The following is a 68845-nucleotide window of genomic DNA, read 5'->3' as shown; positions in this document are numbered from 1 at the left end:
TTTGTTTATGCTTGATCTCATAACTGAAGCTTAGAAAGACTATGAACCTTATCAACAATCCTGAAAGCCCTTATTCAATGGATATCTGATTGATCTAACGTTGTCTCAACTTTTATCAGGATTGTAACCGGACTTAATCTCTTACTTTGGGGTTGGAAATCAGTGGACTAGACTTCTTCTTCGGGCTATACAAGACAGTGCAATTTTTCAAAGTATGTCTCCCCTCTCTCTTCCCTTCAGTACTTTAAAAAGAAAGATCAGAAAAAAAAAAGAAGAAAAAAAAAGATGAGATGATTTTGATCAGTTTAGAGAGGTAGGTAAATTACATGTGACCTCATTATTCTACTCTTGAGTCAAATGATCACACAAAGCTTCGAAGCGAGGGGTAGGTAAATTACCGATGACCCCGGTATTCGCTTACATCTTTGATTTAAAAAAAATTAAAATAATATAAAGATAGGAATAAATCAACTCCTTTGAAGTGAGAAAAGGGAGAGGAAAGGAGATGTATGAAGAATGTCTTGGCTTGAAGAGAGTCCATATGCCACTGATCGATACACCAAGGTAAGAACTCACCTGTACTTGCTTTAATTTATATAATGAGATGACAATGGAGATTTCAAAGATTCCAAAGGATTGTGGGATTTGAGTAAGGAATGTTGATGCTTATCATGGTTAAGTATAAGAAGTAAGTTCTTGAGTCAGGTAAATGAAGAGTGCGAATAAGAATCATCATGCAATTAAGTGAGTTCCCTGTTTTCAAACCTCTTTCACATGTCTAAGCTTATGTTTTGCTTGAGGGCAAGCAAAGGCTAAGTCTGGGGGAGTTGATATATCATGGTTTTTGTGGTTTTTAACCATGATATAAGGAGTGTTTTAGAGTCTTTGCAGGTTTTCTAGGACTTTGGCACATAAGGAGCAAAGTGGAGCAATTTGGATCATTTTGGAGCATAAATCTCGAAGAATCAATTTGGACTTGGATCAAAACAAGGGCATCGATCGACACCACTAAGGAGCATCGGTCGACACCCTCTTCAGCCGATGAAGAATCACAAATTTGGAAGTTTTACAAAGTTGCCCGAAGTTTTCCATATTTGCAACATAAGTCCCTGACGTGTTTTAGGACATATAAATAGTATTTTTATTTTTTTTGCAAACCCTTAAGTTTTATTCTAGCAAGTTTTATGTTCTGCTACCCTGTGAGATTTCGAGAGCTTTTGGGAGAGAGATCTGAACTACTTTGAGAGAAGAATTCTTGAACTCCCTCTTTACTTTTTTAATTTCAATTGCTTATTATTCAGAATTATGTTTTGTTCTTCATTGAACATGTCTGAGTAGTTTGCTAGTTAGGTTCAGGGTTCTTCACAGGGATTTTATGATTTATTAGATATGTTTATTTAGGATTTTTTATCTTTCTAGATCTTCATCATAGGTTGTTCTTAATGCTAGATCTTTGATTAGTCATCTGGATTTAGATCTTAGGATTATTGATTGATATGAGAATATAATTGATTTTTCTAATAAAACCTTTTGATGAGCAAAGTTACTTTCTGTAAAGAGATTTGATTTAGTGATTTTGTGAACAATCTAAACCTGTTTTTAAAGCTGATTTTTAACCTAGAATTTTACAAAGAGATTTGGATTTTCTGGTTTTAAATTTAGATAATATTTGCAGTGAGAACTGATTTATTTTACAAAAGAGTTTAGAGTTCTAGATATGATTTTAATTGCTTGAATCTTATTTAATTATTGATTTAATATTTTGTAATTTCCTGAGAAATTCCCTGGACCTAGCTTTTTGATCTTCTGAATTTACAACAGTTTTATTTTAATATTTTGCATTGCTTTTCTTTATTTAAATCAACTTATTTAGCGTAATAACAAAACTCCATAATCCATTGTGTCTGATCTTGAGTCCTTGTGGAATTCGACCCCTAAGTACTACATTGATCTCTTAATTTGAGAAAGTATCTCTAGGGTTTAATTTGAGCTTATCAATAAGATCAACTGCTAGTAAGTCTAAAGATCGCATGAAGTGTGATTGACTTATGGTTCCAAATTTAAGCATCCTCAGAAAAGAAAAGGAGCATAAAATAATATGGCACCGAGGAAGCAAAGAGTTATGGAAAATCTCTAGAAGAGATGTAGACATGAGTAAGAAAGAGATTCAGGTACCTGAGAATCATAATGAAAGGAAATCTCAACAAGTTGAGTCATGTCTAGAATGAAAAGTAACCAATAAGCAAATCGACGTCGTAATATGTTTGCATGCAGAGTTCCAGTTGATAATTGTATTGATAAAAATCGAGGATCATATACCGCGGTTAGTAGAAAAACTTTGATTGAAAAGTGTACACAAAGAATGATTGGTTAATCATTAAAAGAAATAGCTATGAAATAGTTCAAATCTCTTGAAGAGATAATATTTGGACCTATAGTCCTTACACTTGAAAGTGTAAAATGAGTGGAACATAAGTGGATCTGTATGAGAAATTCAGTACGTGTAGTAGTACAATGATTCTCAGAAAATATTTATGAGAGATGTACTCTCATTTGGTGGAAGCAACTAATTTAGATTCCTTATGAGTTTGAAAATAAGAGTAAGACTTGATTCAGTCTAGTAAGAAAGTTTTCAAACTGTCAGAAGTTTCCTTTAAAGTGATCACATTGCTAGAAGCAATATTTTATAGTTCTCGAGAAAAAAATTTGTAGACTTTTGACACCTTTGAGGAGAAAATGGTGAAAGTTTATCTCTATGAGAGAATCATGGGTGTAGATCATTGTTATTGATCTTAGTGATCTCACAGTGGGTTGAAAATAAATCGGGAACAAGCTAAGAGAAGATCTTAGAGTTGTGTAAATCTGAGATTGAAGAATAGTTGTAATTATGTTCAAGAAATATTTTCAACAAAGTTTGAGGATGTAGGCATTTGCTGAACCTTGTTCAAAGAAAAATTGTATGTGTCTCCTCTCTCTTCTACACTTACAAGTATTTCTTGTTAAAAGATAGCTATAAGAACAAGTGCGAAATATGTTGATCATGAAAAGATTATCTGATCTACAGTAGAGGTTTCACATACTAAGGAATATATGGAGAAATAATCAGTGATGAAATATTACTCCTGAAAGATGGAGAAATCAGATTATATAAGATCAGATCTTTCATGAAATTTCTTGAGGTTACAGATTTTACATTTGATGAAAGAGATGTTATCTCAAGATGCTTACATCATCTTACATAGAAAAATGGTCTTGTAGTACCATACTAAGAATGAGAGTTGAAAGAGAAGATTTTACAAGGAGATTATGAATAAGTCCTATGTATAAGATTATTATTTGGAAGATTTTATATAAAAGAATATTTGGGCTTAAAGTTCAAATAGATCTTCTATATGAACGGGATTCAAATGACTTGAAGTTCAATAACCCCGGAGAATATATGATGATCATATGAGTTTGTACCTGAAAGCGCTGTTTATAGCAATTCAGAAAGTATGATATATATTATCATAATGCATAACCTGAAGATGATGCTTTCATAGGGAGATATATGATCATAAGCGTGGTTGTACTATTTTCTCCTTATCATGGTTTTTATCCCAATGGGTTTTTCTTTGAAAGGTTTTTAATGAGACAACAAAAGAACACGCGAAAGATAAACACCTAAAAATGAAGATTATGATTCCAATTGTGAAAGACTATCATCTTCAAAGTCTTTGACATACATTGATGAGTCATTTAAGAGACCAATAGCCTGAAGAAGAATGGTGATGTACGGTGATATACATTTCCTACAAATTTGTTCAAGTGAAGATTTGGCGAACCATTTACAAGGCATTTCCAATCACTGCTTTCAAGAAACTACTTCATCATATTGGTTCGGTTATCTCGAAGATTTCAAGTGATGTACTCAAGATAGGGAGTAATAGCGCGCTGCACTCTTTTTCCCTTAACTATGGTTTTTCCCATTAGGTTTTCCTGGTAAGGTTTTTAACGAGGCAGCATCTTATGCGTATTTACAACTATTCATTTACAATGGACATCCAAGGGGGAGTGTTATGTATGATTTAGTGGATGCCCATTAGAGGTCCATTAGTATAATTTAATGCTTGTTCACCAAGTTGTATCCCCTATGTATACATTAACTAGATGAGGACCCGCCCGATGTGCGGGTTTAAAGTTTTATAAATTAAATTTAATTTAATAAAAATATATTAAAATTTGTTGTATGTTATTTATAAATTTTATAATACACTTATTTATATCCACTTACAAATCTTTTATGTATGTTACTATTAAAAGTGTATTTTTTTACACCTAAATATACTATATGTTACAAATATATTTTTTATCACCACCTGGAAAATATCGATATAAACACATTAAGCCAACTATTTTACTTTTACTTCTGCATAGTTTTTTAATTACTAAAATTGTTGGCTCAAAAAATATTTTGAATAAAAAATATACTATTACATAATATACTAATCAATGATGTATAATCACAATAATATATGACTACCATGGAAAAAACCTCAGGCTCCGCCCTCATCTCTTATAGAGAGAACCTTGCGTCCAACCTCCTCCACCATGGAGAGAACCTTGGCTCCGCCTTCCTCCCTTGGAGCGATAACCTTGCGTCCAGCCTCCTCCACCTTCCTCCCTTAGGTAGATAATCTTGTGTTCCACTTTGTCCACCATAGAGAGAACCTCGGCTTTGCCCTCTTCCTGTGTGGAAATTAAATGTCCACGTCATTTTGCTATCTCAAAATGGATTGTCACGACAACCAATGAAAATAAAATAAAAATTCTAACGTCATAAAATCTTTTGATAATAACTAATGTTAAATTTCCCAATGTATTCGTGAAAGCGTATTTGACACACCATGATGTAGCCTCTGTCTCTGAAACGCCTCAACCGCCACCTTGCTTAGTGAGCCCATGTCCATTCTCAGTCCATGGACCCACCTTTATAAGTGGGCCCTACATCTATTCTCGGCTCGTAGACCCACCCATATTCGATGGCCGGTTTGTTACATCTGGGAGGCTTTAAAAACTTGTTTACCGACCTTATAAATCAACAAATGATCTTTTCCTGTGTTTTGTCTTCACTCACACAGTTCCGACAAACACTTTCAGGAAGGTTACCCATCATGAAGTTCTCTCAGGACCCTTGACCGAAAAAAAAAGTGCATTTTGGTGACGTATGTGGTCAAATCAATTTTTTAAATACTTTGGCAAACCAGGGTGTCAGAGTCTTTGAGCTCCTATGAATCTATCAACAACGATTTATGTTTTTCCAATCTATCTATCTATGTTTGTTGTACGCTTGTGTTTGACTAGCCTATTTTATTCATTCATTAGATTGATGAGCTTGTACTCGTTATGTCCTTTTGAGATTGAATGAATAATGTTAACAACTATGTTTGCAAAAAAAGAAGGGTTTATGACAAACCAATCAAGGTTGATAAATTAGAAGAAAATTAATTTGGCATAATTAAAAAACCAATAGAAAATTATAAACATGGTAATATATGATTCCCAAATAATTTAAAAAATAAAAATATAAATTAAATAAAACAATCCAAAAATACTACAATAAATTTTAAAATACTGTATTAGGAAAAGAAGATGCATGTATTAATACTTTTTTGGGTCAACATATTAATCTTACTTATTCCCAACTGAAAAAGTAGAAAGTATGAGAAAATTTTGGTTTAAAAAAATAAAAAAAAATTTACCTTCCATTAGAGAAAAATTCTCAATTAAACAAAGCTGAAAGCAGTGTTTTTGAATAAATTATTTAAATATGAGACGATCTATGTATATATAGAAGTGAGTATTTTCAAAATTTAGAATTAATAATTAACTGTATATTTTTCTTAATCCCTTTTTCTATATTTTTTTGTAGAATTAATAACTTAAAGTTAAAAATAAGTAAATAATATTATAATTTTGAATTTTATTATATATATATATAATCTCCTTATAATTATTTTAAAAAATTGTATTATTTTTGATAAATTCTGTAATTTTTGATAATTTTTAATTTACATTATTAATATTTTTTAAAACTAAATATTTTATTTTTGTTGTAATCAAAATCTTCTTATTAAATATTAACTTTTACACATGTTAAAATCTAAGATTGATAACTTGACACATGTCAAAATCTTGTTAATGACTAACTTTCAAAACTCAACTTTATATAATAAAATATGTCTATGGAATAATACAAGCTTTCCCCTAAAATATATTTACTTTAACAATTTGAAGTATTGTATATAAGTATTGATTTGATAATGACCCTTTTTTATATTAAAAGTACAAAATCAACCCATATATTCTATATAAGAAATAAGCAAAAAATTACCAAATATTTTTTACTAAAAATTTGTTATAGAACAAAATTACATTACAAAACATTTATTAGTTATTATTGTATTTTATAATAATTTTGAGTAAGTACTCACTATGTATTTCAAATTTTATTGTTAAATCAATTCAACCCAAAAAAAAAAAAAATTGTTCGCTATGTTGTTAGTACTTTTTGTTGTCTTGGATTTTTTTGTTTCTATGTAATATATGTTATTGTTGTATTTTATAATATTATTTAACTATATAATTCACATAGTTATCTATACATTCAGATATGAAATTATAATTAATAACTAACTTTATTTCTTTATAAAATATAGATATATCAAATAGGGAGATATCTATTTCTTTATCTTACTTTGTACACATAACAATTATAATCCCCCAAAATATTGATGCCCAAATCCTCTTCGTCACTTCGCCTATACACATTTTTGTATTGTTGGTTTTAGTCCATAACAACACATTTCCACTAGCAAACTAGTTTATTAAAGCCTAGATGTAGAGCCTTAGCCTCTCCTCATTCCAAGTGGTATTTATTACTTAACTCTATCGGAATCGGACATGTCAAAAGTTTATTAGATTGTTGATTTGGGTTAATGAAATCTTCAAAACATTCAACAGATTGGCAACAACTAAACATCTCATGTGAGAACGACTCTGTCATATCCACGGCATTGATTACAACATGTGAGATTCTATATCAATTACAGCTGACTTTTAAAATGATGCACACCAAAATAAAATAAAACACTCATGTCTTCTTGAATTTAGTGCTAAATGGGATTTAGTAAAGGAACGCTCATCAGCTTAGTGCTAATGTCCATAACAAGAAGAGTATACAGTACAATTTTTATTGGAAAAACACTATTTTCCTTATATTTGAGTATAATATATAATAAATAAGTTGATAGACAAACAAATGAAACAAAAATTTCAGAGGACGTTTGTATTTAATCCACAAAGTAATAAAAGAGGCCAAAGGAAAAAAAATATGTTGAGCAAATAAGGGAACAAGAAGATCATGGAAACGAAGAACAAATGTAAACGTTGTTTTGGCCTAGAGTTTTACTTAACGATATTTTTTAGCTCAATAAGCAGTAAGCTAATGTGTTTGTCCAAAAAAAAAAAATGCAGTAAGCTAATGTCATCTCTGATTATATTCTTCCTACGTTTATGTGCTTTGGTTTCTCATTTATATTTATCCAAATTGCATTTGTGTCCATCGCAACCAGGAAAACTTCCGGGAGCATCAGCTAGATTAATCATAAGATTATACAACAATCTACAGTAGCTCTATTTTTAGACCCCTATTGAGAAAGGTACGAACGTACCAAATAGAAGAAATTAGCTCGAAATGAGGTGATAGACTTATAGTTTCTGATCACAAATCTCAATGAGGTACTATATATTATATTGTATTTTGTTAATTTTTAGAAGATTTTAGGTGATTTTTTAAAAATACAAATCACAAACATTGGAGAAATGTTACGTACGAAGATGTTAAATACAACCCAACGGTTTAATATAAGGGAAAACTAAAAAAGAATCGCTTCACCCAGGTTCGAACCGGAGACCTTCAGTGTGTTAGACTGACGTAATAACCAACTACACCACGAAACCTTTCTGCCAAGTTTACATTTCTTGAAATTAAAATCCACGGAACAACCTCTAGCAGAATTTCTCAATTTCGATGGCACCTTTGAAGCTCTACTCCTCACTAACGAATACACATGTAAAATTTTTGGAACCCACATAGTCTTTTCTTCTCGTATGTAACGGAAAACAACTTTTAAAAGTTGTGTACTAATTTAGAGTCGTGTGCTAATTGTCATTGTTCCACTTTTAGTTTTGTTTTTTATATTAAGAATTTGTTTGAGCTAGCGCATTGAAATTATGTTGGAGACTATTGTTTTAACGGCAGGTTATTAGACAAAACAGGTTTGGTTCCAAGCATTTGTGATTCTGTCCATAATTGTTCATTTCACCGTTTCTTGGGTGCCATGTTTTGCAGTGTCTTGAAGTCTTGTTGAGGCCATGTCTTGTTAGTGTAGCACTATGAATGTACAGTTCTGATTAAAATTGGATTTTACCTAAAGCTGAAATTGGCTTAGATGATATCCATAGAAAAACAACAGTCTGAGTTGTTGTGGACTGATATCATATAGGACAAAATAGACCCTTTGACTGAGTTGTAGAGAAGTATGTGATGATTTATAGATAACTAACTAAAGAAAAGTGTTATGAAATAAGCACTTGTCTCTTTTCTCTTGATAGTGGATATATAAACTTAAGAAAGATTATGGTTACTTATTGCGTTATTGGTCATTCAACCTCTACACAAAATTCAGATTTGTTTGAAGCTTGGCTAAAATAGAAATATACAGCACGAGAGATAAACTGAAGCCAGTACTATTGAGAATCAGCCTATGCTGATTAGCCAACAGCCAAATCGGTAAAAGTATTACAATATGACTAATTATTGCTTTGGTGATTTTGTAATATTGTTGTCTTCATAATTTGTAATCATAATTACAAGATATACACTTGCATGTTTAGGTGATATGATTAATGATTTGATCCTCTACACAAGCACTGTCGAGAAAAAGAAAGGACACTCTTATGCAATAAGGAAAGTTTACAAATTATGTTTTAGTTAAGAGAAGCAAGCCGCAACTTGAGCTTGTCTAGCCTGGTCCCATATGTAATCCGTGGTTGGAGCGGGAATGGAGTATTCCAGCCCATCTCTCTTGTTTACTTGGTTGCTTGGGGTGGTTGGTTGTGCGACTAAGTAACAAGATGAGGTGGTGCTCGGGGTACAAAGTTTCGGTGAGGCGGGGTTTTTGGAGGAAAGTTTCCTGAATTATGAGTTTCCAAAAGTGGAAAGTGTTAAAAATGGAAAGTTTTATGTGAGTTAAAATTTGTCCATTTTAGTGGAGAGAGCCTTGGAGGGGCTTGTGAGGCCTTAATGGCGGACTTTTAGTCATTGTGTGGCCTTAGTGGCGGTCTTTTGAGACATTGTGTGGCCTTTGTGGCGGGCTGTTTAGCCAGATGTGTGGCCTTTGTGGCGGGCTGTTTAGCCAGATGTGTGGCCTTTGTGGCGGGCTGTTTAGCTAGATGTGTAGCTTTTGTGGTGGGCTGTTTAGCCAGATGTGTGGCCTTTGTGGCGGGCTGTTTAGCCAGAGTGCCTGTTCAGGCGGTCCTTCAGGACATATGGTCTTTGTGACGGTCCTGTTTAGGACATTTGTTTGGTCTTGCTGGCGGTCCTGTTTAGGACATTTGTTTGGCCTTGGTGGTGGTCCTATTTAGGACATTTGTTTGGCCTTGGTGGCGGTTCTGTTTAGGACATTTGTTTGGCCTTTGTGGCGGCCTGTGCGGCATGTATATGATCCTTGTGTGGTCATGAGGTATTCCAGTGAGGGGATATGTGGTTGGTAGGACATTGTGTTGTCTTACGCGAGCCACAGGAAGGAAACCTGGATAGGGATACGACTCAGACGTGTTCAGAATTGTTTGCTCGCGACTCTTGGGGAACTTAGGTTCTCCTAGTACTGCAATATTCTGAGACTTTGTGGCTTGGGAGTATGGTTGGTATATCGACTTCGGATGACGATCCGGGGGCGCGCTGTAGGGTGGCAACCCGAGAGACGAATATTAGATTTTTCCTTATATATTATGGCATGCGGGCTTAGGCCCGATGAGGAGCCAACATTATGGCATGCAGACTTAGACCTAATGAGGAGCCAATAAAAACTCAAGGTTTAGGCCTATGAGTAAAGAAAAGTCTAAAAGTCGAGGGCAAATAATTCATGGAGCGTGAGTCTATCGCCTAGAGGTGACCTTTCGTAGTTCGGTCGGAGGAGTGCGGGTCGTGGAGACGGGTTGCACGGGAGTCCTTGGCCAATGGTTGTTAGAGATTTGAGAACGAATCTATATTGGTGGGGGAGAATTGTAACATCCGCGAACCGAAATCCCGGTTTAGAGATTGCATCGGTCGATGCAAGGTCGTTTTTCTGCGGTTGGAGTTAAATGCCGCGTTTTGGGTTAGGAAAACCCTTAACTTGAGTTTTGTCTCATTAGTCGTGTTTAGCCGTTTTTGAGACAAAAGAAAAGTAGAAAACGTTCCTTAAGTGTTCTTGAGTGTACTTGGTGATTTCTGGAAGCTCCTAGCTGTTTCTGTAGAGATCTGTAGCTAGGAGCTTCCTGGAGGTGTTTTTTCTTGTTGGTTTAAGGTTCAGATTCTTCTGGGCAAAGGTAAGTGCAGGACCATGGCTTATCTAAGCTAGAGCTTCTCTGATCTTCTTGTTTATGTGTTGATAGACTTGTTAGATGGTTATTTGGGACGTTAGGAAGCTTTCTTGTGGCTTGGGATCGAGTTTTGTGGTTGCAGGAACAAAGATCCGGCGAGAAGCTTCGGGGAACACGATGCTCGGCATGTTGCATCGGTCGATGCACTCTGTGCGTCGGTCGATGCAAGTGCGAGGACGGCGCGTAAAACCTTAGAGTCTTCGTGTTATGTCGAGCATGTGTAACTTGCATCGGTCGATGCATGTGTAACTTGCATCGGTTGATGCATCCCTTGTGTTGGTCCATGCATCCCCATGTGGTGTCGGTCGATGCATGTTGGTGTCGGTCGATGCAGAGTCCTGGTTTGTTATTTGTTGTTTGTTGATTGTTGGTTGATGGTTAGAGATGTCTCTATTGCTTGTGTGTGTAGCCCAGTAGATGGGAGGATTGCCTTACTGAGTGTTTATTAAATACTCATGCATTGCAATTTGTGTTTGTGGTGCAGGTAAAGGCAAAGTGTGATCGTGGAATCGAGTCAATGAAGAGGAGGATGTTCTAGGGACTCGATTGGTTGTTGTCTGGCATTGCTAGGTTGCTAGAGTTGGTTCATTAGAAACATTGCTAGGTTGCCGGTTTTATGTTTCCTGATGTTGGATATTTGGTTATTGTTTATGTTATAATATTGGTTTTATTATTGGTTATTTCCGCTGTTGATTGTGATTGTGGTTAGGTGGCTAGTGGGTATGGGACCACTAGTTGCAGTTTATTTATTATTATTATTTATTTATTATTTAAAAAAAAACGGGTCGGGTCTTTTCAAGAACACACAATAAAACACATCAAGAGAATCTGAAAAACACATCACAAATACGATGAAACATGAGAAACCAACAGAGATATAGGGCAAGAGACCAGTTAGTAACTTGATGTTTCTCCCTTCAAACCTCCCACACATTAATCCTTGTACCTCGGTTGATGCAGTACGAGTGTCGGTCGATGCATGTGTAACTTGCATCGGTCGATGCATCCCTTGTGTTGGTCCATGCATCCCCATGTGGTGTCGGTCGATGCATGTTGGTGTCGGTCGATGCAGAGTCCTGGTTTGTTATTTGTTGTTTGTTGATTGTTGGTTGATGGTTAGAGATGTCTCTATTGCTTGTGTGTGTAGCCCAGTAGATGGGAGGATTGCCTTACTGAGTGTTTATTAAATACTCATGCATTGCAATTTGTGTTTGTGGTGCAGGTAAAGGCAAAGTGTGATCGTGGAATCGAGTCAATGAAGAGGAGGATGTTCTAGGGACTCGATTGGTTGTTGTCTGGCATTGCTAGGTTGCTAGAGTTGGTTCATTAGAAACATTGCTAGGTTGCCGGTTTTATGTTTCCTGATGTTGGATATTTGGTTATTGTTTATGTTATAATATTGGTTTTATTATTGGTTATTTCCGCTGTTGATTGTGATTGTGGTTAGGTGGCTAGTGGGTATGGGACCACTAGTTGCAGTTTATTTATTATTATTATTTATTTATTATTTAAAAAAAAACGGGTCGGGTCTTTTCAAGAACACACAATAAAACACATCAAGAGAATCTGAAAAACACATCACAAATACGATGAAACATGAGAAACCAACAGAGATATAGGGCAAGAGACCAGTTAGTAACTTGATGTTTCTCCCTTCAAACCTCCCACACATTAATCCTTGTACCTCGACTGCCTGCATCAAAGAGACAAAGGTATATAATTTCACTTATATAGAAAGACAGAAAAAATCGGTTAAGAGAAAGAACACTACCTGAAGATGTAGGGCAGAGAAGAAAACGATCCATCAGAACCATCACCGACCAGCAAAGCATCCTCCAAGAGGTAAGAACCAAATGAACCAAAGTACAAATTCAGAAACAAAGAAATGAGAACAACCAACCCTAATCCCAAATTTACGAACAAAATCGAATAAACACAAATCCTTACTAACTATTCGCGAATTCAACCTACTACACGGAGAAACTTACCCTTGCTTCCAATTGCTTCAACCTCATCTGAATGACTCGACTCCAAACTCAAATCAATATCATCCGATTTGCCTCCGAGATTAAATCCCTTCCGCTTCCCCTTTCTTCTCCACATTCGCCTCTGATTTCATAGCTGTAACATATCCTTCTCCTTCCTTTTGTCAAGAATGGCCTTTGATCGAGAGAGAAACAGCGAGAGAGAGATCGAGAGAGAAAAAATTGTAATCGTCGAACAAATTTTTTTTTTTTTTTTGGTCGGAGAAACAAATGTTTTTTTGATTCTTCTATTTTTTTGTCCAGCCAACGAACACTCGACACGTACGAGCTCTTAAACCATAATATAGTATGCAATATTAGAGCCTTTCTTACATTTTTTTCTTTATTCTGATTTTTTTTCCTTTTCCACTAAAACCCCTATTAGAATTCTGCGTTGGGGATAACCTAACATTGCACAAACAAGGATGATGTTTTCAATAATATTAAAAAATTAAAACTCTAACAGTATTCATAAATCATAATTAAATAACGAGAGTATCTTTAAATTAGAGACATCCTATTCAAAATGACTCTGCCAAAACATTAAACACACTCTATCTTCAATTTAAAGACACTTAAATATTAAAATAATAATTTTTTTTCATAGTACATTTTATTTGTGGGAAGACACTCTCATTATATGAGGGATGGAGATGGTTTTACCATCTTATAAAACTCATGTTCTAAAACATTGATATGTGTCATCTAAAATTTTGACATGTATCATATAATAGTATAAAATAATAATGAATAAAATTAACTAAACTTATATAATAAAGTATAGTTTCTATGAAACTCATTTTCTAAATAGCACGAGTCATCCAAATTATAAGTGAATTAAATAGCCATAAAAGTAAGAGAAATTATTAAGTCAAATGAATCACAGCCTGTATAATATACCTTCAGAGCTATAAAAAAATTTCTCCACATGTTTTATAGACTAATATTTCTCTGGATCAAAGAACGCCAGAAAAGCTTAAAATGTAGGAAGATGGTCTACACAACAAATTTATTCATATATGGTCTAGATAGCTAAGAAACATAATAAATGTTCATTTTTCATATATAGATATTACATAGCTTTGAATTAAGTGTTAGCAGAATTATAAAAATAGTTTTACCGGCCATAAAATCTTGGATTAAGTTGTTTAAGTATTTTGTTAGGTTTTGAATTATGATAGTTATGATATTTGAACAAAAATTGACCATCACAAATTTTGGATATACAAATCCAAATATGTAATTCATCTTTCTCCATGCAATGAAAACATATATTTAGGGATGCCAAAATAAGTCAAATTTCATGACCCAATCCATCAACTCTAAAGATTTGAATATTTGGATCATAATGAGTTAACGGATGAAATGAGATAAATCGTTAACACAAGACATTACTAACACATTAATATCATAAGACCACTTGCATTAGTAGATTCTGACAGAGTTTCTCACAATCAAAATAAATGAAAAAGAAAAAAAATATTTTAATAAAAAGAAGAGAGAATCGATTCTCAAGGTTTATCATATGATCCTCTCATTATGTGACACATGTCACTTCCTATGTTTTTTTAATACAAAAACATAAAATCTTAATTATATTAAACAGTTTATTTGTTATTATTTTTTTGTTTTTATTTTCTTCTCATTATGTGACACATGTGACACATGTCACTTCCTAGCTATTTAACAAATTCCATTATGCATAATTTTAAATTAAATATTCATATTATTTTAAATTAATATTAGTTGATACAATAAAAATATTAATATGATTAAACAAATTATACGAGTTGGAAAAAATAACTATATTGGTATTTATAATTTTATTATCCATAATATGTTTTTCAACATTATTGATAATATGTTATATAGTATAAAATATAACTAGTTATAAAATTAAATATATTTAATAAGTAATTTAATTTGTCTAAAACATATTAATAATTTTTAATAATTTGAAGATAATATAAAAAAACAAAATAACAAAAAAAAGTATTCAAATAAAATTATATGAAAATATTAAATTATATTAAAAATTTTATGGATGGACATACAAAATTAATAAAAAATTCTCAATTTCTCTATACTACAAAAATTAATATTATATTAGTGAGAGACTCATCTGAGTCTCAACCAATACACATGCTCTAATAGTCATGATCATCATACTGCTATAATAATCATAATTATCATCATCATTATCATCTGTGAACATCTCCATAAGACAACAAAGAAACAAATAAAATATTTACATCAAAACTAATAGTTGAATAATATTAAATGAAGGTGATCTCGTCATAAGTAGATCACCATTCTCAATCATTGAAGTTCATGTATTACTGATCTCAAGAGAATTGATACAAATATATCTACAAGCTAACTTATGTCTAACCTAATTAGAATAGAAAATAGATAAACATGCATGAATAAATAAATCTTTTAAATTTCTTAATCTTTATCACTTGTGAAGTTCACTTTGTAAACAGACTTTGACGGTCCATAATAGTTGGTCTGCAAGATACACATTTTGTTTCCCAATAAAGCTCCAATACTTTTAGCTTTCTCAATCATCTATTGGTTAGTTATTTTCCTGTTCACACATAAGAACAAAGTTAACTCAAAAAATGGAGTCGGAAAGTAAGATCCGTGAATGAAATTGGAGATCAAGAGATACTTTTTGTGATTGAGTGAGAAAGCAAGATATTTTTCAGATACTTCTTAGAGTAAATTGGCAAATATACACTTTTGAAAAGATATTAGAAAACTATACATTTTAAGTTTGAAAATTTAGAAAATTGACATCTTTATACTTCTATGAGATAGCTTGTGTGCGATATCTAGTAGGTGATATAGATCACATAGCCGTACACATTTATTGTAATTGTCTTAATGATTTTTGATATTGTTTGTAATATTAATTTGTGAGTTTAAATATTTTGGAATAAAAACATTACACTCTTATGTCTTCATATTAATTTGTCGATTTGTGCTTTCTTCTTTTTGTCTTCATATCTTAAATGTCTTATATGTTGTCTGTTGGAATACGATCTAAATCCCACATTGGAAATTTAAAGAGCTATCATTAATTGTCAATTAGTTTTGAGTTAGAAGTCCATAGTAAAGCTTGAATATAACATGGTATTAGAGTCCAATATTTAATCTCTGATTTTTTCGTTAAGCTCTAAATTCATTTTAACCGTTTGACTAACACGTAGCGCCTAGTATTCCATATATTGTTACAAAATATATATTGTTAGACATAAAAATATATTCATAGACGTGTAAAACGAATAAAATCTTGGCAATTTAGCACATTTAATCGTGATTTCCGAAATCTTATTGTGCAACAAAATCTTACCTAAGCACGAGTCATATTAAAAACTTTACCAAACATGTTCAAAAAATAAAATAAAAACAAACATCAAACATAATCATTTCTCATAAATAAAATTACAAAATTAACAATATAAAATTTACAAAATAAGTATTTTTTTCAAGTAATTATATTTAGCATATGATTTTATTGCATGATGTTTTATCCAAAAAACTTTTAAACATAATCATATAATTATATTTTATTCTAAAATTATAATATAAATAAAAGAAATTCGAATGAGCACGGTGCTAATCTAGTTAGACAGTAAAGTATCATCACACTACCTAACTTAACAATGGCCTCTCCTTTTTTATCTATAGCTTCTCCTCTTTCTCTTCTTCTTGCTTTGTTCCTCTGCTTCTCAACACTCCACTGTTCCAACTCCATCGGCAAAGGCTACCGTCTGATCTCAATCGAGAAGTCTCCCGAAGATGACAGCTTCATTGGCTATCTCCAAGTCAAGCAGAGAACCACAATCTACGGCTCTGATATAACCACTCTTCGTCTCTTCATCAAGTACAGAGTTATCCTCTGCTTCGCACCCCACAATACCAATCTATTTCTGACCGTTGGATTTTTTTCTTTTTTTTTTTTGCAGGCACGAGACAGATCATCGTCTTCGTGTTCACATCACAGACGCCAATGAACAACGATGGGAAGTTCCGTAAAATCTCCTCCGCCGGGAGAAGCCACCGCCGGTGATCAGAATATCAAGAAAATCTCCGGTTACTGTAAAGGAGATCTCCGGACCTGAGCTGATTTTAAGCTTCACCACAGATCCTTTCAGATTCGCCGTGAGAAGAAGATCCAACGGTGAGACGATTTTCAACACTAGCAGAAGCTCCGATGAGAACTTCGGAGAGATGGTCTTCAAGGACCAGTACCTTGAGATCTCAACTTCGTTACCTACAGACGCGTCTCTGTACGGATTTGGTGAAAACTCACAAGCCAATGGAATCAAGCTTGTAGCTAATGAGCCTTACACTCTCTTCGCTGAAGACGTCTCGGCGTTTAAACTCAACACCGATCTTTACGGGTCGAATCCGGTTTATATGGATCTGAGAAACGTTAGAGGTAAACCCTATGCACACTCTGTTCTGCTCCTCAACAGTAATGGTATGGATGTGGTTTACAGAGGCGATTCCTTGACGTACAAGGTAATTGGAGGTGTTTTCGATTTCTATTTTTTTGCTGGATCGTCGCCTCTCAACGTCGTTGATCAATACACTTCGTTAATCGGACGGCCAGCACCAATGCCGTACTGGTCTCTAGGTACTAATATGAATATCCCCTTGTTTCTGTGTAATTTATGTGTTTTCTTACTTATCTTTAACCTAATTTGTTCTTTAGGATTTCATCAATGTAGATGGAGTTACCGTAACGTATCAATTATTGAAGATGTTGTGGACAATTATCGCAAGGCTAAGATCCCTCTTGATGTGATTTGGAACGATGCTGATTACATGGATGGTTACAAGGACTTCTCCTTGGATACTGTGAACTTCCCTCGTGCTAAGCTATTGGCTTCCTTGGATAGGATCCATAAGATAGGAATGAATTATGTTGTGATTACTGATCCTGGTATTGGTGTTAACGCGAGCTACGGTGTATACCAAAGAGGCATGGCCAACGATGTGTTCATTAAATATAAAGGTAAGCCATTCTTGGCTCAAGTGTGACCTGGTCCTCTTTACTTCCCTGATTTCCTTAACCCTAAAACGGTTTCTTGGTGGGGTGATGAAATCCGACAGTTCCATGAATTAGTCCCCATTTATGGTTTATGGATAGACATGAACGAGGTCTCCAACTTCTGTTCTGGTTTGTGCACAATCCCTGAAGGGAAGCAATGCCCGGGTGGGGATGAACCTAGTGCGAGGTGTTGCTTAGACTGCAAGAATTTAACCAATACAAGGTGGGATGATCCACCTTACAAGATCAATGCTACTGGACACAAAGCTCCTCTCGGATTCAAGACTATTGCCACAAGTGCTTATCATTACAATGGTGTTCGAGAGTACGACGCTCACAGCATCTATGGGTTCTCTGAGACCATAGCGACCCACAAGGCCTTACTTGCTATCCAAGGCAAACGTCCGTTCATATTATCTCGGTCCACTTTTGTTGGTTCAGGTCAGTACGCGGCTCACTGGACTGGAGACAACCAAGGAACATGGCAGAGCTTGCAAGTATCTATCTCAACGATGTTGAATTTTGGGATATTTGGAGTTCCCATGGTTGGTTCAGACATATGTGGGTTCTTTCCTCCGACAAAAGAAGAACTATGCAATCGTTGGATTGAAGTCGGTGCGTTTTACCCCTTTTCAAGAAATCACGCTGATTACTACGCTCCAAGAAAAGAGCTTTACCAACGGGGAACAGTTGCAGAGTCGGCTCGTAACGCTCTTGGGATGAGATACAAACTCCTTCCTTTTCTCTACACTCTTAACTACGAAGCCCATATGACTGGTGCACCAGTGGCTAGACCACTCTTCTTCTCTTTCCCTGATTTCACCGAATGCTATGGTTTGAGCAAACAGTTCTTGCTTGGAAGCAGCTTGATGATATCACCGGTTCTTGAACAAGGCAAGACCCAAGTGGAAGCACTGTTCCCACCAGGTTCTTGGTATCATATGTTTGACATGACTCAGGTCGTTGTTTCCAAGAACGGGAAGCGTGTGACTCTCCCAGCTCCTTTAAACGCCGTGAACGTTCATCTGTATCAGAACACGATATTACCGATGCAACAAGGTGGGTTGGTTTCTAAAGAAGCGAGAACTACACCGTTTAGTCTGGTCATCACTTTCCCTGCAGGAGCATCAGAGGGATATGCCACCGGGAAACTCTTTCTGGACGAAGATGAGCTTCCAGAGATGGAACTTAGAAACGGGCAGTCAACGTACGTTGACTTCTACGCATCGGTTGGAAATGAGAGTGTGAAGATATGGTCAAGAGTAAAAGAAGGTAAGTTTGCGTTGAGCGAAGGTTTAGTGATTGAGAAAGTGATTGTTTTGGGACTTCAAGGAACAGGGGAAGTTTCTGAAATACATATCAATGGGAACCCAATCTTGAACGAGACCAAGACGATTGAGGTTACCTCAAAGGAGCAGACGTATGTGGTGGGTTCGGAAGATGAAGTAGAGAGTAAGAGCTTCATGGTTGAGCTTAAGGGCCTTGAGATACTAGTGGGTAAGGACTTCAATATATCCTGGAAAATGGCTAGTACGTACTATCAATGGCGTCCATTAAACTATACAAGTGAGAGTTAGTCGATTTATTAGTGAGGAAAAGGAGATTATAGCAAAGTTATCTAAAGCCTAACGCAATCGTGTCTAGCTGTCGAGCTCTATTGTCTCGTGACTCGTGAGATGAATGCAAAACATATACAGTAAAACCTCTCTAAAGTAATAATGTTGGGACCAAAATATTTTATTAATTTATAGAGATATTAATTTATCTATAAATTAATAATTATTATTTTATAGTGTAAATTAATAATTATTAATTTATAGGTATATTTTTAATTTTTTGATTTTTTAAAAAATTAGACAATTTTTGCAAAATAATATTAGAATTTTGGATATTGTAAATTTTATGGTATTGGAATTGAATTTGAAATAATTAAAAAATATTATTGACAATGAATTACAAATATTATAGACAAATTCACTTATACACATGAGATAAATTTTCAAATTTATGAAGAAGAATATCAATTATCGTATTTTAATAATCTATCAAACTATCAAAATGTAAATGATGCATATTTAGAAATTAAAAACTTTAAAAAGTTTTAGCTGTTTTATGAAATGTTATAGAATATTTTATATCATTATAGTTTGAAGATACAATATAACAATTATTTTATAGATATGGGGTTTAAGAGAAACATACTTTACTATATCAGCATATATATATATATATATATAAATTTACATGATTATTAATTTATGATATTATTGGAACCATATTTTACATGGTGATTTCAAAAAAAATTATTATCTTATTATCTTATCGAATTTTGTTATTTTTTACACTGTCCCGATTTGGGACTAGCAAAATTTATTAATTTATAGTGTTTATTAATTTATAGAGGTTTTACTGTATTAGTAGAAACGCATTGTATGTCTATACCAACTTAACAAGTACTCTAATACTAGTCTAGTTGTTATCTGAAAGCGCACTTCAATCACATAATTATGTTAGAAAAACGTGATTTTCAAATTATAAATTAGGAGTACGTATAACTGGAGATGTTATGAAGATGAATCGTAACAGGCCAAAGAAAGATATTTGAACAAAAAATGATGATACATGGTGATTTTAAAAAAATTATTATCTTATTATCTTATCGAATTTTGTTATTTTTTACACTGTCCCGATTTGGGACTAGCAAAATTTATTAATTTATAGTGTGTATTAATTTATAGAGGTTTTACTGTATTAGTAGAAACGCATTGTATGTCTATACCAACTTAACAAGTACTCTAATACTAGTCTAGTTGTTATCTGAAAGCGCACTTCAATCACATAATTATGTTAGAAAAACGTGATTTTCAAATTATAGATTAGGAGTACGTATAACTGGAGATGTTATGAAGATGAATCGTAACAGGCCAAAGAAAGATATTTGAACAAAAAATGATGATACATGGTGATTTTAAAAAAATTATTATCTTATTATCTTATCGAATTTTGTTATTTTTTACACTGTCCCGATTTGGGACTAGCAAAATTTATTAATTTATAGTGTGTATTAATTTATAGAGGTTTTACTGTATTAGTAGAAACGCATTGTATGTCTATACCAACTTAACAAGTACTCTAATACTAGTCTAGTTGTTATATGAAAGCGTACTTCAATCACATAATTATGTTAGAAAAACGTGATTTTCAAATTATAAATTAGGAGTACGTATAACTGGAGATGTTATGAAGATGAATCGTAACAGGCCAAAGAAAGATATTTGAACAAAAAATGATAATGGCTTCGCCCGGGTTCGAACCGGAGACCTTCAGTGTGTTAGACTGACGTGATAACCAACTACACCACGAAACCTTCTTGTCAATTCTATATCACGAGCCTTTATACCAAAACGACATATCGACCGATAACACAATTAAACAAAACAAAACAAAACAAAACTTATGTAATTAATAAAAATATTATTTTAAGAAAAAGACACATAAACCTCGACGAAAAATCTGACCGAGATAACAAAAAGGTTGGTTGTTACTAACGGCTCTGAGAAAACTACCTAGTCGTCATTTGTGCCTAATTGCTAAAACCACTTGGTATTTGCGACTTATTCATACAAATTTAGGTAAAGCTACAACTTGTACACCTATCTTCAACCTTTTCATACATAGATTTTTTCAAATTAGTAGGATCTTCTTTAACTGAACCTCTCAAGTGCTGACAATGATATTTGCGGTGATGACGGTCATCTTGTTGGTATTGAATATTGATACTCGTTTGGTGTTAAGATGTTTCGAGTTTTGATAACTACTCTTCCGATTATCTTATGCTACCGACCTCAACCTGAAAGCTATGAAATCGAATTCAAGAAAAGAAGAGGGAGGATATCTAGAAGAAGATGTGGATCAAGATTGTATCAGAAGTAGATGAATTTGGAAGGCTTGAATTTTTTGCTCCTACGCCAATTGTATAACTCGAACAATTTGAAATATATCGATCGAGAGTTCTTCCTACCAAATTGTATAATTGCACATCTCGGTTGTTTTCTTTTTTTGAGCATAATGTATCTGTGAAGGGAAGCTCGGGTTCGTGGTGGTGCTAAATATAATTAGGTAGTAATCAGTGGACGAAAAATAATGATTAAGATTACATGTACGACAATAAAAAGAAAGGTACGTATTCAAATGTTAAATATAGAAAGAAAATAGGTGAAGGAAGCAAAATAGTACGTGTGATGTTTGGAGGAGTGTGATACCTATATCCAAATTAGTTGGGTTCGATGCACTTTCAAGTATCCCATCTTTCCGAAAACTGGAAGTCTAAGATTTCGTAAAACGGTAGAGTTCGATGCCCTCCTTATGTTATTATAAGGATTCTATATATAAATTTACATGAGATGCCTTAATCACAGCTAATCATCTACACGGGTGTATTTGTAGGCGAGCGAAAAGAAAATTAAAATTATTCTTCAAAAAATAATAAATGGGCCTTGAAGGCATGCCAGTATATATGCCACTTTCCACAAGTGGCTATAGAGTATAGGCTTTTAGTGGACAGTTAAAAACAAATGAGTGAAGCCATGATGGAATCTATACACACCATACCAATCAAACCGAATGTTAACTTAAGTCTCCTCATAGTTCTCATCATTCCACGATGTAGCTAAGTCTAAATTAAAATGAGCAACAAAACGAATCAATTCGAGAAACAACACTTGCATTTTTTCTTTTTCTTGCAATCATATATGTAACACGTTTTTTTCACAATTTATCTACGTTGAAACTGTGTAGCAATGTATCTGACTTGGTTAGTCTAAGAATCTCTGTTTAATTATTGAGATTACTCGTAAAAAATCTGGACTTCAAGAAATTGAATCGTGAAAGGAATTAAATCCTTTCCAAATTGCTCAATTCTTCCCTTGTTCACTTCTCTTCCAAAGAAACTCTTATTCACCTAATATATTTCATACGTCATTAGTTAATATGATAAGTTGTGCTTTGTATCTAAATTCATCACCAACTTCAACTCCAGGTGATTTGTACACCAAGAGCTCAAAACCAGATATGACCAAGTTCTCATTATCCCTGAAGCTATTTTTGACTTATGTGCCACTCCATTGGTTGAGAGATGGTCTCAAGAATTCTGTTTGTAAGATTATGTTTACGAAAATATCACAAGACTAAAACTACACATTAAATTTTCAAAACTAAACCCTTTAAAAGCTGAGTCCTAAATTCTAAACCCAAAATATTAAAGAAAAATTCACATTTTTAAATTATAAACCTCTTTAAAAATAAACATTTTTAAAATTACATATTAAACTTTCAAACTAAACTCCTTAAAAACATAATCCTAAACCTTAAACCCAAAATAGTAAACCAAAATTCACATTTTTAAATTCACTAAAAAAAAGTATGGACATGAAACACACAAGATGGAACGTCAGGTGACTGCCATTACAAATCAAATCGTAAACCTTGAGAATGCTATTTTTTGCAATGTGCTCCATGGTGGTCACTTTCAATGACAACGACTTAAATGGAAGATATGAAACTTAATGTGGATGAAGTTAGTTATCTGGCTTAGTCCGTTGAAGAGCAAATATAAAATTTTAATTGTGGTCCAATAATTACATGTGCACGAGATCGCGTAGCTTGGGGTGGGAGTGATGATGGGGCTTTTTCGGTTAAAAAATTTAGACTATGGTTCATAGTTATATGATAAATAAAACAAAATAAATTTTAATCTGATGAACATAAAACTTAACTTATCAAACATCCAAATTTAAAAGTTTGTATCAGGATTAATTTGGATTTTTAGTTAAAAAATTTTATTATATTAGATTTTTTTTTTCCACAAATCAATTATATTGATATCAAAAAGTGTTTACAAAATACAGAAACATTCCTATACAACCGTTATACGCAAATACATGAAATTGATACAATTTCAGTGAAGGAGTGGAAGTGACCCTGCTGTTATTTAGTCTTATAGGCAACATATAAAATCTGTTAAGTCCCCCCTTCACACACTTTTTATTGGCTATCAGTTTGGTGCTGAAACTCCAAAATGTCATTGACATTACTTTAATTAAGAAAAATAGATGTAATGTTGTTGGAAATAATTCTAGATCTTGATGCCTTCTTGAAATCGATATACTTGATAATTCCGGCAAGGATTCTCTATGATCATTTAGAGAAATCTATTGTCTTGCTATCCATGGTTGTTTCCATAGTGTACGATGTCTCCAATGTCTCCTAAGACTATTTGAAAGTCCTTCATCTTCATCTCCACCTAGTATAAAACCAAGAGGACTGTGGACACATATGTGTTTTGGCTTGTTTACACACGTGACTTTCTTTCTTCTAATCACATTGTCGACTTGAAACTCCATAAGGAGATTGTTGATGAGAGAACATAAGTTTTGTCTCCTGATCATTAAATCAAGTCGTATTCGTCTATTAGTAAAAGTGTCCATACCATTTTTGTCAATCGATTCTGCTGTGTATCTCTCACTATCTTGAAAAAAAAATTGTGTTAAAACCACAAACTCAACAAGGAGACCATCCATAAAATCAAAATAAACACGCTCATCCCCAATTGGTGCAGAAAAGTTCAGATTCAAGCCCGATAAAATGTGAAGTCCCATCAGGATATGAATGAAATTCCATATTCGATCCATTGGAAGACTATATCCTTCAGCCACCGTGATGAAATTGTTGATTCAGGATCAAAAACCCAAATGAAAATTTCATACCTATAGGTAGGGAGACACTCACCGATTGATAATCGGACATTCCACCGGAAAAAGATTAACTCACCGGAAACAAACCTTCTACAAGGAAGGACATCACGATTCCACCAAACTGAAATTACAAAGAAGAAACCAATCTGGGGATGGCTTGAATCAGCATCGTTCGGATCGATTGGTGAAAACTGGTTGATTGGATGCTTTTCCCAATCCAACAATGGAGCCATCAACGAGATCAAAGCCTGAATTGAAGCCATCAGACTTAGATCATGTAACACCATCATTGCAAGGAGGCCAAAGACGTAAGTTTGAAAACCACGATTTGCCATTATTGACTATCTAAAAACTTAATAAAAGAGAAAGATGGTAAGTCTAGAGGGTAGAGAAGGCCGACCGACACCGGAAAACCGACGCCGGTCGGAAACGGTGAAGATTACGAAAGGTTGTGTTGGATCGCTAAAAAGAAACCGCTCGAGAGAAAAGTTTTCTTCTCTACCCTTTTTATTTAATCAGATATAACAAATTAAAAATCTAAATATTTAATTATAAAAAGATTAAGATGTCATAGGATGAGGTTCTATGTAGGGAAAATCGATGTTAATACAAACTTAAAATACTATCATTAACCCACTGCTACAACACATCACATTTGTAAATCATGATTTCACTATTTTGTTAACACCATTAATAGTAGAATATTAAACATATCAAATTAAATTAATTAAATTATAATTATGTAAAAGAAAAAATTATCATTATCTTAAATAATATATCAAATTAAGTTGATTAAATTATAATTATGTAAAAGAAAAAATTATCATTTTTTGTATCACGGATGAAATACTAGTATAGTTAAATTAACTAGTTTTTTTTTGGTCGACAAAATTAATTAGTTTATTCTTAGCTTAAATCCAGTAATAGAAAAAGTTTGCGATGCATACATCTTGTCGTAAACAAAGAGAGAAACCAAAGCTGCTTGGATATATAAGTAAGACCATCTACTCACCACCATCCTCCTCTACCCTTCAGGTCGTTTAGCCATTTACACCCGCTATACTACCATGTCTAGTTCAATAGAGGCCTCGTCCTCAGAACGAGTAACGGGATGTGCTGTTATGAAATTGCGACTTACTGTATGTTTATGTTTTACTTGTGCTCAGTTGACAATAACCGTAAAGCACATCTGCAATGAGCATCTTCCTTCCTTTATGTTATGGTGAAGGTGATAATTGGTGTGACATTTCGAAGGGAAAATACCAAATGTACTAAAGCCGATATTGGCAGAGGACTTACCAACAGACAACACGGATAAAATCATTTACATGAACCTATAAAGATTACACATAACGAAACCCATACCATATATGATAAGATCACATATCAATATACTAGGTCTTCAATTTACCAACCCATTAATGTTCTTCTCACTTTATTAACAATCTCATTCCTAGCCGAAGCACTACCGAGCTGGAACAAACAGTTCTCATCCAGAAGAAATCTGTACACTTCCCATTCTCTGTCACTAGCTGTGTACCTCCTTATTTCAGCCTGAGATTGAATCAAAAGACAAAGCAGTTCACAGTTAAGAGTCACTGATTTTAAAATTTTCGTGAATAGATTTGGTTCATACCGAGAAAACACAGATTCCAAGCACTTTTAGTGAAAGGGTCACGTCATAGAATACTCTTGGTCTGCCTTTACCAGATAGCTCAACTGGATTAGCAACCATAAGTTCAGTTTCTGGCCCTCGGTTTGTTATTATGACACGTAAAGGGTGAAGCATCTCAGCTTTCAGACGTGAACATAACGAATTCTGCTTATCAGGATCCACGATCTTGTTCCCATCTTTCAGCTGAATAAATAGGTCTAGATCCCGATGACCTTGTGTTTGAGGTGAGAACCTCCCATAACACATCTGCAGAAACAGATCATAAAACTAAGATAACACAAAAGAAAGCCAGTGTACTAATAATATCATAAAATCCGACAAAATACGCATGTTAGTTTTACCATATACCTTAATCTCAAAGTCTTTTAATGTTCTTAATACATCATAGAGTAGGCCCCTGTGATCAACACAGCGTATTTGGAGTAATGTGTGAGCCGGGCTTAAACAGTTGTCAACTGTGATAACAGAATCCTTCAGCTTTATCATATCATCAGAAAGAAGCTGAACGCGATTGTCTTCATCGGTAAGCTGCTCAGACGTAAACAACTCCTCAGCCACTGCTGGAGAAAGAGATGGAATATTCTGATGACACTCATACTCAGGACCAGCCAACTGAAGTTCACAGCTTATACACGATTCTCCCAAGACAGAACGAAACTTCCCTCGTGTATCCTCTTGGCGCTTCTCTGTGTGTAAAAGATCCCTAAGCAGATAATGATCACCATTCAAATACTTAACAGCAAGTCTTAAAGGAGCAGATTAAATTAACTCAACTAACTCTCACTCACATGTTATCTGTAATGAAGAAAAGATCCATAACTCTCCCATCTGGCGTCTTAGTGACCTTCACGGTTTGAATTGAGAGCTCAAGCTCAGTTAGTACTCGAGTAACATCTACAAACAAGATTCTCATACAATCAAGATAAACACTCAATAAGGCAAAATCAACACACAAGACGATCAGAGCAGTCACAGTACCGTGCAAGAGTCCGTTACGGTCTAGGCAAAAGAACTTCAACAAGTAAACAGGCGTTGATGCAGGACAAGAAGACATCAAATCGAGCACAAAGTAGGATGAGCAAGACGGGCATACAGATACAAGCTGATTCTTCAAATGTGACCATCTTAATCTAAGAGAATCATAGTAAGGAACCACCCACAATACTATGTAACACCATACTCCATCAGTTGTAACATCTAACAACATACCAAAATCATTTCGTTATCTAAGCAAACAATATACAGAAGAACATGATAAGGATTACTGAATCAAGCCAAGCTCTGGAAGAATCGTACCTCCTTTTGTGGTGTAAAGCCCGAAATCGAGTATGATTCTGCAAACATCGCAACATAAACCAGTCTTATCAGGACAATTCACGGTGATAACATGCGCATCTCCCAGCTTCTTCCCCAATTCTATGACGACGGTGTCTTCGCTTCCCGGAGCTCCCATTTCTCGTGAATCGATTCCGATCAAATTCGCGGCGAGAGCTGATTCCAATCCAAGCTTCGTCACCTCTGGATCCTTCCCTTTCTGATTCTCTCTAGAACATGAGAGACAGTGAGAGATTAAATGATTTGACAATTTTTGAAATTTTGTTGTAAACCGAAATTAATAGCAAAACCGGTTAGTCCCGCATACATAAAACACGGGCTGGTATAATAACCAATTATCGCAGTCCGGTTCATAACATAGATTTTGATTAGTATTTTGATTTTGTTCACGGCAAACCAGATATAACCGCAGTATTTTAACCAAACCAATCCGGTTATTATCTCCAACCAAGACATATTTAGCCTAAGGAGCTTTACAATTTTGATGACGATGATGACGATGACTGGGTTCAATGGCTAGAAACTAAACAAGCATATAGAGTGGCAAAGAGAAGCACAATCAAGAGTCAAGAGTACGAAATTGCAAATAGATCCTTCATTTTTTTTTTTTTTGAGATTTTAGGGAATAAACACCAAATTCTGAAAATTAACATTTCTAATAAACGTAAAAAACACAAAAGAACAAACAATTCAAAACCCTAGCCGCCGAATCCGTAGAGAGTCCTTCCTTGTCTCTTGAGAGCATAAACCACATCCATAGCAGTCACCGTCTTCCTCCTCGCGTGCTCGGTGTAAGTAACAGCATCACGGATAACGTTCTCCAAAAAGATCTTGAGAACGCCACGTGTCTCCTCATAGATCAGACCGCTGATACGCTTGACGCCACCTCGACGAGCCAATCTCCGGATCGCAGGCTTAGTGATTCCTTGGATGTTGTCTCTCAGAACCTTCCTGTGACGTTTGGCCTCCTTTGCCCAAACCTTTGCCTCCCTTTCCACGACCTGACATTTTTCTCGAGAAGAATTGGAGTTTGATTTTGCTCTGTGAAACGAATTAAGAAGATTGGTGAGATGTGAAATAAAAAAGAAGAGAGCGGTGTGTTTCTTATATAGGCATAGAAATATAGTGATGGATCTCAATCTCGGTGGATATTAAGGATAGTTACTGACCGTCGATTAAGATATAATCAACGGTAAGCAGAGTCGATCCGCGTGACTCACGACTGTCTCCAAATGTTTTGTTAAGTTATAGCGGGAGAATTTTTGCGGGTTCAGTTTTCGCGTGTTTTCATTTCCTCCTTTCGCAACACCATGTCGTTTAGTAAAAAATTGAAAACGCAGTCGTTTCGACACGTGCTCTGTTCTTTGTTTTGTTTTGGTCACACACTTTATAAAATCATGTGACCATCTTCAATCATGATTTTATAAATTAATAATATTGAGGTGAGGGCTTGTTACTATGATAAATTTCACGCTTTTGTAGACGTAGAAACGTGAGAAACATTAAACAAGCGATGATGGTCTTCAATGTTTGATAAATTTGTGCGAACAGACTTACAAAAGAAACTTGTGTGTGAAGTATGATACTATATAGGCTAAATTAGGCAAATAAGCATTTAACAACGTGTTAGGTATCATGGAAACTTGGTGGAGCGTCTCACTGTGAAGTAGGAGAATAGGATATTGCATCTGCATGATCATTATAAAGAAAATTCTAATGCATTGCTCGGGGAAATACTAAACCGTATGCAAAAGGAATATCAAAAGAAACCAAATAAATGATCAAAATATGTGTTCTACGTCAATCTTGTATCTAGTTGTGATCTTGTTGTGGAGCATAGCATATTCATAGTAAACCTAATCAATTGTCCAAAAACTTTGAAAGCAAAAAACAAATGAGAGATAGGGGACAGATGAAATGATTTTGATTTGGGAGCAATTTGGGAGGTGGAGATTGGTCGGGTCCGTGATATGATTTTGATTGATCTTCTTTGTTGCATTCAAGAGACGAAGAAGCCTCTCTCTTCATCTCTTCTCTTACAATGGTCCTGCCTCATTCAAGTCAGACAACCGACTACTCAATTACTCATTATCATCCATATATATATATATATATACACAATTAGAAACAAACAAACAAATACTGAATTTTCCTAACCCAATTGTAAAAAAAAAGGGGTTCCAAATAGACGTTTTTTTTTTAATTATATATATTGGTAATCAGATCTTTATCATCAAAAGTCAGACTAATTACTCAAAATGTCTGTTAGCAGCATGTGCTTACTAAACTAATTCTTAATCTAAAATACAAAATAATTTACATTATTCATTAACAAATGTGATCTAAAAATTTTAAACCTCTGCAAATACAAACAAAGTTAAAATAGCACCAACCTTAACCACTATTGTATTTAGATCTTTTAATCCAGAATTTATAATTAGGTGGTAGTGTTGTACGATTCATCTATATGTCAATATCAAATTTAAACTTCGTGATGTGATTTATATCTTAATCACATCACATGTAATTTAATTTTTTTTTATTGTATATTTATATTCGTCAAAAAGTGAGCTCCCTTTTTTTTGCTTTATATTAAAAAAAAAAAAGAAAACAAACAAAAATTAAAAATTTGTCTTTTCTTAGTATCTTTTTTTTTCCTTCTTCTGAGCTTCACAAAAATGGCGACTGTTTCTGAACCTGAAGAAGAGAGATTGAGAACGAGAAGCTTCGTCGAGGAAGAAGAAGAAGAGCATGAATTGAAGAAGCTAGCCAAGTCATTTCTAGGTTTAAGCTTCTCAGTAATGCTAGCTCATCTCCCAAACGACGCAATCTCACTCGTCCCTAAACTAACATCCGAAGTCAAAGAGCTTAAACGGCGGCTCGCGACGGCGGAGGAACAAGTCCGTCAGATGAAATCACGGCGCGTGGAGGACTCGAAAGCCAACGCGCGTGTCGTCGACATCTTCGCTAGTCACAGGAACGCGTGGCAAGAAGAGGAGAAACGGTTGTTGAATCGGATTCACGAAATGGAAGAAGAGAGGGAAGAGTTTATGAATAGGGTTAACGAATTGGAGAGGGAAGTGAGTGAGAGAGATGAGATGATTGGGTTTATGTCTAGAAGAGGGGTTGAGGAAGATGATGATGATGAAGGACAAGGAGGAGGAGGAGATGAGTCTATTGAACGTTACGGTGTGGATCACCTCACTGTATCTTCATCACTACCTAATGGTTATGGGATTAGTCCAAGTTCCAATTTTAACCCTTTCCAGGTTTAAATTTTTGAGCTTTCTTGATTTTGAAATTCATGGTTTGAGAGTGAAGTATGTGTTTTGATTTTCGGGTTTTTGTAGGATGTACAGTATGAATCTTTGGAATCTGTGTACCGTATGAAGCATTTTGTGCCAAGGTAGGTAAATTAGAGATTGTTTTGGAGTTGAGATTGTGTTTGTGTGATGTGAATGCGATGATCAGTAATGTTTAGCCTTTGTCTTTGATTATACAGAAGGGAATCACCATGGAAGATAGATAGTGAAGTGACGGGTGTATCTGCGAAATTGAGGTTACTTGAAGAGGAATTAGTAAATCTTGAGAAAGTTTGTCGTAGTGACATTTCGAAAGTTCCGTCTTTGTTGAGAAAACAGGCTAAGAGGTATCAAGCTCTTTCAGGGAAGATCGATGATCTATGCAGGAGAATGGTTTGGTCTCTAGCCTATTTTTCACATACATGCTTGAGTTTTGGTTAATGATGAGCTAAAAAGGGTTTTGACTGTTTACTGTTTACAGCAGAGTAGTGATCCGTGTGATGCGACGTTAGGACCCGAGTTCAGGACGCAAAGACAAACGGAGTTTCTGCTCGAGTGTTTCAGACTTAAGCAGCGGGCATCGGAGACAGGGCAGAAGCTAGTTTCATTGCAGACGGAAATCACAAGGAGTAATCAAGGTGATCATCTAAACCAAGCCAAGATGAATACAGGAAGGACGCTTGATTTGATCAAGAACAATTTAAAAGAAGTTCAGAGAAACTTGGAGATTTGGCTGGCTAGGATCATTGGCGATCTCGAAGGGATACTTGCTAGAGATGGGGCTTCACGCGTTAGGGAATTCTACGTTGCTCGATACCCTTTTGTTCAGTAGAATCATATAACTCTTAGCTTTTAAGGCTAACTCGCCATTTTTTTTGTTTCTTTTGGCTTAGTGTTATGTTTGTATCGCTCTGTTACTGTGGTTAACCTGTAAAAGATCAGTGTAGATTTGATCTGATTAATAAGCAATTTGTGGGGTCATGTTTGTAAGTCGCAATGACTTTAATAATGAAGATTAGAATCTCTGAAGTCATAAAAATAATGTTCACATGTACACAAATGAATTATGTTTTGTTGGAATATTTAATCAAGATAGTGAAAACAGAATGATCTGGTTTTCACATGAGGTCGAATTAGATCTGAATCAGAGTATCTTCTGACTTGAGAGACTTAAAAGTCCCTAAAAAGGTTACAGCATTTCAATGGCAGATGAACAGAGACAATGTATCAGTTCTATACTGAATAGTAGAATAGGATCTAATATATCATCCATTGGCTCTAGTTTTGCTCTGACTTTATGAGCTGGAAGGAGAAGATATGGGTTCATGATCATAACCTAGACGGATTCTGGTCGGCAGAGGTCTAGCTATCAATCCTTCAGTGACCCAACCCACTGATTCACTGTCTTCTTTGGCGTGTTCAAACTCTCGTCGCACATAATCCAAAGAAATGTGAAGGCGACCGCCCGGTTTGCAGTCTGAGTAAGTGCTTCCTGGTTCTATCCCAGCATTCTTTTCTAGCCAGTAAAGATAGTTCACTTGAAACAACGATCTGAGCATGTCTTGTGGTGACGAGCTCTCCTTAAGCATCACCTGACAATTAGAAGAGGAAATGAAATGGTGAGAGATTTGGCCCGGATTAGCAAAGTTCTATTATTGCTTACACAGAATCTGCCTCTGTGTTCTGTAAGGATGTAGCCTTCATTGCGATACAGATCAAACAGTGCTATTGCTTCTTCCTTGTTGTGGATAACGTCGCTCAGCTTTGATCCTAGTTGAAGCCGTTCCTCTATGTCTGCTGCTGCTGCTTTTGCTTCTGATGATAAGACAAAATCTTGCAGCTAAAAAATAAAGCAGATAATGAGAATATCAGGCTATCCAGCATTGTCTTTTTCATCCGAGAAAATTTTGGATTTTAAACTGGTACCGTTTAATAAGGAGAATGACATTTCTACCTTTCCTGAAGATTTAATGTTTAAAAACTGAACAGCTGGGAAGAGCGGTTCTTCATCATTGACTTCCTTAATCAGAGGAGCTTGGCCACTGATGAGATACTCACTAAAAACCAAACCTGTATAGTAAACAGAAAAAACTTAATTTCGTTTATCTTCAGAAGAAAATTTATGAATATCAAATGAACTGGGCAGTTGCAGGAGAGGCATTTACTTGCACGATACGGGTTTAGAGTCCGTAGCTGTATGCACTGGTAAGATTTGAGATTGGTATACATATGAATTGCGGTCACAACTCCGAACGAAGCAAGGGCTAGACTTGTAGAGTTTCCTATGCAATTGGCAACCACTATTCCGAGCAAGATACCCATTGACTTACTCACCATTCCTTGAGCTTCACCCTTAGCAATTACCTACAAAAGAAGCTTATCAGTTTCAATAACATGTAGATAAAGTGATAAGGACTTGAATAACATATTAAAAGGCCATATAAAAATTGCAGTAGACCTCAGCAAAGTTCCTTTGAGAAGCAAAGCCAGCATTAAAGCAACTTCTAGTAGCAGCCTGTAGAAAAGTTTAAATGATATAGTAAAAATTACTGCCAAAGTAGCCATATGCACAGATACTAAACTATACACAAAGCAGTACTTGAGCTTCAAGAGACGAACAGAGAACCTGAATTAGTGCAGCAGCAGATCGACCAGCACCAGCAGCAGCACCGATCATAACAAAGAACTGAGGGAAGAGCGGAGTCAGCATCTCCATACCATAAGCAGCATTCTCAAGAAGATCAGCAAATAGCCTCCATCCTTTGGGATGAACATCGAAATGTCGTCCGTATTTTGACAACATTATCTTACTAAGATACCCAATTCCATCTTTAAGCACCCAATTGATAGCTGCAGCTGTAGGAATAGCTCCCTTACCTAACCCAACTGCATAAAGCAAAGACTACCAAAAACAAACCCCAATAAAAAAAATGATCACCAAAGTACTCGTGATAATGCCTAAGTGAGATTGATAAGCTAAGTCCTCATACCTGAGTGGCAAGAACGCCGCTGATTTGACTAGCAATCCCTTGAACACCTCTCCAGAGAGAGTAATCAAGGTAATCAGAAGTAACACTATTGGGGAAACCTTCAGGAAGAAGGAACTGAGTCAGAAGGTTTCTACATTGAGCTAGAAGATTCTCAGGTGTTAGGGAAGATGATAACTCGAAAGGTGATTCTTCAGTGACGAACTCATCTTTAACGAAATCAGGAACAAGTCTCTTCCTTTTACTTCCTCTCACTTCCCAAACCGTCTCTTTCTCGGCGATATCCTCACTATCTGATTTCTCAGCTTTAGCTATGGCGGAAGCAGCTGATAACCAAGACAATACCAGTACAAGAAAGCAGAGAAACCTCAAATTGAAAGAAGAAGAATCATCAGAGTTATCGCCACCGCCGTTAAACCACCAACCTCCGTCTCCGTCGCCACCACCGTTGCCATTTCCATTATCATTGTTCCCGTTACTTCCACCGATATCTCCACTAAACAGTGACGCAAAGCAACATCTCCTCCCGAGAGATTGTTTACTAAAGTTATCATTCACAGCGGCGACCAATCGAACGCATCGAGAAAAAGAAGGAACCGGTTGTTGCCGGAGTACTTGCCGTGGGAGAAATAAACTCTGCCGGGAAGTAACATCACTCCACCGCCGTGCAGCGACGACTGAAGCGTCGCCAGAAATTAGATAAGAACAACTCATCTCCTTCTTCCTCTTCCTCCTCAAAGTCTTCAACTTTAATTTAAAAATCCAATTTTTATAACAAAAACAGTTTTTTTTTTTTTTTTTTAAATATATAAATTAGGGTTCTTGGTTTAGGGGTTTGAAAGATCGTCAAATGGCTGAGAAGATAGAGAATTTATGGAGAGAAGTGAGAGAATTGAGCTTAGGTACTAAAATCGATCGTCTTGATTCACCACCGTCTCCGGTGAAGTTTCTAAGAGACTACGTGTCTCAGAGCAAGCCTTGTGTCATCTCCAACGCTATTGCTCATTGGCCAGCTTTAAAACACTGGTCGGATCCGGCCTACCTCGCCGGAGCTTTGTCGAATGATCTTGTTTCATTACATCTCACTCCTAACGGCTGTGCCGACGCCGTCACTCCTGTTGGGAGTATCGGAGATAGAGATGATCTCTGTTTCGCTTCGGCTCATGTGGAGAAAGTTCTGTTCCCGGAGGCTCTTCGGGCTGTTCAATCTTCGTGTAAGGGGAAAAAGGTTGGGTATTTACAACAGCAGAACGATTGTTTTAGAACGGAGTATTCAACTGTTGGTGTAGACTGTGACGGAGATATCTCGTGGGCTACGGAGGCGTTTGGTTGTTCGCCGGAAGCTGTGAACCTTTGGATTGGTACTGAACACTCTGTGACGTCTTTCCATAAAGATCACTACGAGAATCTATACGCAGTTGTTTCAGGGGAGAAACATTTCCTTCTTCTCCCTCCGACTGATGTACACCGCCTCTATATCGAACAGTATCCAGCAGCCAATTACTCTTACCATCGAGTCTGTGAGATTCTCATATCAAGTTTTAATGAGTTTTGTTTCTGTTGAATGATGTTAAATGAGATTAGTTTGAATCTTTGTAGGATACTGAAGCTTTCAAGCTTGAGCTTGGGGAGCCGATGAGGGATGTGCCATGGTGTAGTGTGGATCCATACCCTTCACCAGAGAATGAAGCAAGTGAGAGATTGAAATATCCGTTGTTCTTTAATGGCCCGAAGCCGTTTCATTGTACTGTCAAGGCTGGCGAGATTCTTTACCTGTAAGAATCTCAATCCCCCACAATTGAAATTTCATCAGAAGAAATTTTCCTCAACTTAGATTGCTTAAGTTTGATCACTAATGTATCTAGGTCAGTCTTACTTTTGCTTTGTAAGAAACAAAGATTAGAAATGGATGATAGGCTTACACAGTTGGATGTTAGACTCATAATTGATCTGAATTATTGCAGGCCAAGCATGTGGTTTCACCATGTTAGTCAAACCCCAGGAGATGGTGGCTATACCATTGCAGTGAACTATTGTAAGAGTTTTGGTTTTGCTTCCATCCTCTGTTTGTCTTCAGGTGGCAAACGAGTTTTTATCGGCTCTCCTTTCCTCTAATAAGCTATGTATGCATCTAATTGGCAGGGTATGATATGCAGTTCGACATCAAGTATGCTTATTTCAACTTCTTGCAATCTTTATCATACAAGTCATCTTCACTCAATCCAATTCTGTCTTGGAGAGAAGACGAAGATTGGGAATCCAGTGATGCAGAGGTATGAAGATATGAAACAACATTTTGTTGCTGAGTTCAAGTTTTTTCGGTCATAGTAAAAAGCTCAGAGAAGATCTTAACTTTGTATTATGTAATCTTAGGACTACGGAGATTTTGTCTGTATGCTGTTTATTTTATTACTTGTCATGTACAATGGTGCTTTCTCCACTATTTCGTGAGTTTTGCCTACCAGAGATTATAAAGAACCATAAAATGATAGAAAAGCATTTAAAAATTCTTTGAATTGTATCTCTTTTGTTGATGACTTCGTTTATCTCGGATTGTTCCCTGAATTAATGGTCAACCTCTGAAGCCATCATCTATGTATAAGATCTTGTGGTTGTGTTTGGTTTGATAAGGCCTTTAATTGAAATCTGCAGAGGAATTCAGATTAGAACTCCAGAATGTTGAATGCAGAGAAGGTGTTCAGAGTTATGGAGGGTCACAGAGCTTTTAACTGCTGGAGGTTATTGTTTCAAGTTATATGCACAATGAGTTTCGCATTGAGGACATTAAAGCTTTTCAATCACATGTAAGTGGGTGCATCAAAGTCCAGGAAACGTTCTTGAATTAGATGAGCCTGATATTGATACTCTGTTAAATATTGATGTGCATACGAATAAATATACTGTTGAAAAAATTGATAGTCATCTTGTCGACAACAGGTCACCCAAGTAACTTCAAGAAGCCAGAGTGACTTTTTTGTTCAATCAGCGGATTTTGGTGAAGAGATGGGAGGCTTTGTGAATAGATGTCCTACTGGTTTGTTCTTATGGTCCCTGTAGATCAAGGGTTCAGCTTCCCTGGAGGTGATTGGAATGACACCCGTTGCTGCTGCTGCTTTCTTTTCTTTGTAAGATGCCCAGGTGACACTGTAAAGACCTGCAATGATTGCACATCCGCCTAAAATGCTATAAGAGAGAAGGAGAAAAAACCCTAGTTAGTTAGGCAACTTCAAACACATCCTATTGATGGCTGAGAACAACCATAAGAGATAAAAAGAGAGAGAGTTTTAAACCTCCCCAAGTAGATCGTGCTTCCAAGGAAGATTCTGGACAAGAAAGCTGAGGCTGCAGGTTGAAGAGGATTATAGAGAGCAACCAAAGAAGGACCCAAGATCTTATTTGACCACGTCAGGAGACCATAGTTGAGTGCAGACGCGATTACTCCCTGCACAGAGGAAGTTGTAGAGTTACTCATTTGGAGAAATCTAATGAGTGAGACTATACTCTATACAACAAACATATGGTGTGGGAAACTTACTGCATAGACAACTGCAAAGAACTCGGATCTTGTGAGACTCCAATTCGTCGACTCATTAGTCATGAAAAAAGCAGATGTCAACATAAACATGGTGCCAAAGAAATACGAGTATGCTGTGACTGAAAGATTGGCCGGGTACTTCTTCAAAACCGGAGCCTGATCATAAGTTTACAATGCAAGGTCAGTCCAAGGACAAGAAGATAACTGAAACTGAAGTGTTTAGATCATATGGAAGCAAAATGACATGCCTGAATAGCAAGAAATGCAGCCATACAAGTGCAATTCCCAATCAAACACAAAACTCCCAAATTCCATCTCCCAAGTCCATTGAAATAGCCAGACATGAAATGTCCAGATGTTGTTTCAGGGTTTCTTGTTTCACCATGACCCAAGACGTCAGCCTCTGTTTCCCCAATCAAAGCTGGTCCCCGAAACAAAACCATCAGAACCGCCCCAGCGACACAAATCACTGTACCTCCTACCTTAGCTTGACCTTCTAGTTTGAATAAATTCAGTCTCTCTGTTCTGCAGCAACACACAAAATTGGAAAAGAGAAGACATTGATTGATTCTCTAGTTTTGCTAGAGTTAGAGAAGTAAAGAGAGAGACTGGATGGAGTCTTTACCCCATAATGAGAGCCAAGATGAAAGTAAAAACAGGGATCGACGGCTGAATGGCTGCAGCATAAGTTGGATTGGTGTAATTGAGACCAATGAGGAACAAAAGCTGATTACCAAATATCCTAATCCACAACCAAAAACAACATTTTCGATGATTACACACAGTCATGGAGATTATAAGAGATGTAGAATCTGACTTACCCAGTTAAGCCGAGGAAGAAGAAAGCTAAAAGAAATTGTCGATTCAAAGGAGGTCTAGTCCTTTTGTCACGGAAATAAGCAAGAGGAGCAAGAATTGAGAGAGCAATGAGATCACGGAAGACGCAGAAGACAAGTTGATTCACACCAACGTTGAGAGCCACTTTGGTAATGACGTGATATCCTCCGCTAAACAATTGCACAACGATCATCGCCACATGTGCCTTCCACGCATCTTTCTCCACGGCATTCTCCATCGGCCGGTTTCTCTTTTTCCGACGATTCCTGTTCCCGGAGAAAGAGATGAAAGCCAGGGTGAGGAGTGGGTAAAGAGAACTAAAATCTTGAAACTGATTGCTTGATTAGCACTTCTGTCAAAACGTGTCTTTGGATCGAACAAGACAGGGGAACAACAAATGATGACATCATGCTTCGGACACAAGCATGCATTGCGATTGATCCTATTTACCCGCCATTACATTATCACAAATGTTTCTTAATTTTTCAATTACAAAAATATATATAGAACTTAAAATAAAATATAGCATGCTAAAAATTCTTGATCGGTTCAGTTTTTGATCGGTTTCCCATTCAGATATCTGAACTGACTCGGAACCAAACCGAAACTACTCGGGTCCTAAGGGCAAATCGAGTAGGAGTTGCTCAACAAATTTCTCATTAAAAAAAAATATTTCAAAAATAAGAGAGAAGGTAAGAGTGTTCTCAAAATGCTTATTTGAGAACCGATTCTTTGACTGTCTGTCTTTACATTTGTCTCTTTAGTAGTGGTCTAATTTTAATAAAAAAATAAAATATTGTTATATGATTAATATATGTATATATATTAGCAACGTTGTCCATTTGCACCGTTGGTGATGGTTTAAGTTCCTCTATCCAAAAGGCCAAGATTCGATCGGTTCCTATCCGAACTCTAACCGAATACCCGAATTCTCATGCCTAACTAATTATACTAATTTTAACGATCATTTACAAATCACTCTTTCTATGAAAAAACTTTTTGAATCCTCAATTAGTTGATTGGTTTAGTTTTCTTACTACATAGACTATTTTTGTTAAATAGATTCTCAAAAACAAAAGAAATAGTGATTCAACAACAAATCTAAAACCGTAATAAAACATCAAATTTTCTCTTTGGAGTTTTATGTCAATGTAAGATTTTATTTCCTTGATATGATGATGATGATATTCTTTCCATTATAGTTTTAGCCAACACAGATTAAGTGGGGGTTACTGGTTTGAGATTTGAATAGAGTTTTTTAAAATTTTAAATATTATATAGAATATGCTGTTATTAGATTAAGATTTTATTAAACTCTATTAAAGCTTAGTGTTATATTAGTTTTTGATTTGTAAAAAGTCATTAAAAATCTTAACAAAATTTTATTATTCAATTAAAACAAAATACTCTAAAATTGTTAATGAAATCAATTATTATGTTATTGGTTCATGATTTTATACATTTTCTTCGTAAAATAAAGTCATGCAAAGTATCACAAAATACAGAAATTGTTTGGAGTACTTTACAAGATTTTAGAATATTAATCAGCAAAACTATTGAATACTCTCTAGCAATTCGTAAAAATGTTTTACTTATTCACTTATGCTGATTTTGTTGAAGTCTTCAAAATTCTTTATAATTTTTTTAGAAATTGATAAATATGCTACTTTTGTTTTAATATATATATATATATATATATATCAATAATTTTCTTGATATTTATTTTTGTAATCTTTAATTTGATTATAGAGAAAAAAAAACGTAAAGCTTGCAAGTCGTATGATGTATGACTACTGTATGAGTTAAGATAGACGCTCTAGGTATATGGCGCTCTAGGATTTAGATTGTTGGATTTGTCTCAATCTTCGGCCAACATTGATGTGTTGGGCTTGGGCATCTTTAAAGGTTTTGGATTAGCATACATCTCGAAAGAGAATACTTTTAAGAAAACTTGTTAACTTCATTCAATCACCATCGTACCATTATATTCTCTCAACCGTTACATACAATGGAAATTTTAGCATGTTGAACGGCACTAATATTTCATTAACTAATCAAAATGATCAAGTACAGCAGTTCAGGGATTTCGTGTGGATCACGTTGAAAAAAGCTGCCATTGAAGCAGCTAACAGTTCTAGAAAGTTTTATACGGGAAAGGCCATCGCATCCAAGACTTTTTACTTGCTAGTTCAGTGCACTCCTGATCTTACAACAGAAGACTGTTTACATTGCCTACAAAAGTCCATCAATGGAATGTTACTTTACAGAATTGGAGGAAAATTTCTTTACCCTAGTTGTAATTCAAGGTACGAGCTTTACTCGTTCTATAATGAAGCCGTCAATAGAACACCACCAGCATCAACTTCATGTCGTGGTAACATTAATTTATCCTCATTTTAATTGCAATTAAACTTGTTTCTGACACATTCAAGAGTTGCTAAAACAGTGGTGCTCCGTTTATATTTCTGTGAATGCAGGAAAAGGCAGAAACACCTATGTCATAATCATCGTTGTTGTTGTTCCAATAATTGCCCTTTTTCTCCTGTCCGTAGCTGTTTTTAGTTTCCGGGCTAAGAAAAGAAGGACGACTTATGAGAGGGAACCATCTACTCAAGGTACTAAAGACACCAATGATAAATAAACCATAACCTTTTTTTTTTCTTTTTCACGTTGAATGTTCTATGTGTTACTCTATCCTAATTGAGTTGTCAGAATGGTTATTACAGAAAGGGATACTATTACCAGTGCGGGCTCACTTCAGTTTGATTTTAAGGATATTGAGGCAGCAACAAATAAGTTTTGTGAGACTAACAAACTTGGTCAAGGTGGATTCGGTGAAGTTTACAAGGTATTACCATTGTCCGATCTAGTCCTTAGGCCACAAACGAAGAAAACAATGAGTTGCTTTCAAAATCTTTACATATATTAAACGCTTAACAAAATTTGTTTTAAAAATGTGTTGAGGAAAAACAAGTTTCAAACATGATATATGTCACAATACAGTACTTTGATTATTGAGATATATGGGATTATGTGAAACTTCTACAAAATTGCATTTAAGTAGTACACCTTTTTCATGATCTTATGCATCCAATTTGCAAACCTAGTCTTAAAAAATAAATTATTATTGTAGGGTATATTTCCTAGTCGAGTACATGTTGCAGTGAAGAGGTTATCCAAGACATCCGGACAAGGTGAAAGGGAGTTCGCAAACGAAGTTGTTGTTGTGGCAAAGCTTCAACATAGAAATTTGGTAAGACTGCTAGGCTTTTGTTTGGAAAGAGATGAGAGGATACTTGTCTATGAGTTTGTGCCCAACAAAAGCCTCGACTACTTCATTTTTGGTCAGTGAAGTTAAAGATATATTTTTTTCAAAATTGCATGTCACTTTTTTTGTAACATTGTAAATATGCGTTCGCAGACCCTACAATGCAAAACTGCAAAACCAGTTGGACTGGTCTAGACGATACAAAATCATTGGAGGAATTGCTAGAGGGATTCTTTATCTTCATCAAGATTCACGACTGACAATCATACATCGTGATCTCAAAGCAAGTAATATCCTCCTAGACGCTAATATGAACCCAAAGATCGCCGACTTTGGTATGGCGAGAATTTTTGGAATGGACCAAACGGAAGCCAATACGAGGAGAGTTGTCGGAACATAGTAAGTTTTCCATATAATAGCTTAAGACATGTAACATGCTTGCTTCTATTTTAAAGCTTTGAGTTTTGTCATAGTGGCTATATGTCTCCCGAATATGCAATGTATGGCCAGTTCTCCATGAAATCAGATGTTTATAGCTTCGGGGTCTTAATTCTTGAAATTGTAAGTGGGAAAAAGAACAGCAATCTCTATCAAATGGATACTGGTCCTGGCAATTTGGTTACATATGTGAGTGTATAGCCTTAAACTTTCCAATCTTTACTTTAGTATTTTGCTTTATACAAGAGTGTGACCAAAGTTCTAATTACTAAAATTTTCACAAGACTTGGAGACTATGGAGCAATGGGTCATCATTAGAGCTCGTGGATCCATCGTTTCATGATAAATATCGAATAAACGAAGTTTCAAGATGCATCCATATCGCTTTACTATGTGTTCAAGAAGAAGCTGAAGATCGTCCAACCATGTCAGCTGTTGTCCAGATGCTCACTAGTACCTCAATTGCTCTCGCTGTACCTCAACCACCAGGTTTTTTCTTCCGGAGTAGACTTGAACAAGCAGGACTAGTGGATCTATCTATCAATACGTCCGCTCTCTGCTCCATCGATGTTGGTTTTATTACTCAAGTAACTCCTCGTTGAAGACAAATTTATTTATATAAGTCATATATAAGTTGTAATATATATGATTTATTATTTCCTGGGATATATGTCGAAGAGTATGTATGTGATTTCAAAGAAAACCGAATTAATAAAAAAGAAAACAAAGGTTGCATTGTATCACCGTTAGAAACACCAAAGAGGTTCGTCTTCTCCTTCTCCTTAATAAGAGCAATCCTCTTAGAACCTAATATAGAGTACAAAAAAAACAAAGTATAATGAGAGAGGATTTAATCTGTTAGACCAAAAATCAAGAAGCAAGAGCAAATTTAAGTACCTCGGGTGGTGCATCTTCTTCGTTTTACCGGCAAAACAAGTCTAACTTCAAATGCCATTCCTCTCACGTTACATCCATCTAGTTTTAGCGCCTTCTCGACACATCCTTCTCCTAAAATAAAAACCCGAGCATATCTATAAAATTCAACAGAGACGGAAGTCTTTAGTTAGAATTTCAATAACTTGATAGTTGAGGAAAAAAGAAATCACAAGTTGGATAAAGAAAGAAGCAACAAAATCTAGGGAGCGAGAAGCACAACTTTCTTGACCCCTTTACATGAAGAGGGATGCATACACAGCGCGGCGCAATCTTGATATCAATCTCAGGAAGCGAAGTGTCATATCTGGTAACGCTTATACTAAATTTTTTAAAAAATATTACACACGTACGAGATAAATATTATTAACATGATAATTAATATGTTGAGATTGATTGGTTTATATATATTGTCTCTTTAGAGTCTAGCTAGCTCTTCTGTCAAAATGTGTTAATGGATCGAACGAGACAGGGGAACAACAAATGTTGACATCATGCTTTGGACACAAGCATGCATTACGATATATCCTAATTACCCGCCATTCTTAAATTTGCGTTACTATTACTATAAATACACCATATCTAGAACCTAAAAATAAGATCTAACATGGCTAAAATCCTAAAACAAACTATAGTGATAAATTCGAGGAATGAATACATAATTGTGTTTTCATATACTGTAGATACTTAAAAGCATTTTTTTATTAATTTGGAAAATATTTTATACAAAAATGTAAAAATTGAAGTAATTTATAATTACTAAAAATGATCCAAACACATTGGGTTAAATACAAAAGTAAACCTTGTCCAAATTCTTGCAAAACTAACAATCTTGCTTATGTTATGTTCTTTTCCTTTCGTATTGTAATATTTTGGGCTTTTCCGCTATCTCTGTCACAAATAAAAATGGTACTCTCTCCGTTTTAATTTAATTGTCGTTTTGGGACTTAATTTTTGTTTCATAATACTTGTCATTTTAGATTTTCAATGCAGATGTTTGGTGAATATTCCTACTGTTTTAAAGTTTTAACCAATCAAAAAATTATGAAATATATTAATAAAGGGCAAAACAAAAAATTTAATACTTTTCTTAATTTGTGTGCAAAACCTTAAACGACAATTAAAAAAATCAGAGGGAGTATAAACTTAAAACTTAACATTGATACCAAAAAAAAAAAAAAAAGGGGTCTTTATAAAATTGTCACGATCCATGTTTTTAGCAACCTTTTTTGACAAAGTTACAATTTATTTTCAGATTTCTCAACTTGTGCATTTTGGATGATTATGCCCTTTCAACTGTTGCAAATCGATTGATTTTTGGGATTTTTGGATTGTTTACTCCAACTAGGATAAACTTAAGACCAAATATATTTTAAAACTGTGATAATTAAGCTTTTCTTTTAGTCAATTGTGTTAGCATTATGTAGCTTTTACAATTAAAAAAAAAAAGCAAATTAAATGTGAAACAGGCATTGGAAATGAAATTGTGTAATGGTGGAGGCAAGGAATCAAAAACCTCTGAAACAATGCATGTGAATCACTAGAGTATATTTACCAAATAAAATGAGTTGAAGTAAGACACAAGCAACCTAATGCAGTACTTTTGATAGAGTGTCTCGCAAGCGATCGAAATGTATGCAGTATGCATATACACATGTAAAGTCTATACATAATATACAAGACTAAAGTTATTTATTACCTCGAAAAACTCATATATCAAACAAATTTGTTTTAACCACAACTTTGTGAGATTATAAACTTCCATTTACAGAGATAAATTACTCTATATTATGATAGTATACATAATAAATCATAAACCGTCTTGAACATTTTTGAAGGGTCTTGTTCCAAAACAAGATTTGATGATATTATTCGTAGCTCCAACAATTTTTGTTCCCTTTATGAAATGGTGAAATTTTTAGATAAATTGTGTTACCTTCAAAGTCATTAGTCAATAGATACGATAAATATGTATAAAAATAGGGATGTTGAATATTACAAAATTAATACGTCACCTATTCCAACAAATATGAACCAAACTATCGATACCATACAAGTAAACCCCACATGTGTTTGGTTCCAAAAGATGCTGCGTAGATATGAGTGCAACGCTGAGCTTGACAGACAAATTTTAAGAGAAAACACAAACAGACACACACACACTTACTCAGATACTATAATATGTGTGTTTGTGTGTGTTGATAGTGAGGGAGATGAGCAAATAAAAAGCAAAAGGGGTTTTTAAAAAGAAGACCACATGTTGAGAGGGATCATATCACATGCTCTCTTAACCCCACACTTTATCTTTGCCTTCTCCCTTTTTCTTCAAGCTTCTTTATTCACTCCTTAATATACACATAACATCTCATGTATAGAAACCACATGTTGCCAAACATATATGTATACATATATTTGCCAAACATAAAATAGAATTCTTCACTAATAATCTAGTAGTATATTACTACTTTCTTACTAATTTCAAGAACATTAATTGTGGTCTAACATTGACATATTGGTTTTACATAGGATTAATTAATTTAACCATAACATGTGAAATAACTTGGGACATGTCTATGGTATCAAACTCATTGGATGAACACATTTGACTTTTGTAAGATTTAGAAGGACAAAAAAGTTTACAAGTTTGATTATAAGTTTTAGTTTTTTTTATTAATAATATTTGACTATTGTGTCATATATAATCTATATATTGTTTTGCATTGTGTGGCTGTCGTTTTTAGTAGATAGATAATTAGGTGAGAAATTAGACTATTTTCACATTGGAGTTTAAAATTTTTTTAAACTAAGCCCGTTAGTTTACTACCTGATGTCTCAAAATTCAAATTTAAAATTTAAAATTTATGTTAATGGGAATGAGCTAATTTTAAAATTAACAAAAAAAAACTCTAAAAAGGTTCTAACTTTTCCCCTCAAAACGGGACAGACAAAATTGTCTTCTAATCTTCTAATCTGAGAATCTGACGTTTTTAAAAGAATTGTCATCTAATCTAAATAGAATTTAGTGGGAAAGAAAAAAACAAAATCTTAATTAATTATAAAACATTAAAAAATGGAAAGAGCAATTAACGCATAATTCAAGTAAACGATTTGATTTGACGCCGTTAACTAAAACAAATAAGTTCAGATCAAAATAACCCAAACTTAACCGGTAGCCTCAATTAAATCAAACCGGATAAGTTTCACAATTCTAGTTTATCTAAAATTTTAAAATGAATTATAGTAATGTGTATGAAACTATGAATTTCTCTTCTTTTTTTTCTTCTATTACAAAAGATTTATAAATAATATGGATAATTAATTAGAAAACCGGAACCAAGATTTCGGTTGGATCCGGTCTTCTTAAACCGTTATAATGACGTCGTTTACAAAACGTTCATCTTTTTAACTTATTAGTTTTGTGCCTTTTACTTCATCTCTCATCTTCTTCTCTCATCTCTCTGCTTTGAGAAGAAGGAACAATAAATGCACTTGAAGAAGTCACACACACTCTCTCTCTCTCTCTCCAAGTCTCTCTCTTTCGTATCCGCCATTGTTAAGCCTTGTCCTTCTCTGTGTAAGTCTTCCAAATCTCCAGAGTTTGTGTTTTGCTTCCTGGAAAAGTACTACTCAATGAATCATTTTCTTATTTTCCAAGATTCTTCTTTTTTAGTGATCGATCGTTTGATCCGATTTCGTATCATCGATCTGTAGATGAACTTTGGTATTAGAGTAGCTACATAATAAAGTAGCTCTTCACCAAAGTGTTCACATTTTGTTTTTTTGCTGATTCATGAAATGGAGTCAATTTGAGTCAGAAAGTTGCTAAATTTGAGTCAAACTAAGAACTTTTTAGGGTTTGAGTATTGAATATGTAGTTTTAGTTTCTGGGTATCTGAAAAAATGTTACCTTTATATATATATATATATGTTTGATTGGTTTTGAGGAATGTTGTTTTGGTTCCTCTTTGGATCCATTTTACTCAATGTGATCGATTTGTGTTTGTTGTGCAGGAGGGGAATTTAAAAGAGTTGAGGGAACCTAAATGGTAGATAATTTCAGCAGAATGGACTCGATTCAGCAACGGAGAGGTGGGATTGTATCTCTCTCACCAGCTCAGACACCACGATCAAGTGATAAATCAGCTAGAGAGTCGAGATCTTCTGACTCAAATTCTTCAAATAGAAATGATAAAGAAAAGGGTGTGAATGTGCAGGTCATATTGCGTTGCAGGTGTGGTTTTATCAGTGGCTAAAGCTGCTCTGTGTTTTTTTTTTGTATTTTGGTCTCTTTTGGGTTTTGATCTTTCTTGCTGGTTCTTTAATAGGCCATTGAGTGAGGATGAGGCTAGAATACATACACCGGTGGTGATTTCTTGTAACGAGAATCGTAGAGAAGTTGCTGCTACTCAGAGTATTGCTGGAAAGCATATTGATAGACATTTTGCTTTCGATAAGGTTATATATATATTTGTCATAAAGCCTGTTTCTTGATTATGCTTGTCTCTCAATTGTCTCATTTTTCTCTCTCTGAACTACTCAGGTCTTTGGTCCGGCATCTCAACAGAAGGACTTATATGACCAAGCCATTTGTCCGATTGTGTTTGAAGTACTTGAGGGTTACAACTGTACCATCTTTGCGTATGGTCAGACCGGAACTGGAAAGACATATACGATGGAAGGAGGTGCGAGGAAAAAGGTTGATCGCTCTACAAAAAAACTATTGAGCTTCTGTATGATTCAGTATAATCTTTCATGTAGTTTTGTTAAATAGTTATGGTTGCTTTTTTTTGTAGAATGGTGAATTCCCGAGTGATGCGGGTGTTATTCCAAGAGCAGTTAAGCAAATTTTCGACATATTAGAAGCTCAGGGGGCTGAATATAGCATGAAGGTCACCTTCCTAGAACTATATAACGAGGAAATCTCAGATCTTTTAGCACCAGAGGAGACTATAAAATTTGTTGATGAAAAGTCTAAAAAATCGATTGCCCTCATGGAAGATGGGAAAGGAAGTGTCTTTGTTCGTGGCTTAGAAGAAGAGATAGTTAGTACAGCGAATGAAATATACAAGATCTTGGAAAAAGGTTCGGCGAAAAGGCGTACAGCTGAAACTCTTTTGAACAAGCAAAGTAGTCGCTCTCATTCAATATTTTCTATCACTATTCACATCAAGGAAAATACTCCAGAGGGAGAAGAGATGATCAAATGCGGGAAACTAAATCTTGTTGACCTTGCTGGTTCTGAAAATATCTCACGTTCTGGTGCGCGAGAGGTATACTTATCTTATTATCTTTGTCTCCAATGTCAGTGTCTTCAAGGCAGTCATGGAAGTTAGTGCTAAGTAATTTGAAAATGGTTGTTGCAGGGACGAGCCAGAGAAGCTGGAGAGATCAACAAGAGTTTACTTACTCTTGGCCGTGTCATTAACGCGCTTGTTGAGCACTCTGGTCATATTCCTTACAGGTACAAGTGATAAGTTGAAACTTTGAAAGGAACTACTAGTTTATAATATTCTTGTTGCCATTAGAGGGTACTCAGGTATTGCCTTTTGAATTTCCAGAGATAGCAAGTTGACGAGGCTCCTGAGGGATTCATTGGGAGGAAAGACAAAAACGTGTGTTATCGCTACAATTTCACCTTCCATCCATTGTTTAGAAGAGACTCTAAGCACTTTGGATTATGCACATCGTGCCAAGAATATCAAGAACAAACCAGAGGTGAGTTTTAACGATGTTCTTCTGCATTATTATAACTCTTACATAAAACAACAGCGCTAGTAACTTCCTCTTGATTCCAGATCAACCAGAAGATGATGAAAACTGCTGTCATGAAAGATCTTTATTCTGAAATTGACCGACTGAAGCAAGGTATAGTTCATAGTATTCCTTTCATGGTATTGTAATTTTTATTCGTTTCTGCTTTCATTATTGCATCTTCTTAATAAATTTCCTATATTTTCGTAGAGGTATATGCTGCGAGAGAGAAAAACGGGATTTATATTCCAAAAGACCGCTATATTCAAGAAGAGGCTGAGAAAAAGGTTTTACTTTTCTCTGAACTGAGTGGTTTTTATCTATGCCTTCCTCTTTTTCAATCCTAAATATGAAAAGTAACACTATTCAGTTGTGTTTAAACCATAGGCAATGGCTGAAAAGATAGAAAGATTAGAACTTCAATCAGAATCCAAGGACAAGGTATGAACCCACATCATTTGATTCCAGATCCCATCAGTGCCTCACTTGGTATTTCTGTAACGATTATGTTGGCCCTGCAGCGAGTAGTTGAACTTCAGGAACTATACAATTCTCAGCAGCTTTTAACTGCCGAGTTGAGTGAGAAACTAGAGAAAACTGAGGTATACGCCTGGGCCTGATTTCTCTTCTAACTCCTCCCAGAGCCATTTTCTATATATGCTAATTGAAATGTATGAAAAGCTAACTGTATCTCTCTACAAAATATCAGAAAAAGCTCGAGGAAACTGAGTGCTCATTGTTTGATCTTGAAGAAAAATACCGACAGGCGAATGCAACCATTAAAGAGAAGGAATTTGTAATATCTAATCTCCTCAAGTCAGGTACTTAATATTCCTTACTATTCTACTTATGACTTATGAGGAATATTTTAGCAGTTAGTGGTTCTGACCATTGTCTTGCGACTTTCAGAAAAATCACTTGTGGAGCGAGCCTTTCAGCTGCGGACAGAACTAGAAACGGCAGCATCAGATGTTTCCAACTTGTTTTCCAAAATAGGTAAATTATTCATGGACCAAAGTTTTCAATTTGTGTTGATAGATGTTCCCTGATTCATATATGCTGTTGTTATGCAGAAAGAAAGGACAAAATTGAGGACGGGAACAGATTTCTCATCCAAAAGTTTCAGTCACAGCTCACACAACAGCTTGAGCTATTGCATAAGACTGTTGCTTCTTCTGTTACTCAACAAGAGGTTCAACTTAAGCACATGGAGGAAGACATGGAGTCCTTTGTCTCGACAAAATCTGAGGTTAAACATCATAACTTGAACTAGATTTTTTTCTTTTTTCTTTCTTCTTTCTCTATGGCCTGTTTTTTGTTTTCACCGACCATTTTTTGCCTCATTCTGCTTTTTTCCTGTATAGGCTACTGAAGAACTCCGTGAGAGACTTTCAAAACTGAAGACTGTATATGGTTCTGGCATCGAAGCTCTTGATAACATAGCTGTGAAGCTAGATGGAAATTCTCAATCGACCTTTGGTAGCCTGAACTCAGAAGTTTCGAAACATTCGCATGAACTTGAGAATGTAAGTCTAGTACTTTATCTATCCCACTAGACCCATTGTTATCTCTGTTCTGAGTCAATCTCCGTCCTTTGTTGTCTCTTATAGGTTTTCAAGGGTTTTGCTTCAGAGGCTGACATGTTACTGCAAGATCTCCAAAGTAGCCTTAACAAACAGGAAGAGAAGCTTATTACATTTTCTCAGCAGCAACAAAAGGTTTAATAATCCTCGATGATCCTTTAAAATGTTAAAATATTGATATCAGACATGTTGGTTTTGAAACATTATTATTTGCAGGCGCACTCACGAGCTGTGGATAGAGCAAGGTCAGTTTCAAAAGTAACAGTAGAATTCTTCAAGACTCTAGACACGCATGCCACCAAACTAACCGGGATTGTGGAAGAAGCCCAGACAGTTAACCACAAGAAATTGAGTGAATTTGAAAACAAGTTTGAGGTGATTCCGGTTCTTGCCTTGTTGACACATGTGCAGCTGCAAATGTCTTGCATAAGCTTTAATGCTATTTCCTCTGTCTTGTAGGAATGTGCTGCAAATGAAGAGAGACAATTGCTAGAGAAAGTAGCAGAACTTCTGGCAAATTCTAATGCTAGGAAGAAAAACCTTGTACGTATGCAATTATGCATGTTAGTTCTTAGGAAATGCATTTGATTAACGGCTTTGAGAAAAATCTTTAATCTTTAGGTCCAAATGGCTGTACACGATCTACGCGAGAGCACATCCACCAGAACAACCACCCTACAACATGAGATGTCAACGATGCAAGATTCAACATCTTCCATTAAAGCTGAGTGGAGCCTTCACATGGAGAAAACAGAATCTAGCCACCACGAGGACACTTCAGCGGTTGAGAGTGGGAAGAAAGCTATGCAAGAAGTTCTCTTAAACTGGTATAAATAAAATTCTCACAGTTTACAAAACTTCACATCATATCTTATCTTAAGCGCCGAGCTTTTGTCATGCATTTGCTTGACTTTTTGAAATGGATAATTGTAGCTTGGAGAAGGCTGAGATGAGTGCACATCAATGGAGGAAAGCTCAAGAATCATTAGTTAGTCTAGAACGAAACAATGTGGCTTCTGTTGACTCCATCGTTAGGTTCGATCTCCGCATAAACAATTCTCTTTGTTCCACCATTTCTCATTTATTACAAGTCACTTATCACTTCAATCTCTCAACAGAGGTGGCATGGATGCCAATGAGAACCTACGCTCTCAATTCTCGTCCGCTGTATCATCCTCTCTTGATGTTTTTGATGCTGCAAATGGCAGCCTTCTTACTTCCATTGATCGTGAGTAGAGCTAACTAACTCCCTTAAATTGACAGATTCAAAAGGTTCTTCATCTTTTTTTGCTGAACGTTTACCCCTTTTTCAGATTCATTGCAACTCGATAGTGATGCATGTACAAAGGTCAACTCCATGATCATTCCATGTTGTGAAGATTTGGTAGAGCTCAAGAGTGATCACAATCACAAGATCGTAGAGATCACAGAGAATGCAGGGAAATGTCTTCTTGATGAATATGTAGTAAGTTTTAAGATTTCAACTCGCACAAAAACAAACCAAGAAAACCGCACATTTTCAGACATTATAGGTTGTCTTAGAGTCTAGTTGCAATACTGATGTGTGTTTTTGGACGCCATAGGTGGATGAACCATCATGTTCAACGCCGAGGAAAAGACCAATCGACATACCGAGCATTGAATCCATCGAGGAACTTAGAACTCCAGCATCAGAGGAGTTACTGAGAGTATTTCGAGATGAGAAATTGTTGAAGCAAGCTAATGGGGATGCAAAGCAGCAGCAACACCTTATCCGTGCTTCTCTTTACGAGGCAGCTGTGTCGGATTCAAGATTCCCCCTCTCTGCGGTGAACTGAAACATCAAGAGGCTTGGTGCTACAAAACCGAAGGACAGGTTAAGTGTTACACTGTACAGAGAGAGTATTGTTGCATACACGTAAAAACTCTTTTATTCATGGAGTTTTTTGGTTTGGAGAATTAAAAACATCAGCTTTTATTTAATATTCTTTATTGTTTATTTATTTGTACTAGAGAAAATTTGGAAATGACATACAATCGTTTATACAATTATACCATTAATATTAGGAAAAAAAATGAAAACTGTATCGAGCTTAGTTATCTGAATTATTCTTTTCTTTATAGTTGTTGTGACTAATGGGGAAGTAAATTCTTGTTGTGTCCTACATTTACCTTGCGTGGGAAGAAAATAAATCACAACTACAAAGAAAAGAATAATTCAGATAACCGGAATAAACGTTAATGATTGGACTCGAGTTTTCATATATACTGTGGAAAATGGAAACTATTAATCGTATTAAGGAGCATGCATCTATGGCTTCCGTCGGTGGATTTCATGAGGAAGAGAAAGATGGTAATCTGTTTATGGTATATCACCATCCCATTCTAAAAACTCCAAGCCCATCCTCCTCTGGTGATCAAGCAGCGAGCCACGACCACTCTCTTCAACCTCTTTTCTTATGTCCTACTACGAGATTCTTGATTTCAAGATTTCAAAAGCATCCACCTATAGACTATTACACACTTTTCTCCTCTATTTCACCCCCTGAATTCATCTTCTCTACAAGATTTCAAAACCATCCATCTATTGACTATCATGCAGTATATTTTCTTTTGGGCAACAATAAAAAAAAATTATGCCAATGGTAGGTGTTCTGCATGCTACAGCTCAAGTTTTGGCACAAAAGAGTATTTCTGTTTTTAGTGTGAAAAAGTGTACCATAAAGAATGTGTCGAGTCTCCACTTAAAATCAAACACCCTTACCACCCGGAGCATTCTCTCCAAGTTTTTCATTATCCTTCCAATCATCGTAACATCGAGTGCTTATGTTGCGGGGAAGTAGCAAAATTTCTAGTTTATTGTTGTACTATTTGTGAGGTTATCATTCATCCATTATGTGCGATGAAGCCAATACCCTTCTTTTTAAACAAGCCTAAAAGTCATGACCACCCCCTAACCTTTTTCCATAGACAAATTTTCTTAATTTGCGACGTTTGTGGTTTGTTAAGAAAAAATGATCCCACCAACATATGTGCTAGATGCAACTTTGTATCTCATAAAGATTGCTTATATTTCCCTCGTATCATCAAGATATCACGTCATCACCATCGTATCTCATACGCTTCTTCTGTACGATCCGGTGATTGGTCTTGTGGGGTTTGTCGTCAAAGTATTCTTAATGATTATTGTGCATATATATGTGATAAGTGTAGTGATTATATTGTCCATTCAAGATGTGCTATCGGGAAAGATGTATGGGATGGAAAAGAACTTGAAGGTGTACCAGAATAAGTCGATATAACACAAGATGCTAGGCCTTTTCATATGATTTCTGATGGAGTAATACTTCATTTTCTTCATGAACACCCTCTTCGACTCAAGGCCAATATATGTTATGATGAAAACAATGTTTGCCAAGTATGTGTTTTACCAATCTATAAAGGTAATTTCTATTCTTGTATCAAGTGTGACTACATTATCCATGAAACATGTGCAAATGCTCCCCAACGAGTACAACATGTGTTACATCCTCATCCACTTACATTGAAGGCTTAAAGTGGATATATCGATAATTACTTCATCTGCAATGCTTGTGGACGACTTAGCAGTGGATTTGTCTACCAGTGTCCGATAATGAAATGCAATTTCGATCTAGATGTAAGATGTGCTTCAATTTCTGAGCCATTTGATTACAAAGGTCATGAACATCCGTTATTCATAGCTTTAGATTTGGAAGAAAAACTCCAATGTCAGGTATGCAAAAGAAAATATTATAAACAACTAAATTGCATCAAATGCAATTTTGTTGTATGTTTTAAATGTTCTACTTTACCATACAAAGCAAGGTATAAACATGACAAACACTTTCTCAAACTTCTATTTGGGAAAGAAATATGTGAGAAAGATTGGTGTGAGGTATGTGAACGTGATTTAGGAGATACAATGTTCTATTGGTGTGATGAGTGTTGCACCACTATTCATACTGAATGTTTATTGGGTCTTCACCCATACATGAAGCCTGATCAAAATTTCAAATTAAATGGGATATTGGAGGTTCAAATTTTTCCCGAAAGTTATCGACCATTATGCGATTATTGCAAGAATCTTTGTCAAGGTAAATTTATACGACATACAACCACATAGCATGTTCTGTCATATGTGCCTTCGAGATTTATAAAGATTCCAGGAAAAATGTATGAGCATCTAGGGGCTTATCTACCCCTCTCTTTAAGTGTAATTTTTTATTTACTTTTGGTTTGCTTTCTCAATAGGGTAAGCTTTGACTTTGATATGTTGTTTAAATATTATATCAAATTGAAACTATCGTGATAATAAGTCTAAATATACATTTAAAATATTGAAAGTATAATGTACGCTTTCTCAAAAGCTCTTCGAAAAAGATACATGAGATGGTTATATTGCTCGTTAAATTCGACCTCATAAGTTTAAAATGTATTTTTACAAACTGAGAGTAAACTTACAAAAGTATGTTAGTGGTATAGTTTTTGTTGAATATGATGAGGAGTACCTGACAATGTCAATAGCATTAAACGTGACTTATAAAAATGTTTAAACGTAACCATTTTTTTTTTCTTTTATTATTTGGAAAACCTTCTTTGAGATATCTTGCCAGAACGTTCACGTATATCAAAAATGTAAAAATTGCAAAGAATATATCCAAATTGTTGTACTCCGAGTCCCTTGGTGAAGATATCAGTTAATTCGAAGTTCACAAAATAAGCAGCAAAATCTCATTATGAATGTAGTGACAATTAATTTCAATGTGTTTCATTCTGTTGTGAAATTTGTATAACCAATTGATGGTCACGATATGACATCATATGCTTATCTTGAATTTATTAAGTTAAAAGCATGAGAGTAGTTCATGATCCTATTTAAGTTAATAGACAATATCTATGATATAATTCCGTTCCAGATAGAAAAAATACGAAAAGTTTCTCGGTTTAGTCTTATATTTGATAGAAAATTACCGCCTATATAGTTAAAGCATATGCAGCCACAATGCACATATTTCTCAAAGTTTATCATTGTTGAATTTCATTTTAAAAAAAATTTGCATGATCACATTTGAAAGAAAAAAAACACTGCAAATTAAATACATTTTACAACAACAAAAAAACACACACAAAAATAGAAACAAAAATAAGGATGAGTCTGTGACAAACAGTGGTACAAACACACAAACATGACTTTGAAATTGTGAGAATCTTTTTTGGCATATCTTCTTTGTAAATAAGTGGTCAAAGTTTTAGTCCTTTATGGAGCAAATCAATGAGAGCATCCATTTCATGTTTCTTGAGGGAGAAGCCAATTTCTGCACCACCATTCCCATCTCTACTCTCGGCCAAAGAAATCGCTTCGCCTCGATCAATCGACACAACCATCACTTTCTCCGGTCTTCCCCACCCAAAATCCAACCCGTATACTCCAAACCGGGTCGAATCCGTAGCAGATACAACCTGTGTTCCTTGTGGAATACTACTAAAAAACTCAACAAAATCAGGGATCTTCCACACCACACTCTCGTCCAATTCCTCAACCAACTCGCTCACTAACCTCGTAGAAGCCAAAAACCCTTCTTCACCCATAAACGTATCTGCCGTTAATGGAATTCTCCTGTTATGGATGACGCAGTTACCGAAATAACTCGATGGGATCGGCGGGATGACTACGTTTCGACAATCCGCACCAAACACAAACCCGACAGGTCTATTCGGATCTCCACCTCGAGCTCTTATTAAGCATGTTAAAGCATATGAATATATAATCACAAACGTAGACAAACGAAGCTTCTTTGACAAGGAAGAGGAGGAGGAGGAAGACTCTCTCTTGAGCCTCTCCCGAAGCGTTTGGATATCGTTGGGAGTGAGCTCAAGAGTGTACCGGACTGCCTCAGGACTAATCACGGGCGACGGACGAAGCTTTAAACTCTTGGGGTTTACTGGTTCTTTACCGCCCGTGAACGTTTTGACTAAAGTCTCCCATGAGTTCAAAACTTTTATATCGCCATTTGGTGGACTTTTTATGACCGTGCGATCGTAAAACGGAAGTAGATCCTGAGGTAGAGATGAGCCTTGATGTTTACATATGTGCGCCCAAGATTTAAGAAAACTGGTTGTTGTTTTCCCATCTGAAACGGCATGGTGTGCGGTTACGCCGATGCAAAACCCTTGGTTTGGAAACAGCGTGACTTGAAACGACATGACCGAGGCTGAGTCGTCGGAGTTTTGTAACTCAGGGACTAACGGGTGTAACTCGGTGGAGCAGAATGGTTCTTTCCCGGTTAAGCGGGAGAACTCCGCTTTTGACTCGGCGACGGTGAATGAAACGGCATCGTTTGGTGAGTAGACGATGTTGGGTTTGGGATCAAGTGGTTTCCAGACGAGTTGGCCGGCGAGTGGGAGATAGTGAGAGAGGGATGAAGAGAGAGAGGTTTTGAGGTTTGGGACGATGACTGAGTCGAAATAAGAGCGGTTTGCTTCGGTGAGTCGAAAGAAGATGACTCGTTCGACTGGAGGTATTTTGAAACAGAGAAGGTCAAAGAAAGTGACTGGGAGAGTGAGTGACTCAGACGAGTCGGAGCTTGAAGGAGTGACTCGCTCCACGTGTATAATATTCAGTGATGAAGCCATTTTCTTTGGTGATGTTTTGTTTTGGTGGAGAGAGAGCCATAGTATCGTTTTGTATATATATGACTGATAAAAAGGATAACACAAAACAGAGCCACTCATTATATTTACACATGTTGAAAAATGAAAATGATTGAAGCATGAATCCAAAGCCTGGGTTAATGGTTTTTAAGGTTCAGCCATCCATGCTTTCTTGATATATGGTTCCAATACAGTTTTATAGTTTTAGATGAATGTCGTCAATCATCGTAGTGAAAAATTTCTGATTTTTGGTCGACCTTTGTTATATATATAACAGCATTTCTTTTTTCTTTAGTATTTCAAAGTTAACCTAATGAAACAATCTTTTTTACTATGCCTATAATATATCAAATACTGACGTTTAATCGAAATAACACCACTAACTAACTTTTTTTTTTTTTTTTTTCTATAAGAATAAAAAACATGGATGACATGAGAACATTAGGAAACCTCTTTCAACCTGTTTGTTGTGTGAGAGAGAGAGAGCTCTGTGATTGTGATTTTTCACTCTTTTCACATCTATTGGGACCAAACAATTATGTCTTTTATACAAATCCATAAGCTTCTCTTTCTGTTAAACAACTAACCATACTATGGCCTTTTCACCTGAAAATACAAATGGCATATCAGAAGGATAACATCACACAACAGGAATGGACTTAAGAGTCAGGAAGGACTAATGAACCTATTGATTTTTTTTTTTTTACAATATGGCTGATCTGATCAATTGAATCTGAATATGAAAGAGAGTGTTTGAAACGCACCTGGTATCACCAATCATGTTTCGTCATCGAAATCATCATTCGCTGAGTTCTCTTGGCAGATAAATGTGTTATCCTCTACCGGATTCGAAACAACAGCAGCAGGATCAGGCTCCCACATTGTTGGCTCATCACCCTGAGTGTTGTTCTCACCATCTTGCTCCTCTGCAGCTTGTTCAGTCTCATTACACAGTTGGTCTGCTGCACGATCCTCGTCCAAACCCGTGGGCTCAACAATCTTAGGCTCTGTACCCATTTCAACTTCGGTTTGTTCTTCACTATTGAAAGCTACAGTGGCAGCTTCTTGTTCCTCTGTTTGCTCCGCAGCTTCCTTCTTCGGTCTCTTCCATTTCTTTGTGGATGAAGTACCATCATCCTCGAAATCTTCTTCTTCTCTGTCTCTGTGTAGATACACCCACAACTTCCTCTCTGAATCGAATTGGACACAAGGGTCTCGCTCATAGTGCAAACGATCCAAGGCCCCACTCACGACTTGATTCACTTGTGAATCCGATACATCCTCCACGATATACTGCGAGTCTCTTATTAAGGTACACACATCAGCTCTTGTCCCAATACTACTAGGCAATCTGGAGGCTGCATCTCTCACCAGACACAGAATTGTGACATGTGGTGGTCTTTCGCGTTTCAACATGAAATGATCTCGAGCTTTCGAGGTTGGCTTCCCTCCACCTCTTCTCAGAGGAGCAACCATCGACTTTCTACCATCAGCAGCTGTGTACACAAAGGCTCTGTCCGGAATTGAGTACCTCAGAAATTCCTCTTTACGGAAATAAGCTCTTGCTTCTTCGGAACTCTGAGTGATTGTGCTAAGGCTCTTTTGGGCTCTCAGATCTTTGAACCTTTCTTTCTCGTCAAGGTTACACTGCATGAGTGACAACGGTGGTTCAGGAAGACTTCCTATTTGCTGAAGAGTTTCTTGGCCATTTTTCAGCCAATTTGCAAATGAATCAACCAATTTGACAAGCATCTTGTGCGGAAGACCCCAGGCTTCAGGCGATGTTACCTCTTCAACAGCCTCTTGTTCAGACGGAAGGAGAACGGGGCCAATCCAAGACCAGCATTTTGTGGACTTCTCATATGTTACAAGTGGCTTCCAACCCTTTGCCCCTAAAGGCGAGGTTTTCGAGGAGAAGATTTTCAGAACCCCTCTAATCAAATCCTGAAGCGGTTCTTGCGTTTCAAGGATACAAGGATCTCCCGGGTTTGACTTCACACAGCTAACAATCTCCTGGATAGTGAGGGATGGCAAGTTTCCATTTCCTTGCTGTGGCGACTTGTTATCCTCTGTCTCCTTGGGCACGGGAGCACCATTTTCTCCAGTTTCATGTTCTGCGTTCTCCACTGCCATAGGTTTGCTAATATCTAATGAATCTTCAGGACGCAAACTTGTCATTGCCATACGCACTGCCGATAGAAGATGTACAATAGAGAAAGAGAAGCCAGTGTGAACTGTTGGTGTGATCAACACAAATGGCTTCTTCTGCGGCTTGGTTTCCACCTCTACTTCAATTACTCCCTTCGCGGCTTTTGGTATGTCACCGATTTCCAAATCACCAGTATCAACCTCCATTTTCTTCTTTCCCTTTCTCTTTGAGACAATTACATCATCAACCGGAATGTCGGAATATAGCTGCAGATCACCATTCTCCTCCCTCCTCTCCATGTCCATCAAAGACTCTCTGGTCTTCCTCTTTTTCGACACGGCGCTGCAAGAAACCAACAACCTGGCATCTAAGTGTTCATCACCACTATTACCGTCACCATCAGAAACCTCATATTTCCTACTAAGTAGACCCAGAGCACTATCATCAACCAATGTTCTCATCTCAAGTGACTCGTCATCTTCATCAAAGCCTCTTTTTCTCCCAGACAAATTTGGTTTTGCAGATGGTCTCTGAAACAGTTGTCTATCAATCATTTGCTCTCTTGTCTGACTATTCTTGTTTGCCCTGAAAATCTCCTTCCTGTTGTTTCTGTCCTTCAACTCACTCAAGCTAGTGACCGGGCCATCTTCAAAATCTCGAGAGGAAAAGTGATTTAAGGGACTCCTGTCACGCATCTTACCCTTCTGTTTTGCCTTGAAGGAGTGCTTCTCTGTTCCTGGAACATAGATTTGTTCTCCAGGTGCACCCAAGTATTTCAAGTAAGCACCCCGTTCATCAAGCAATTGATTATCCTGCATATCATTCTTTCTGGATTTGCTCTTTTTATTATCTTGCCTGGATTTGAGTATTGGAAAATGAGAATTATTCAGCCTATCCACTGAGACGGATGATTTCTTCCGCACAAAGCGATTTCTCTCCTCATCATCATAACCAAGGGATGAATCTGACTCTGTATCATCATTTTCCAAGAACGTTCTGCTATCTCTGAATGCCACAACACCAGACCTCGCATTTGGTACCACATTCACCCTAATCTTTTCCTGCACTTGGTTCTCACCAAAATCAGAATTTAAGAATCTCTCGTTCATTTGTTGCATAGAAGCTCTATAAGATCTCAAACTAGTATCAGGTGAGCCCCTCTCAAACTTCAATTTTTTGCTTCTACTATTCAAGTCATCAGATATATATCTGGGATCAGAAAAGCCATCTCCATAATTCTTCCCATGCCGGTACAAGTCACCACGAAGGTCCGCTAGACTACCTTTCACAGGCTTCATCTGGTCAGCAAATGCACGAGGCTGACTATTATTTGCATATTTACTCGATTTTGCGTAGTTGCTGTGGGGATGCCTTGATGAATATGGTGGTTGACCCATAAAATGTTCAGAAATTGGTTCACCGTCTCTTGAAAATCTGTGTTTCTTTCCAGGCCTTGAGTATCCAGATTTCCCTCGGCGAGAACCCATTCCAAAGAGTGGATCCTGATCATCATCGTCAATATTATCTTCTGATCCAAGAACCAAACCTGAACCATACTTGTGTCTAGCAAGAGAAGAGGGGTTGTACGCAGAATTCATACTTAACCCATTATACACTGGAGCATATGGCCCAACAGATGATTTAGCAAACGGAAACTTCAGTTTCGACTTTGGTTTTCCATATCTATCCTGTTCTAAGGCCGTCAGCTGCCGCCGGCTAGGAAATTCCAAACCTGAATCAACACCATAACCAAAATGACGAGACAATTTCTTTTGAGTAGCCTTCCTATCTTTTTCCTTTCTGCTCCAAGGCCCATCGAAAGGCTCTTCTTTCTCTGATGAATCCTCCTTAACATCATCCTTTTTCTCACGCATCAGAGTCTTTTGGCTCTTTACAATATTCAGGACACGGAGCTTCTCGTCAATACTGTACCCTTTACAACTTATCCAAGCATCCCTTGTCTGACAAAGATTCACCACCATGTCATTATGATACTTCCTCAAATTATGATAATGTTTGCTTCGTAGAAACAAACTACGTCCCTCGAGATAAAGCGCATTCCTCGGTTCACACTGCCCACCTTTCAACATATCAAACAGTTTCTTAACAGGACTGCCAAAGTGGAAATTACGACCCTCGAAAAGCTCTTTCAACGTACGCATAAACGTGAGCTGATCAATATCAGGGAGATAACTGGAGAGACTAAACCTCTCTTCGTCAGTCAAACACTCATTCCAAACATCAACAGAGAGTATACCTTCCAAAGAAGAGAGATCATACAACTCAAAAGGGATACTACAAGTAACGTTCCCAACTTGGCAAAACTCAGCACCAGTTTCCGCTAATTCAAGCAAATCAAAATCATCAGAGCCTGCTCCTGAATCATCTTCATCGAAATCATCATCTTCATCCTCAGAATCAACATTATTATTATTAGCCACTGAGTTTTTACGTAGTTGTTCTTCGTAACTTGACATAGATTCACCACTACCACCATGAGAGTACTCTAGATCAAACCTCGAAAGCTTGACGCTACTCTTCTCGATCGCCATACCCTCATATAGAAAAAAACCCCAAATCCCCACTCAACCTTCAAATCAAGAGTATGATTCTCTTAACCCTAAACAAAAACCCAGAGCACACACACACACACACAAAAAACACTTAGAAATCGAACAAGAAAAACAAAAACTTTACAGTACCAATTCAATCAAAACTTAAAATTTCGATGAATTACGATCAAAATACCTCAAATTGTCTCCGGAATTGAACAAAATTGGAGCTTGAAGGTCTCTGCTTCAGCGAAATTGAGACAAGTTCTCGAGGAGAGGAGAAACCAAATAAAAAACGAAGAGGGGAGATGAATCTGGAGGAAACCCTAGAAGCGAAACCGTATAAATAACGCGATATACTAAAGGAAGGAGGAGAAGACGGTGACGGAGAGAGAGAGAGAGAGAGTTGAAGAAGACGAAGCTGACGTGGAAGAAAGCAGAGCCGTCAGATTAGTGAGGGTTATGTGAAAAGACGAAAAAGGGTAAAGCCACAGAGACTTAGGGCATACTAGGACGAAGAAGACGGTGAAATTGCAACAAACACCAAAAAAAAGGAAAAAAAAAAAAAAAAGTGGTTGGGGAAAGAGAGTGGAAGAGACGGACCGAGTTTGTAAAACGAGTCGACTCAGAGCGAGTCGACACGAGAAGAAAGACGATCCAGCCTTGTGATTAACTTTATTTTCCCATTCTTTACGGCGTCGTTTAGACTTTGGACTTTACTTCTGTTTTGTTTTTTTTTTTGGTCAACGAAAAAGTGATAATAAACTAGCATTTGACAAATGTTATTAACTTAATAATATATATAGTGTTTAGTTTCCAAATGTTACTGATTACCATTATGACATGTGTCAAAAATTTTATCTATCAGAAATTTTGTCAAATGTCTTGAATTGATTTAAACTATAATATTATTATTTCAATATCAGTTTTCAATTAATAGTATGCTATGACTTAAATTAGGTTTCCATATTGTTATAATTTCTATTTTTTAAATTAATTATATTCATTTTAAATTATTTATTTTAATTTCTGTTTTCAGTTTTGAATAGGCTATTTAATTTTATATCTATTCTTATTTCCAAATGACTCAATTTTTATAAAGAGAAGATGTTTTGTATTCAAATTTAAAGTGCATGTAAATTCAATGCATTGAATATATAGGAATTTCAAAATATAATATCTGGTAATAGAGAAAATAGAAACAAATAAACAAACTAAATTTGGAAGTTCTATATATTAAAATAAAATTTGTGTTTAGTGAGTTGTATACAAAGGATGAGGATAAAGAAAATATGTGTTTGAAAAGTAGAATTTTGTTTTTCAATAAAAGAGAAGTTAATTAACATATGAGAAAAATTGTGGGTTTGCCACATCAGCAAAAAAATCTCTCTTAAAATATTTAGAGGATTTGTGAGATCAATATATGTCTTTTCCATTTTTGTCATATTTCTAGTTTAGTTGTAGTATCTTTAGAATATTTATTTTAATTTCTATTTTCTTTTTTGAATAGCCTAGCTAATATTCATAGTATGATGGCACGTTTTTGGTGGGGAACAACTAAAACTAAACGCAAAGTGTCTTGGGTGGCCTGGAAGAAACTGGTTGTACCTAAAAAGAAAGGTGGACTAGGGTTTCGTGACCTACATCTATTCAACCAAGCGTTGTTAGCAAATCAGATGTGGAAACTAGTCCATTGGCCTCAATGTCTCTTATTCCAACTCTTAAAAGCAAGATATTGCAGAGATGAAAGCATTTTTACAGCAAAAAAGAGGAATAAAACATCATATGGTTGGAGTTCGTTACTGTTTGGGCGTGAGCTTTTGCAAAAAAGAATCCAAATCAAAATAGGAGATGGCCGCACCACTGTACTTGATACTGACTCTTGGTTACCGACTTTGCCTCCTCGGGCTCCACATACACTACCAATGTCGGATACTAATCTTTTAGTCGCATATATTATTGATCCAATAACTCTCCAATGGAATGATGACAAAATTCATTCTACTGTGATTCCTGAAGATCAATATTTGATCCACAAAGTTTTCCTCCCTCCATTGCCATTTCCTGATACCTATCTATGGAGTTATACAAAAGATGGAAATTATACAGTTAAGTCTGGATATTGGACGACGCTGCACAATACAAGTGACGAAACTGGTCCAAAACCACCCTTAGCATCTTCACCTGCACTTGCTGCCCGTATATGGAAATTGCCAATAACACCAAAGGTAAAGCATTTTCTATGGCGAGTGGCATCACGGGCCATTAGCATAGGTAAAAATTTGATCAGACGCAATATAAAGGTAAATCCATACTTTGCAAGATGCTGTTCAACAATAGAAACTACAGATCATATGTTGTTTTCATGCCCTTATGCTGTTATGGTTTGGAGAAAGGCGGGTTTTCCAAATGATCAACTATGTGACCCAAGGAAATCCTTAGAAGATAAATGGTTGGATCTTATTGTTCTATTTAAAGACACAACTGTGGATACTAAGTTCCGCTACTTAGATTTTTGGTTGCTATGGAGAATCTAGAAGGGACGAAATGATATTGTCTTCAATAAAAAAATCATCACTGAAACCAAAATCACCACTAAAGCTATATCATATACAGAGGAATGGTTATCTCATTCAACCACGAATGAAGTCCAACCACATAAGGGAAGCTCTCACAGGCGAAACTCACGTTGGACCAAATTACCGTTAGGATGGATTAAATATAATTATGATGTCTCACACCACGACGGAGATAGGCCCTCAGGTCTAGGATGGATAATCAGAAACTCAAATGGTCATGTGCTACACTGTGGCATGGGAAAATTTCAAGGACGTCCTACCCCAGAAGAATCTGAATGCTCAGGCCTCCTATGGGCTATACAATGCAGCTGGGGTCTAGGCTACATATCGGTGATATTTGAAGGTGATAACTTAAACATCACACGTTTACTTAACCAGGACGGACATAACCATAGGCTACAACACTTTCTTGATACGATCAAACACTGACGCCACATGTTTACATAGATGATTTTCTCATTTCGCCACAGAGAACAGAACACCTGCACACATCTTCTAGCAAAAACAATTATTGTATACCCAGCCGCATGGGAAGTCTTTAATTTTTGTCCAAGTTTTTTGCAACAGTCTTTAAACATTGATCTGATCGTTAATAAAATTATTGGATGGAAAAAAAATATTTATATATTATCATGCTTATATATATATATATATATATTAATTATTTATTTCAAATTAATTAAAAATTGGTATTAGAAATATTTTTGAAATGTGTTTGTTTTTCATATTATAAAAATTGAGAACAGTAGACAACTTATGATTAACTAACTTTGTAATAATTGAACAAATTGTGTTTGTTTTACTTAGATACAATATGTGCCAATACAAATACGTTTGCTATGATAAATTTTACAGGAGAATATATATATATATATATATATATATATATATATATATGTGTAAAAATTGTGTTTGTTTTAAAGGCAAATACAATACAAATTGTGTATGTCTAGACAATTTTAAGGCAAATCAACACAAAAAAATAGGAGTGATCCAATATATGAATTTGAGCCTTGATTATTGTGTTATGATTAGTGTTTTGTATGAATTGTCTTGCGAGAGGTCTCAAAGCATCAATATTGTTAGACCATGTACACTGGTAGTATCTGGAGAAGTTTTTCATGATTTAAATAAATAAAAAAGAAAAAAAATTAATGAAAAATGCCCATAATGGATTCTCAACGTTTTTCATATGAGAAACCGATGTAATGTTCTTTTATAGTGACATGTGTCACCACCTAAGTAGTTCTTTTTACAGTGACATGTGTGACAGTGACATGTGTCACCACAGATCTTATTATATAATAAACAAAAACCACAAAACTTAAAAATCTTAATTAAATAGTTTATTTGTTATTATTATTTTTTATTTTTTTATAAATCCTAAAATAAAATTAGCTATCTAACAAGTTCCATTATGAATATTTTTAAATTACATATTCATACTATTTTAAATTAATATTATATGGTAAAATAAAAATTTTACTATTTTAGTATGCTTATGTGACACCCCTATTTCAGAGACTTGCGGAGAGGTTTAAAAGAATTGATTTGACCACCTATGTCACTAAAGTGCACTTATCTTTTCGGTCAAGGGTCTTGAGAGAACTCCAGAGTTAAGCGTGTTTGAGCTGGAGTAGTCTCAGGATGGGTGACCTTCTAGGAAGTGATTGTTGGAACTGTGCGAGTGAGGACAAAACACATGGAAATATAATGTGGTGATTTGTAGGGACGGTAACAAGTCTTTCAAGCCTCCCGGACGTAGCAAACCAGCCGTCAGATATGGATGGGCTCACGGGCCTAGTGAGATGACGTGAGGCCCATTAAGGAAGGTGGGCCCATGGATTGGGATTGGACATGGGACCGACTTAGAGGTGGCGGTCGGGGCATTACAAGTGTTATTAGAGCCGAACCTAGACGAGTGTGGAATCGAGTGGGCTCACACTGTCGAAGGTGACGGTCTTGGTGTGCAACGAGGACGTTGTGATCTGTTAGTGGAGGTGAATTGTGACACCCCGATTTCAGAGACTTGCGGAGAGGTTTAAAAGAATTTATTTGGCGACCTATATCACCAAAGTGCACAAATCTTTTCGGTCAAAAGGCCTGAGAGAACTCCAAAGTTAATCGTGCTTGAGCTGGAGTAGTCTCAGGATGGGTGACCTTCCAAGAATTTATTGTCGGAACTGTGCGAGTGAGGACAAAACACAGGGAAAGATCATGTGGTGATTTGTAGGGACGGTAACAAGTATTTAAAACCTCCTGGACGTAGCAAACCGACCGCCGAATATGGATAGGCTCACGGGCCTAGTGAGAGGAAGTGAGACCCATTAAGAAAGGTGGGCTCATGGACAGGGATTGGACATGAGGCCTACTAAGAAGTGGCGGTTGGCACGTTACAAGTGGTATCAGAGCTGAACCCAGACGAGTGTGTGGTCGAGTGGGTTCACACCGTCAGGGGGTGACGGTCTTAGTCCGCAATGAGGACGTTGCGATCTATTAGTGGGGATGAATTGTGACACCCCGGTTTCAGAGACTTGTGGAGATGTTTAAAAAATTTGATTTGGCCACCTATGTCACCAAAGTGCACTTATCTTACAAAAGTATAAGAGTTGAAAAAATATATTAATATTGTGTAAATAATTATGAGATTTTAAAAAATATATATATATATATATATATAATAATAATTGATTTTATATATGATATTATAAAATCATGTATAATTTTTCTATATATATTTTTCATCTCTTCACCATAATTTTAGTTTCTTTCCTCCTTCCTCTGTTTCTTTCTTTCTTTCTCTCTTTCTTCTTTTCTTTCATCAATCACTTATGGATTTAAACAATCCATTTCATTTTCCACCAAATTTTGTAGATCTTCTTAATAATCAACAAGAAGGGAACAGTACAAATCACTTTCCTCTTGTTTCAACTTTATACCAAATGAGTTTACGAGAAATTCTACAATATAATACCCAATATAATATGAGTGGAGAGAGCGTCGATCCAGACCATGTTCAAAACACAACCGATCGCAGAGAAACAAGAAGCAAATAGAGTCCAACTGAAGATATCAGACTCATAAGTGCATGGTTAAATACTATCAAGGATCCAATTAAAAGTAACGAACAAAAAGGATCGACTTTTTGGAGTAGAATTGCTATGTATTATTCAAAAAGTCCAGCCATAGAAAACCTACCAAAGCGAGAATGGAACAACTCCAAGCAAAGGTGGGTAAAGCTAAATGCTAGCGTATGCAAATTTGTTGGTTGCTATGAGCATGTTTTGAGTCAAAGAACAAGTGGCCAATCCGAAGACGATGTTGTCAAAGTTGCATACCAAATCTACTACAACAATTACAAGACTAACTTCACTTTTGAGCATGCGTGGAGGGAACTTCGACACAATAAAAAATGGTGTAGTTCTTTCGACTCTCAAAGCTCTAAAGGTGGTGGAAGGTGAAAGAGAACAAAGTTGAATGAAGGTGGTTTATATTCTTCGAGCTCTAATGCGGAGAGTCCTAAGACCAAGTCTAGTGGAAGTACTTATTGGGTTGCTCATGATTTTTGTGGGCTAAATTTTAATTACAAAACTCAAAAGTTGGCCTCATTAGGAGGATAATCGCTTCTGAAATTTTTTGTTGTAGAAACGTTTCTCCTATTCTTTATATGCCATCGACAATTTTTATTGGTTCAGCTTTATTAAAAAATAAAAAATATAATTGTATAATTAAAGTATTATTTTTTGTTTTTTTGAGAATCTGGTGCCGTTTGTGTTAGAGATGCCCTAAGTGTAAAAGCAACTTTAATTAAAAACATAAAATATAATAATATTTAATTAAAAAGCAACTCAATAGATCAATCATTAAAGGACACTAGGTACCACCCGTACTATGCGCGGGATAAATCGATTTAAATAAAATATTATTTAGTAAAATTATTATTTGAAATTTAAGATTTGTTTATATAAAACAAAATATGTAAGTAAAGTTTTTTTCGTTTATTCAAATTTGCGTTTATATTCTGTAAAATACGTTTCACCCGTGAAATATTTAAACTAGGAAAATAATTTCAAGGTGGTGTAGAAAGTTTTGATGTCTTTTTGTGTTTCTAAAAATCAAACTCACATATTTTATGTTTCACATTATTATCTATATCACTATACCATTAAATAGACAAAAAAATATTTTAAACTAATTGATTTTATTTAAACTAATCTTAAGTTTAAGAATGCAATGAAAAAATGATAAATAAATGAATATTTTTTTTCTTATTTGTGAAATATAATTTACCTTTAATAAGTAAATAGGTTATGTAAATAATAATTAAATACATTTTCAGATTTAATAGTTGATTAAATTTTTCATTTTTTAAAACTAATAGAAAAAACATTGGCTCATAATATTGAAGTGGTATATTTATGTAAATAACAATAAGAAGTAAGAGCATTTATTAAAAAATGTACAGAAATTTTGTGAGCGCGACATCTCAGCTTTTTTTTTTTGAAAGTTCAAAACTAGAGAAGTCTCTCTCCTTCTCTCTTCTTTTTTCTATTTTTTTCTATTTTAATGATAAGAGATGGTGTGAGAAACCACTATTAGAGGTGGCTAGTGTCGTGCCTAAGTTCTTTGAAGTTTGGGACAAAAAATAAAATGTGGTCTACCAAATGTAATTGAATAATTATTTGTTTTTAAAACATAACGAGAAGTTGTAAAAATAAAAACATAACAGTGAAATGAATTATG

General features: G+C 35.8%; 9 protein-coding genes, 1 non-coding gene and 4 pseudogenes across 16 annotated transcripts; 7 read left to right on the top strand and 7 right to left on the bottom strand.

The window, feature by feature from the left end:
• Positions 1-16354: 16354 nt before the first annotated feature.
• Positions 16355-19508, top strand: LOC104780409 (putative alpha-xylosidase 2; annotated as a pseudogene). Its single transcript, XR_015596802.1, has 3 exons — positions 16355-16602; positions 16685-17358; positions 17437-19508. The product of XR_015596802.1 is annotated as a putative alpha-xylosidase 2 (transcript).
• A 1560-nt stretch (positions 19509-21068) lies between these two features.
• TRNAV-AAC (transfer RNA valine (anticodon AAC)) lies at positions 21069-21142 on the bottom strand. The gene has a single exon. It is a non-coding gene; the product is annotated as a tRNA-Val (tRNA).
• Positions 21143-25754: 4612 nt separating this feature from the next.
• On the bottom strand, positions 25755-27863 carry LOC104780408 (ACT domain-containing protein ACR9). Its single transcript, XM_010504903.3, has 6 exons — positions 27499-27863; positions 27181-27399; positions 26991-27096; positions 26551-26905; positions 26164-26448; positions 25755-26081 (listed from the first exon to the last, which is right to left on the bottom strand). Exons 1-6 carry the CDS (start codon positions 27653-27655, stop codon positions 25935-25937), a joined length of 1269 nt encoding a protein of 422 aa, XP_010503205.1. The 5' UTR covers positions 27656-27863; the 3' UTR covers positions 25755-25934.
• A 254-nt stretch (positions 27864-28117) lies between these two features.
• Positions 28118-28622, bottom strand: LOC104780407 (histone H4). Its single transcript, XM_010504902.2, is given in 2 exon segments — positions 28118-28500; positions 28502-28622. Coding segments are annotated over 2 exon segments (309 nt in total). The 5' UTR covers positions 28546-28622; the 3' UTR covers positions 28118-28235.
• Positions 28623-29860: 1238 nt separating this feature from the next.
• Positions 29861-31878, top strand: LOC104780406 (uncharacterized). Of its 2 annotated transcripts, none has more exons than XM_010504899.2 (4): positions 29861-30806; positions 30888-30943; positions 31040-31232; positions 31321-31878. In XM_010504899.2, the coding sequence occupies exons 1-4, from the start codon at positions 30216-30218 to the stop codon at positions 31669-31671; spliced, it is 1191 nt and encodes a 396-aa protein (XP_010503201.2). In that variant the 5' UTR covers positions 29861-30215; the 3' UTR covers positions 31672-31878. The 2 variants fall into 2 exon arrangements, with proteins under 2 accessions (XP_010503201.2, XP_010503202.2); XM_010504900.2 differs by having other exon boundaries at positions 30034-30806; positions 31324-31878.
• A 30-nt stretch (positions 31879-31908) lies between these two features.
• Positions 31909-34663, bottom strand: LOC104780403 (protein root UVB sensitive 1, chloroplastic). The gene is made up of 7 exons (XM_010504893.2): positions 33830-34663; positions 33466-33741; positions 33298-33354; positions 33005-33203; positions 32794-32909; positions 32503-32679; positions 31909-32431 (listed from the first exon to the last, which is right to left on the bottom strand). The coding sequence occupies exons 1-7, from the start codon at positions 34538-34540 to the stop codon at positions 32135-32137; spliced, it is 1833 nt and encodes a 610-aa protein (XP_010503195.2). The 5' UTR covers positions 34541-34663; the 3' UTR covers positions 31909-32134.
• Positions 34034-38740, top strand: LOC104780404 (lysine-specific demethylase JMJ32-like). Of its 3 annotated transcripts, none has more exons than XR_015596800.1 (6): positions 34034-35342; positions 35426-35601; positions 35791-35861; positions 35969-36099; positions 36479-36630; positions 36764-38740. XR_015596800.1 is itself a non-coding variant. In XM_010504895.2 (4 exons), exons 1-4 carry the CDS (start codon positions 34677-34679, stop codon positions 36103-36105), a joined length of 1050 nt encoding a protein of 349 aa, XP_010503197.1. In that variant the 5' UTR covers positions 34034-34676; the 3' UTR covers positions 36106-36333. The 3 variants fall into 3 exon arrangements, 1 of the variants encoding a protein (XP_010503197.1); XR_015596801.1 differs by having other exon boundaries at positions 34668-35346; XM_010504895.2 differs by lacking the exons at positions 36479-36630; positions 36764-38740 and having other exon boundaries at positions 35969-36333.
• Positions 36595-38862, bottom strand: LOC104780405 (WAT1-related protein At3g45870). 2 transcript variants are annotated; one of them, XM_010504897.3, is made up of 6 exons: positions 38183-38862; positions 37987-38103; positions 37610-37886; positions 37362-37517; positions 37117-37268; positions 36595-37009 (listed from the first exon to the last, which is right to left on the bottom strand). In XM_010504897.3, exons 1-6 carry the CDS (start codon positions 38434-38436, stop codon positions 36805-36807), a joined length of 1161 nt encoding a protein of 386 aa, XP_010503199.1. In that variant the 5' UTR covers positions 38437-38862; the 3' UTR covers positions 36595-36804. The 2 variants fall into 2 exon arrangements, with proteins under 2 accessions (XP_010503199.1, XP_010503200.1); XM_010504898.2 differs by having other exon boundaries at positions 37610-37881; positions 38183-38462.
• Positions 38863-39984: 1122 nt separating this feature from the next.
• On the top strand, positions 39985-42506 carry LOC109132489 (cysteine-rich receptor-like protein kinase 4). The gene is made up of 8 exons (XM_019244115.2): positions 39985-39993; positions 40116-40569; positions 40631-40813; positions 40925-41046; positions 41332-41546; positions 41620-41865; positions 41940-42093; positions 42189-42506. Exons 1-8 carry the CDS (start codon positions 39985-39987, stop codon positions 42504-42506), a joined length of 1701 nt encoding a protein of 566 aa, XP_019099660.2.
• Positions 42507-46227: 3721 nt separating this feature from the next.
• On the top strand, positions 46228-52199 carry LOC104780400 (kinesin-like protein KIN-5D). The gene is made up of 23 exons (XM_010504892.2): positions 46228-46411; positions 46849-47068; positions 47163-47292; positions 47378-47533; positions 47631-48107; positions 48201-48298; positions 48396-48552; positions 48633-48702; positions 48799-48875; positions 48976-49029; positions 49110-49190; positions 49298-49409; positions 49498-49584; positions 49662-49837; positions 49953-50114; positions 50199-50306; positions 50388-50546; positions 50631-50714; positions 50793-50998; positions 51105-51206; positions 51290-51399; positions 51485-51636; positions 51755-52199. The coding sequence occupies exons 2-23, from the start codon at positions 46881-46883 to the stop codon at positions 51986-51988; spliced, it is 3180 nt and encodes a 1059-aa protein (XP_010503194.1). The 5' UTR covers positions 46228-46411; positions 46849-46880; the 3' UTR covers positions 51989-52199.
• Positions 52200-52442: 243 nt separating this feature from the next.
• LOC147945898 (uncharacterized) lies at positions 52443-54367 on the top strand (annotated as a pseudogene).
• An 815-nt stretch (positions 54368-55182) lies between these two features.
• Positions 55183-57070, bottom strand: LOC104780399 (phenolic glucoside malonyltransferase 1 pseudogene; annotated as a pseudogene). The gene has a single exon (XR_015596799.1). The product of XR_015596799.1 is annotated as a phenolic glucoside malonyltransferase 1 pseudogene (transcript).
• A 132-nt stretch (positions 57071-57202) lies between these two features.
• Positions 57203-62297, bottom strand: LOC104780398 (uncharacterized). Its single transcript, XM_010504890.3, has 3 exons — positions 61720-62297; positions 57587-61591; positions 57203-57428 (listed from the first exon to the last, which is right to left on the bottom strand). Exon 2 carries the CDS (start codon positions 61521-61523, stop codon positions 57600-57602), a length of 3924 nt encoding a protein of 1307 aa, XP_010503192.2. The 5' UTR covers positions 61524-61591; positions 61720-62297; the 3' UTR covers positions 57203-57428; positions 57587-57599.
• A 4747-nt stretch (positions 62298-67044) lies between these two features.
• On the top strand, positions 67045-67722 carry LOC147945897 (glutathione S-transferase T3 pseudogene; annotated as a pseudogene).
• The last annotated feature ends 1123 nt before the right edge of the window (positions 67723-68845 follow it).

The sequence above is a fragment of the Camelina sativa genome, chromosome 4 (assembly GCF_030686135.1).
Source record: "Camelina sativa cultivar CO46 ecotype springtype chromosome 4, ASM3068613v1".
In the NCBI taxonomy this organism is placed as follows: domain Eukaryota; kingdom Viridiplantae; phylum Streptophyta; class Magnoliopsida; order Brassicales; family Brassicaceae; genus Camelina; species Camelina sativa.
Note: the sequence above shows the minus strand (reverse complement) of the source record. Positions and strands in the feature narration are given on the sequence as shown.

Excerpts from the sequence above, each read along its gene's own strand:
- LOC109132489 (XM_019244115.2), top strand. Across the intron at positions 41,047-41,331 it reads GATTCGGTGAAGTTTACAAG|GGTATATTTCCTAGTCGAGT; the intron begins GTATTACCATTG and ends TTATTATTGTAG. Across the intron at positions 41,547-41,619 it reads GACTACTTCATTTTTGGTCA|ACCCTACAATGCAAAACTGC; the intron begins GTGAAGTTAAAG and ends ATGCGTTCGCAG.
- LOC104780404 (XM_010504895.2), top strand. The coding sequence starts at position 34,677 with ATGGCTGAGAAGATAGAGAATTTATGGAGAGAAGTGAGAGAATTGAGC. Across the intron at positions 35,602-35,790 it reads GCTGGCGAGATTCTTTACCT|GCCAAGCATGTGGTTTCACC; the intron begins GTAAGAATCTCA and ends GAATTATTGCAG. Across the intron at positions 35,862-35,968 it reads TACCATTGCAGTGAACTATT|GGTATGATATGCAGTTCGAC; the intron begins GTAAGAGTTTTG and ends TCTAATTGGCAG.
- LOC104780408 (XM_010504903.3), bottom strand. The coding sequence starts at position 27,655 with ATGGGAGCTCCGGGAAGCGAAGACACCGTCGTCATAGAATTGGGGAAG. Across the intron at positions 27,097-27,180 it reads CCGTAACGGACTCTTGCACG|ATGTTACTCGAGTACTAACT; the intron begins GTACTGTGACTG and ends TCTTGTTTGTAG. Across the intron at positions 26,082-26,163 it reads TTGGAATCTGTGTTTTCTCG|GCTGAAATAAGGAGGTACAC; the intron begins GTATGAACCAAA and ends ATTCAATCTCAG.
- LOC104780406 (XM_010504899.2), top strand. The coding sequence starts at position 30,216 with ATGGCGACTGTTTCTGAACCTGAAGAAGAGAGATTGAGAACGAGAAGC. Across the intron at positions 30,807-30,887 it reads CCAATTTTAACCCTTTCCAG|GATGTACAGTATGAATCTTT; the intron begins GTTTAAATTTTT and ends GGGTTTTTGTAG. Across the intron at positions 30,944-31,039 it reads ATGAAGCATTTTGTGCCAAG|AAGGGAATCACCATGGAAGA; the intron begins GTAGGTAAATTA and ends TTGATTATACAG.
- LOC104780403 (XM_010504893.2), bottom strand. The coding sequence starts at position 34,540 with ATGAGTTGTTCTTATCTAATTTCTGGCGACGCTTCAGTCGTCGCTGCA. Across the intron at positions 32,910-33,004 it reads TCTAAACCCGTATCGTGCAA|GTTTGGTTTTTAGTGAGTAT; the intron begins GTAAATGCCTCT and ends TTTACTATACAG. Across the intron at positions 32,432-32,502 it reads AACACAGAGGCAGATTCTGT|GTGATGCTTAAGGAGAGCTC; the intron begins GTAAGCAATAAT and ends TCTAATTGTCAG.
- LOC104780400 (XM_010504892.2), top strand. The coding sequence starts at position 46,881 with ATGGTAGATAATTTCAGCAGAATGGACTCGATTCAGCAACGGAGAGGT. Across the intron at positions 49,838-49,952 it reads TTGTCTCGACAAAATCTGAG|GCTACTGAAGAACTCCGTGA; the intron begins GTTAAACATCAT and ends TTTCCTGTATAG. Across the intron at positions 50,715-50,792 it reads ATGCTAGGAAGAAAAACCTT|GTCCAAATGGCTGTACACGA; the intron begins GTACGTATGCAA and ends TTTAATCTTTAG.
- LOC104780405 (XM_010504897.3), bottom strand. The coding sequence starts at position 38,436 with ATGGAGAATGCCGTGGAGAAAGATGCGTGGAAGGCACATGTGGCGATG. Across the intron at positions 38,104-38,182 it reads TTCTTCCTCGGCTTAACTGG|GATATTTGGTAATCAGCTTT; the intron begins GTAAGTCAGATT and ends GTTGTGGATTAG. Across the intron at positions 37,010-37,116 it reads AGCACGATCTACTTGGGGAG|CATTTTAGGCGGATGTGCAA; the intron begins GTTTAAAACTCT and ends TCTCTCTTATAG.
- LOC104780398 (XM_010504890.3), bottom strand. The coding sequence starts at position 61,523 with ATGGCGATCGAGAAGAGTAGCGTCAAGCTTTCGAGGTTTGATCTAGAG.